The sequence below is a fragment of the Coregonus clupeaformis genome, chromosome 7, assembly GCF_020615455.1.
Source record: "Coregonus clupeaformis isolate EN_2021a chromosome 7, ASM2061545v1, whole genome shotgun sequence".
Lineage (NCBI taxonomy): Eukaryota > Metazoa > Chordata > Actinopteri > Salmoniformes > Salmonidae > Coregonus > Coregonus clupeaformis.
In genome coordinates this window covers 32,499,965-32,572,053 of record NC_059198.1, presented here as the reverse complement: position 1 = coordinate 32,572,053, position 72,089 = coordinate 32,499,965, and the positions used below count along the sequence as shown (strand labels likewise).

The 72,089-nt window shown below is 40.7% G+C and overlaps 3 protein-coding genes across 3 annotated transcripts; 2 read left to right on the top strand and 1 right to left on the bottom strand.

Annotated features, from left to right (window-relative positions):
• The first annotated feature begins 12,135 nt into the window (after positions 1-12,135).
• LOC121569761 (26S proteasome non-ATPase regulatory subunit 11-like) lies at positions 12,136-24,891 on the top strand. The gene is made up of 12 exons (XM_041880938.2): positions 12,136-12,248; positions 17,020-17,121; positions 19,297-19,493; positions 19,822-19,879; positions 20,130-20,324; positions 20,756-20,897; positions 21,100-21,223; positions 21,434-21,559; positions 22,494-22,529; positions 22,760-22,811; positions 23,344-23,486; positions 23,730-24,891. The coding sequence occupies exons 1-11, from the start codon at positions 12,158-12,160 to the stop codon at positions 23,484-23,486; spliced, it is 1,266 nt and encodes a 421-aa protein (XP_041736872.1). The 5' UTR covers positions 12,136-12,157; the 3' UTR covers positions 23,730-24,891.
• A 2,243-nt stretch (positions 24,892-27,134) lies between these two features.
• Positions 27,135-36,406, top strand: LOC121570598 (homeobox protein Dlx3b-like). Its single transcript, XM_041882065.1, has 3 exons — positions 27,135-27,746; positions 33,230-33,408; positions 35,405-36,406. The coding sequence occupies exons 1-3, from the start codon at positions 27,410-27,412 to the stop codon at positions 35,723-35,725; spliced, it is 837 nt and encodes a 278-aa protein (XP_041737999.1). The 5' UTR covers positions 27,135-27,409; the 3' UTR covers positions 35,726-36,406.
• Positions 36,407-48,204: 11,798 nt separating this feature from the next.
• Positions 48,205-58,996, bottom strand: LOC121570597 (homeobox protein Dlx4a-like). The gene is made up of 3 exons (XM_041882064.1): positions 58,388-58,996; positions 55,637-55,833; positions 48,205-48,781 (listed from the first exon to the last, which is right to left on the bottom strand). Exons 1-3 carry the CDS (start codon positions 58,722-58,724, stop codon positions 48,530-48,532), a joined length of 786 nt encoding a protein of 261 aa, XP_041737998.1. The 5' UTR covers positions 58,725-58,996; the 3' UTR covers positions 48,205-48,529.
• Positions 58,997-72,089: the final 13,093 nt, after the last annotated feature.

The following is a 72,089-nucleotide window of genomic DNA, read 5'->3' as shown; positions in this document are numbered from 1 at the left end:
TGAGGTTGTGGACAGGTGTCTTTTATACTGATAACAAGTTCAAACAGGTGCCATTAATACAGGTAACGAGTGGAGGACAGAGGAGCCTCTTAAAGAAGAAGTTACAGGTCTGTGAGAGCCAGAAATTTTGCTTGTTTGTAGGTGACCAAATACTTATTTTCCACCATAATTTGCAAATAAATTCATTAAAAATCCTACAATGTGATTTTCTGGATATTTTTTTCTCTCAATTTGTCTGTCATAGTTGACGTGTACCTATGATGAAAATTACAGTCCTCTCTCATCTTTTTAAGTGGGAGAACTTGCACAATTAGTGGCTGACTAAATACTTTTTTCCCCCACTGTATTTCTAACAATATCAGTTTTAGACATACTTGACTACTCAGACCTAATAACCGAGGATAGCTTCATATTATTTTATAAAGCATTTGACACAGTAGAGCATCAGTTCCTCTTCCACTCCCTTGAGAAATGTGGCTTTGGGGATTTTTTCTGTAAGGCTACTAAGACTCTCTATACGAATGGTAACAGCTCTATCAAACTGAAACATGGCACCTCACCTAGATTTGAGTTAAAGACAGGAATTAGGCAAGGTTGTCCTATCTCACCATATCTGTTTTTATTAATCACCCAACTTCTTAATAATTCTTTAAATAATAGTCCTGTACAAGGTATTTCCATAGCTGGTAAATAAATTATTATAAGCCAGCTGGCGGACGATACTACACTTTTTCTGAAAGACGCAAGTCATGGGGGGTACGCTAGTGGCTGGGATACAGGATGATAAGAACCCACTATAGAGGCCGTTTTATGTGTTTTATATTAGATGACGCTTGTTGTTGTTTTTTTTACTGAACATTGGCTACTTTTTTATTTTAAAAAATATATATAAAAAAATGGTGGGTGTTATAGTGAATGTGTGTAGCTCCAATGAAATGGTTGTAACCGTTTGGCTTTGTGCTTCTTCTTGGCCATCAAATATGTTGAAAATCGGCAAAGGGTAAACAAATTCACCCGAGACACGTATACATCATAAATGACCGCGTTTTCATGACTTTGATGATGCACCTTTTAGTCTCATTCTTGGCCTACAAAATAAATAAACGAAAGTGAAATTGACGTGTCACTTTCATATCATATTAAATTGCCTTCATTTAATGGTTCTGTTTGTAATAATTCAATACAATTCAATTCTGAACTATTTAACAGTTTAAAATAATTATTAACTTTTTTAATTTAATCCATTCATTATTAATTTCAATTACATTTTATTCAATCCAGTATCCACACGTACACACACGCACCCACAGAGAGGTGCCAAGCTCTCATCTCTTCTAGAGTTTTCCCATCTGATCCGTGATTTTAGCTGGCAACCATTAGTTTCCTGGCCTCTCTAACTTCTAGTACCATGGTGGATACGCCCGAATGGTTGTCGGATTTGGAGATAGAGTCAGAGGAACCCATAGAGGTCAGTAAGAAGGCGGGCAGGGGAAAAGGAAGAAAGTGGAACATATAACTATGGAATGCTGCAGAAGGAAATTGAACATGATGAGAGTGAGGATGAATTAACTGAGGTGGCAGATGCGGTGAAGACCGCCGAGTTTGAGCCTTGTCCCGATGGTGATAAAGATGATTTTGGCCCAGTGGGAGTGAGATTTTTTGGAGAGAATGGATCCTTGCCTTCTGGCTGATATGTGGTGTCAGAAGAGGGTGAAGAAGAGGTTGGGGAATGTTGGGTCAGTGAAAGTGACTCGAAGAAGAATCGTGTAGATTTTTTTGCGTTTCTGCCGTCCAGAGGGAGCATGTGCTCCGTATTACGCGACTGGGGACAAGAACTGTGACTTGCTTTCCTCTCCGGAGCAGGGCACCGTTGAAAGGAGTGATAACTGGAGTGGCGTTAAGTGTTGAAGAGGATCAACTGAAGTCTGTGACACCCGTGTTTGGTGCGATGCAGACCCAGTGGAGTGCGTGGTAAAACAGAGAAGACACTGTCTGTACTATTGAGTTTTGATGCAGAGACTTTACCAGATAAAGTCAAGTTAGGCTGTGTCAGTTATCCCGTGAGAGATTTTATCCCGAATCCATTACAGTGTTTTAGGTGTCAAGCTTATGGTCATGTGGCAGCAGTGTGTAGTAGGGAGATACCTAGATGTGAGAAGTGTGCAGGAGGACATGAGACAAAGGAATGTGTAGTATCGGTAGAAAGATGTTGTGTGTGTGAACTGTAGGGAACTCATGGTGCTGGAGATCAGAGGTGTCCGGTGAGAGAAAGGCAGGTTGAGGTTGCCAGGATCAGAGTAATGCAGAAGGTGTCATATGCTGAGGCAGTGAAGAGAGTAGTACAGGAAGATGGGTCCAGGTTGAGGGATCCTAAGAGGATCCCTGTGAGTAGACCAATAGCTGAGGCCAATAGGGAGTGATAGGAATAACATGTGCTTCAGTAAGGTTGGTTTTTTGGCATTCATGGCCATGGTTGTGAATTGTACCGCAGGAATGGAATGTAAATCACAGAGGATAGATGTTGTGGTGGCAGCTGCAGAGAAGTACATGGGTGTACGAGATTTTACTGCAGAAGAGTTGTTTTGAATGATAGTGTTGGCCTGGAGTAGGATCAGATAGGGCCAAAGTAGTGGAATAGTGGTGAGGTTTTAATGGGTGCAGGGTTAGTTGGTAGGGCAGGTTTTGTAATGAGTTCATACTACAGAATAGTAGGCTGATACACAGCCAATACAATAGGTGGCAGTATGCAACTATAAAATGTGTTTACGGACCGCCATAATACCAAAGAAGAAGAAGAAGAAGAAGAAGAAGAAGAAGTGTTAACTTTGCCATGATTAATACAATGGATACAAATAAATGTGATATTTGAGACCGCTCTCTCACCAATTGATTGTATAATGTACACACATATGATTTCAGATTGTAAGTGTGTGATATTGGCAGTGGCGAGTTGAGCATGTAAATCTTGGTAGGGCAAACTCAAACAAAATGTTTTAGATGCATGCCAGCAAAGCCACTGCACAACACAACACTAAACAATACATTAATTGCACTATAATGGTGACAAATGGTGCACACAAACTGCTAGGGCCTACATAAAGCTGTCCCAACAGTAGAGCTTTCTTTTCAGCAACATTAAGTGAATCCTTACCACTGCTACACCTGGCTATCAGCGGAGCCTTGTCTGGCAGTGAAACAGTTCATTCAGCCTCATTTACTGCCTTTAAAAAAAACATAGCTGATATGGCTGACTTGCTTAAACAAATGTGGTTTCTACTGACAATTGAGATGTACAAACTATGGCATAAGGGGACGACGAGCGGATAAGAGGCAATCAGTAATTTAGATTAAGACATCAATGAGTGAGCTAGGAACGGACGTAGTCAATATAACTATTTGTTCAGCACTTTTGAAGTGTAAAGCGACAGAATTCAGAACATGGGCCGTTCTTACAGTATTCTCCCTGTACACGAAGTCAGAACCGTAGAGATAAATAAAGAGTGCTCTTACTACACAACATACACTTAGTATTACTTTCTTAACTACAGTATACATATCTCCCTGGCATATTACATCATTTATGCAGCAGCATACAATACATTTTGGACTCACCTTGTTGTGCTCACTTGAACAGGACGGTGGCGCAGCGGTCCTTCTTGTGGGCAAATTTTGTCATCTAAGTCTGGCATTCTCTGGATTTATGGTGCTTTCAAGACAACTGGGAACTCTGAAAGAAACCAGGTTGAATCATGACATCAGTGATCTTCAGGTCGGAGCTCTAGAAAGAGGCTAGAGGTCCCGACTTGGAATTCCGAGTTGGATGACCGTTCAAAACGTATTTTCCCAGTCAGAGCTCGTTTTTTTTCCAAGTTCCCAGTTGTCTTGAACTCACTGAAGTCTGAGATTTCCCAGTTCCGAGTTTCCAGTTGTTTTGAACGCAGCAGAAGTCATGCTGGATTGACAGCATGGCAAAGGTATTCAACCTTTTCTGGCCCATGGTGTTGAATGTTTATCCTTTTAAGCTTTGGAAAAGAGACCCTTAAACCCAGACTTGGACCACACACCCACTCAACTGAATAGCAGGCTAGTGATTGCTTTGCAACGCTTGCAGTTAGCCATTATTCTTTCCAAACCACTCACTGTTGAATTTCCGATTTCCAACTTGTTGTGTAATGTTTATGTCCAATGGCCGATGAGCATCGATACATTTTATCAATAATGAATCTTCATATGACAAAGATTGAAAAGGATTTGCCAGTAGATAGTTTACGTGATTCATGATGATAACTGCTTGTCTAGCTTGCTAGCAAAGATTTTGAAAGTATGATGTTGACAATCAAAGCTACAGTAGATATAACGTGATTTGATGTCATTTTATTTGTGGCCAATGACCTTGAGCCTTCTTGGATGGACACTTCTAATGTAACTCTATGGCAGCACCCAAGGGGCTTGAATTTTCGAACTCTCCCCGTAGATTTTGCGGTGACGTAGTGTCCACATGAGTGACAGAACACTGAGCCAATCACGGCGCAACTAGAGAACATTACCAACCCCTACGCTCCGTATTTCCCGCTGGCTGCCCCACCAACACAGAAAGCACTGAACACTTGCATTTTGGAGCTGCCTTACTCAAGAAAGCAAAAAAGAGACCATGTTTGTATGCGGCTTTATTAACTCAATGTTTTTTTTTTTACATTGTTTGCAAACTGATATGTGACACGTATTAATGCCAAAATAACATGCAAAACAGGCGGGGCTCAAGCTAAACAGGTGGGGCTCACCTGCCCCACCTGCCCTGAATGACGGGTCGCCACTTGATATTGGGGTTAAGAAACATGTTTATTTAGACATTATAAAGAAAAACTTGTATAAACAATGGCACTTTGACACTGTCATGTTGTTCTGAGACTTGCTGTAGGAAAACCACAACAGTGTTCGACTTTTGGCTGTCGCAGATGCACCTCCCCCAACTTCACTCATTGTTTTTCGTCTACAGCGGTAGCCTTACACCTCAAATACACAGTAAAATACAAGTAAAAATGTAAAATGTAAACCTCCTAACCTCTCAACCGAAATTCTCATTAAAAGAAACCTCACTAAGGGTCCACTGGAAACAGCGGTGGTTCCTATCCCTTACAAGGAGATGTCCATAGCCCAGACCAATGAGAAGCTGTGTTGAGAGGTTAGGAGGTTTACATTTATATTTCATTTTTTGGGAGATAACTAGCCTCGTGAAACCCCGTCTGCTAGCCTAGGAGACTACATTAGTGGGCACTAGGCAAAGATCCTTCTCTGTCTGTGAAACATAGGCTACATACTCCAGTCCAGTAGATGGCGGCAACCGCCATTTAACTTCAAAGGAAAAGAAGAGGAAAGTTGATGGACAGACCGGAAACAAGCCGTCATTGAGAGGAGGCAAGATGGCAGCCGCGGCAGTGGCTGAGTTTCAAAGAGCACAGTCTCTTCTCAGCTCAGACCGGAATGCATCTATTGATATTTTACATTCAAGATTTTCTATGGGGTTGAGATCTGGAGACTGGCTAGGCCACTCCAGGACCTTGAAATGCTTCTTACGAAGCCACTCCTTCATTGCCCGGGCGGTGTGTTTGGGATCATTGTCATGCTGAAAGACCCAGCCACGTTTCATCTTCAATGCCCTTGCTGATGGAAGGAGGTTTTCACTCAAAATCTCACGATACATGGCCCCATTCATTCTTTCCTTTACACGGATCAGTCGCCTGGTCCCTTTGCAGAAAAACAGCCCCAAAGCATGATGTTTCCACCCCCCATGCTTCACAGTAGGTATGGTGTTCTTTGGATGCAACCCAGCATTCTTTGTCCTCCAAACACGGCAAGTTGAGTTTTTACCAAAAAGTTATATTTTGGTTTCATCTGACCATATGACATTCTCCCAATCCTCTTCCGGATCATTCAAATGCACTCTAGCAAACTTCAGACGGGCCTGGACATGTACTGGCTTAAGCAGGGGTCACGTCTGGCACTGCAGGATTTGAGTCCCTGGCGGCGTAGTGTGTTACTGATGGTAGGCTTTGTTACTTTGGTCCCAGCTCTCTGCAGGTCATTCACTAGGTCCCCCCGTGTGGTTCTGGGATTTTTGCTCACCGTTCTTGTGATCATTTTGACCCCCACGGGGTGAGATCTTGCGTGGAGCCCCAGATCGAGGGGAGATTATCAGTGGTCTTGTATGTCTTCCATTTCCTAATAATTGCTCCCACAGTTGATTTCTTCAAACCAAGCTGCTTACCTATTGCAGATTCAGTCTTCCCAGCCTGGTGCAGGTCTACAATTTTGTTTCTGGTGTCCTTTGACAGCTCTTTGGTCTTGGCCATAGTGGAGTTTGGAGTGTGACTGTTTGAGGTTGTGGACAGGTGTCTTTTATACTGATAACAAGTTCAAACAGGTGCCATTAATACAGGTAACGAGTGGAGGACAGAGGAGCCTCTTAAAGAAGAAGTTACAGGTCTGTGAGAGCCAGAAATTTTGCTTGTTTGTAGGTGACCAAATACTTATTTTCCACCATAATTTGCAAATAAATTCATTAAAAATCCTACAATGTGATTTTCTGGATATTTTTTTCTCTCAATTTGTCTGTCATAGTTGACGTGTACCTATGATGAAAATTACAGTCCTCTCTCATCTTTTTAAGTGGGAGAACTTGCACAATTAGTGGCTGACTAAATACTTTTTTCCCCCACTGTATTTCTAACAATATCAGTTTTAGACATACTTGACTACTCAGACCTAATAACCGAGGATAGCTTCATATTATTTTATAAAGCATTTGACACAGTAGAGCATCAGTTCCTCTTCCACTCCCTTGAGAAATGTGGCTTTGGGGATTTTTTTCTGTAAGGCTACTAAGACTCTCTATACGAATGGTAACAGCTCTATCAAACTGAAACATGGCACCTCACCTAGATTTGAGTTAAAGACAGGAATTAGGCAAGGTTGTCCTATCTCACCATATCTGTTTTTATTAATCACCCAACTTCTTAATAATTCTTTAAATAATAGTCCTGTACAAGGTATTTCCATAGCTGGTAAATAAATTATTATAAGCCAGCTGGCGGACGATACTACACTTTTTCTGAAAGACGCAAGTCATGGGGGTACGCTAGTGGCTGGGATACAGGATGATAAGAACCCACTATAGAGGCCGTTTTATGTGTTTTATATTAGATGACGCTTGTTGTTGTTTTTTTACTGAACATTGGCTACTTTTTTATTTTAAAAAATATATATAAAAAAATGGTGGGTGTTATAGTGAATGTGTGTAGCTCAAATGAAATGGTTGTAACCTTTTGGCTTCGTGCTTCTTCTTGGCCATCAAATATGTTGAAAATCGGCAAAGGGTAAACAAATTCACCCGGAGACACGTATACATCATAAATGACCGCGTTTTCATGACTTTGATGATGCACCTTTTAGTCTCATTCTTGGCCTACAAAATAAATAAACGGAAGTGAAATTGACGTGTCACTTTCATATCATATTAAATTGCCTTCATTTAATGGTTCTGTTTGTAATAATTCAATACAATTCAATTCTGAACTATTTAACAGTTTAAAATAATTATTAACTTTTTAATTTAATCCATTCATTATTAATTTCAATTACATTTTATTCAATCCAGTATCCACACGTACACACACGCACCCACAGAGAGGTGCCAAGCTCTCATCTCTTCTAGAGTTTTCCCATCTGATCCGTGATTTTAGCTGGCAACCATTAGTTTCCTGGCCTCTCTAACTTCTAGTACCATGGTGGATACGCCCGAATGGTTGTCGGATTTGGAGATAGAGTCAGAGGAACCCATAGAGGTCAGTAAGAAGGCGGGCAGGGGAAAAGGAAGAAAGTGGAACATATAACTATGGAATGCTGCAGAAGGAAATTGAACATGATGAGAGTGAGGATGAATTAACTGAGGTGGCAGATGCGGTGAAGACCGCCGAGTTTGAGCCTTGTCCCGATGGTGATAAAGATGATTTTGGCCCAGTGGGAGTGAGATTTTTGGAGAGAATGGATCCTTGCCTTCTGGCTGATATGTGGTGTCAGAAGAGGGTGAAGAAGAGGTTGGGGAATGTTGGGTCAGTGAAAGTGACTCGAAGAAGAATCGTGTAGATTTTTGTGCGTTTCTGCCGTCCAGAGGGAGCATGTGCTCCGTATTACGCGACTGGGGACAAGAACTGTGACTTGCTTTCCTCTCCGGAGCAGGGCACCGTTGAAAGGAGTGATAACTGGAGTGGCGTTAAGTGTTGAAGAGGATCAACTGAAGTCTGTGACACCCGTGTTTGGTGCGATGCAGACCCAGTGGAGTGCGTGGTAAAACAGAGAAGACACTGTCTGTACTATTGAGTTTTGATGCAGAGACTTTACCAGATAAAGTCAAGTTAGGCTGTGTCAGTTATCCCGTGAGAGATTTTATCCCGAATCCATTACATTGTTTTAGGTGTCAAGCTTATGGTCATGTGGCAGCAGTGTGTAGTAGGGAGATACCTAGATGTGAGAAGTGTGCAGGAGGACATGAGACAAAGGAATGTGTAGTATCGGTAGAAAGATGTTGTGTGTGTGAACTGTAGGGAACTCATGGTGCTGGAGATCAGAGGTGTCCGGTGAGAGAAAGGCAGGTTGAGGTTGCCAGGATCAGAGTAATGCAGAAGGTGTCATATGCTGAGGCAGTGAAGAGAGTAGTACAGGAAGATGGGTCCAGGTTGAGGGATCCTAAGAGGATCCCTGTGAGTAGACCAATAGCTGAGGCCAATAGGGAGTGATAGGAATAACATGTGCTTCAGTAAGGTTGGTTTTTTGGCATTCATGGCCATGGTTGTGAATTGTACCGCAGGAATGGAATGTAAATCACAGAGGATAGATGTTGTGGTGGCAGCTGCAGGAGAAGTACATGGGTGTACGAGATTTTACTGCAGAAGAGTTGTTTTGAATGATAGTGTTGGCCTGGAGTAGGATCAGATAGGGCCAAAGTAGTGGAATAGTGGTGAGGTTTTAATGGGTGCAGGGTTAGTTGGTAGGGCAGGTTTTGTAATGAGTTCATACTACAGAATAGTAGGCTGATACACAGCCAATACAATAGGTGGCAGTATGCAACTATAAAATGTGTTTACGGACCGCCATAATACCAAAGAAGAAGAAGAAGAAGAAGAAGAAGAAGAAGAAGAAGAAGAAGAAGTGTTAACTTTGCCATGATTAATACAATGGATACAAATAAATGTGATATTTGAGACCGCTCTCTCACCAATTGATTGTATAATGTACACATATATGATTTCAGATTGTAAGTGTGTGATATTGGCAGTGGCGAGTTGAGCATGTAAATCTTGGTAGGGCAAACTCAAACAAAATGTTTTAGATGCATGCCAGCAAAGCCACTGCACAACACAACACTAAACAATACATTAATTGCACTATAATGGTGACAAATGGTGCACACAAACTGCTAGGGCCTACATAAAGCTGTCCCAACAGTAGAGCTTTCTTTTCAGCAACATTAAGTGAATCCTTACCACTGCTACACCTGGCTATCAGCGGAGCCTTGTCTGGCAGTGAAACAGTTCATTCAGCCTCATTTACTGCCTTTAAAAAAACATAGCTGATATGGCTGACTTGCTTAAACAAATGTGGTTTCTACTGACAATTGAGATGTACAAACTATGGCATAAGGGGACGACGAGCGGATAAGAGGCAATCAGTAATTTAGATTAAGACATCAATGAGTGAGCTAGAACGGACGTAGTCAATATAACTATTTGTTCAGCACTTTTGAAGTGTAAAGCGACAGAATTCAGAACATGGGCCGTTCTTACAGTATTCTCCCTGTACACGAAGTCAGAACCGTAGGATAAATAAAGAGTGCTCTTACTACACAACATACACTTAGTATTACTTTCTTAACTACAGTATACATATCTCCCTGGCATATTACATCATTTATGCAGCAGCATACAATACATTTTTGGACTCACCTTGTTGTGCTCACTTGAACAGGACGGTGGCGCAGCGGTCCTTCTTGTGGGCAAATTTTGTCATCTAAGTCTGGCATTCTCTGGATTTATGGTGCTTTCAAGACAACTGGGAACTCTGAAAGAAACCAGGTTGAATCATGACATCAGTGATCTTCAGGTCGGAGCTCTAGAAAGAGGCTAGAGGTCCCGACTTGGAATTCCGAGTTGGATGACCGTTCAAAACGTATTTTCCCAGTCAGAGCTCGTTTTTTTCCAAGTTCCCAGTTGTCTTGAACTCACTGAAGTCTGAGATTTCCCAGTTCCGAGTTTCCAGTTGTTTTGAACGCGGCAGAAGTCATGCTGGATTGACAGCATGGCAAAGGTATTCAACCTTTTCTGGCCCATGGTGTTGAATGTTTATCCTTTTAAGCTTTGGAAAAGAGACCCTTAAACCCAGACTTGGACCACACACCCACTCAACTGAATAGCAGGCTAGTGATTGCTTTGCAACGCTTGCAGTTAGCCATTATTCTTTCCAAACCACTCACTGTTGAATTTCCGATTTCCAACTTGTTGTGTAATGTTTATGTCCAATGGCCGATGAGCATCGATACATTTTATCAATAATGAATCTTCATATGACAAAGATTGAAAAGGATTTGCCAGTAGATAGTTTACGTGATTCATGATGATAACTGCTTGTCTAGCTTGCTAGCAAAGATTTTGAAAGTATGATGTTGACAATCAAAGCTACAGTAGATATAACGTGATTTTATGTTATTTTATTTGTGGCCAATGACCTTGAGCCTTCTTGGATGGGCACTTCTAATGTAACTCTATGGCAGCACCCAAGGGGCTTGAATTTTCGAACTCTCCCCGTAGATTTTGCGGTGACGTAGTGTCCACATGAGTGACAGAACACTGAGCCAATCACGGCGCAACTAGAGAACATTACCAACCCCTACGCTCCGTATTTTCCGCTGGCTGCCCCACCAACACAGAAAGCACTGAACACTTGCATTTTGGAGCTGCCTTACTCAAGAAAGCAAAAAAGAGACCATGTTTGTATGCGGCTTTATTAACTCAATGTTTGTTTTTTTACATTGTTTGCAAACTGATATGTGACACGTATTAATGCCAAAATAACATGTGTAGTGTAGGTTATTCGTCGGTGTTACCGTCAATCAAGGAGTCTGCTTAGGCTGTATCGTGTTCAAAGGCCTTTATTCAAACCACGAGGTTCCAGCGTAAGTACGGACACAATGTCCGGAGAACCAGACCCAAATAAATCTTGCTGTATTCTAACTCTTCGTCGCTGCTCCCCCCTTTATATAGCCTTCCAAGAGTTGAATAGCTCCCTCTACTGTTCAATCCCCGTATCTTACCACCCACTTCCTGTCTGTCATATGTGACGTCACGCTAAAACCTTCCCTCTTGATAGCAATAATCAACCTTCCATTTCTTCCTGAAAAACCTTTAACAAAGACATAATTTTAATACACTACACATGCAAAACAGGCGGGGCTCAAGCTAAACAGGTGGGGCTCACCTGCCCCACCTGCCCTGAATGACGGGTCGCCACTTGATATTGGGGTTATGTTTATTTAGACATTATAAAGAAAAACTTGTATAAACAATGGCACGTTGACACTGTCATGTTGTTCTGAGACTTGCTGTAGGAAAACCACAACAGTGTTCGACTTTTGGCTGTCGCAGATGCACCTCCCCCAACTTCACTCATTGCTTTTCGTCTACAGCGGTAGCCTTACACCTCAAATACACAGTAAAATACAAGTACAAATGTAAAATGTAAACCTCCTAACCTCTCAACCGAAATTCTCATTAAAAGAAACCTCACTAAGGGTCCACTGGGAAACAGCGGTGGTTCCTATCCCTTACAAGGAGATGTCCATAGCCCAGACCAATGAGAAGCTGTGTTGAGAGGTTAGGAGGTTTACATTTATATTTCATTTTTGGGAGATAACTAGCCTCGTGAAACCCGTCTGCTAGCCTAGGAGACTACATTAGTGGGCACTAGGCAAAGATCCTTCTCTGTCTGTGAAACATAGGCTACATACTCCAGTCCAGTAGATGGCGGCAACCGCCATTTAACTTCAAAGGAAAATAAGAGGAAAGTTGATGGACAGACCGGAAACAAGACGTCATTGAGAGGAGGCAAGATGGCAGCCGCGGCAGTGGCTGAGTTTCAAAGAGCACAGTCTCTTCTCAGCTCAGACCGGAATGCATCTATTGATATTTTACATTCAATAGGTAAGTATATAGCTACAACAAAACTTGTAGTATCCAAGTGTCTCGGATGTGTAGATTATCGCTTAAACAGTCCCTGTCCATGTTAGAGGAGTTAGCTAGCTAACTTAGCTAGTAGCTTGCTAGGTAGCTACCGTACTCTCTAGCTCCATGACCGTACCGGGCTACCGGCCTATCCCCATTGGTCACAGTGAGTCAGCAGCAGGGAGACCGGTAGCTAGCATGCTGTGTGCAATTAGCTAGGTAACGTTAGCTAGCTACCCTTTTGCTTGCGCATTGAATTAATAGCTAACTAGACCTACTGGCTAGCTAGCTAAATGGTAGAAGATTCCGACACAGACAGAAGTGATTCCAACCTTATACCCATCGACGCAACATCGCGGGACTTCCGGGAACGCTTGCGAAGCAGACTCGAAAGACCAGACTGTGATTTGGGGTATGAGAATAGGGACGCCTGTTACACAGACCATGTTGACTAGTGGTCAACAACCCTTTCTGAGTCAAGATCACTTTCTGAGTCAAAATTCAAGCCGAGATCTACCGCTCAGATTTTTTTTTGCATGATAAAAAAACAACGTAAGCCTATGCAAAATTATATTTAAAAAAATCGAGGTAGGCTATATGATCATACTGGTTATAGATTAATACTATTAATATGCCATTTAGCAGACGCTTTTATCCAAAGCGACTTACAGTCATACGTGCATACATTTTTGTGTATGGGTGGTCCCGGGGATCGAACCCACTACCTTGGCGTTACAAGCGCCGTGCTCTACCAGCTGAGCTACAGAGGACCAGTTGTATTACTCGTGAAGCACAGCTGAGTGAGCATACATTTAAATAATTACCTTTTATTTTTATTTTACTGGGCTGATGGTGCCTGTTTCTGATGGTCAGTCTCAGCGGAGTGAGAGAGCAACAGACTGAGGGTCCGCCTCAACATCCTTCTGCTCTCCACTGACACTGACCAAAAAGGGTCACTGTCTTCCTGCTGATGGCTAAACTCAAGTTGCACAGCACAAATTAATGTTGTTACTCCTATGACCAGAGAAAGTGAAATATTCCACGATATTAAAAAATACTTAAGCCGCTAATAATAACAATACACTTTCGATACACTTTCCTACTCATTTATTTCAGCTGCAGTGCTGGTTGTAGCGCGGATGGAGGTAGGGAGAATGCACATTTTATGGCTTATAAAAGTGTTGAATAGAAAGTGTTGACAGTGCTGAGTAGACTTAAACATGAACTCACTCATAAAAACAGTAGCTCTTTGCTGTATTCGATGACAGTCTCTAGTCATGGTTTTAAAAGTATTGAAATCTCACAGTATCAACTTTGTTGTAGCTTTCTTTTACGCCTGCTACGTAATCTGAGCTATACGATTGGCCAGTGGTAGGCTTATAGGGCACTTGATTTTCTCCCCCCGGCCCGCCAGGAAGGCAGAGTTTGTACCTTCACACTAGAGAAGGACTGATATACAGATTTTTGAGGGCTAAGGAGGCCGATATTCAATATCATCACATTGAAAAATGTGGATAACATTTCCCAGAGACAGCCATGTACAGTGCATTCAGAAAGTATTCAAACCCCTTCCCCTTTTCCACATTTTGTTATGTTACAGCCTTATTCTAAAATGGATTAAATTAATTTACACACAATAAATTAAATGAATTTACACACAATACCCCATAATTACAAAGCGAAACAGGTTTTTAGAAATGTTTGCAAATTTATTTACCCCAAAAAACGGATACCTTATTTACATAAGTATTCAGACCCTTTGCTATGAGACTCGAAATTGAGCTCAAGTGCATCCTGTTTCCATTGATCATCCTTGAGATGTTTCTACAACTTGGAGTCCACCTGTGGTAAATTCAATTGATTTGACATGATTTGGAAAGGGGCATACCTGTCTATATAAGGTCCCACAGTTGACAGTGCATGTTAGAGCAAAAACCAAGCCATGAGGTCGAAGGAATTGTCTGTAGGGCTCCGAGACAGGATTGTGTCGAGGCACAGATCTGGGGAAGGGTACCAAAACATTTCGGCAGCATTGAACGTCCCCAAGAACACAGTGGACTCCATCATTCTTAAATGGAAGAAGTTTGGAACCACCAAGACTCTTCCTAGAGCTGGCCGCCTGGCCAAACTGAGTAATCGTGGGGAGAAGGGCCTTGGTCAGGGAGGTGACCAAGAACCCGATGGTCACTCTGACAGAGTTCCTATGTGGAGATGGGAGAACCTTCCAGAAGGACAACCATCTCTGCAGCACTCCACCAATCCGGCATTTATGGTAGTGGCCAGACGGAAGCCACTCCTCAGTAAAAGGCACATGACAGCCCACTTGGAGTTTGCCAAAAGGCACCTAAAGGACTCTCAGACCATCAGAAACAAGATTGGTCTGAGGAAACCAATATTGAACTCTTTGACCTGAATGCCAAGCGTTACGTCTGGAGGAAACCTGGATCCATCCCTACGGTGAAGCATGGTGGTGGCAGCATCATGATGTGGGGATGTTTTTCAGCGGCAAGGACTGGGAGACTAGTCAGGATCGAGGGAAAGATGAACGGAGCAAAGTACAGAGATCCTTGATGAAAATCTGCTCCAGCGCGCTCAGGACCTCAGACTGGGACGAAGGTTCACCTTCCAACAGGACAATTACCCTAAGCACACAGCCAAGACAACGCAGGAGTGGCTTCGGGACAAGTCTCTGAATGTCCTTGAGTGGCCCAGCCAGAGCCCGAATTTGAACCCGATCAAACATCTCTGGAGAGACCTGAAAATAGCTGTGCAGCGACGCTCCCTATCCAACCTGACAGAGCTTGAGAGGATCTGCAGAGAAGAATGGGAGAAACTCCCTAAATACAGGTGTGCCAAGCTTGTAGTGTCATACCCAAGATGACTTGAGGCTGTAATAGCTGCCAAAGGTGCTTCAACAAAGTACTGAGTAAAGGGTCTGAATACTTATGTAAATGTGATATCCGTTGTTTTTTGTGCAAACATTTCTAAAAATCTGTTTTTGCTATGTCATTATGGGGTATGGGGGGGGGGACAATTTAATTAATTTTAGAATAAGGCTGTAACGTAACAAAATGTGGAAAAAGTCAAGGGGTCGCCAACCTGTCTTTTAGTTATCAAAATTCTCAACTTAATTATACGCACCAGCGGAGATCATCGGCCATATCCCCGGTGAGTGTGCATATTCACTCTCTTTATCATTGGGTCAGTGCCACTTTTGTTTGTTTTTGGGCAGTAATTTCCTCCTGCAGGTTAGATGGACGTCATATTGCTAATATTTCCAGTCAAAAAGTGTATTAGAATAGCGTGAAATGTGTTTTTCCTGTGTAAAGATAAGAGAATAAATGTAAGTTCTGATATATCCTATAGTCTAGGCCTACTCTAAGCCACTACACGCTGAATTGAACAGTATGTTCCATAATGCAATTAGCGGGAAAATACCATTGTGAGCGGTTTCATATGACCGAGATGAAGATATCCGTTAGAAATGTAGAAAGAGGGTAGATCTAAATAGGCCTATGCAACAACTAGCATTGGTGGCGAATATGACTAGGGGTGTGCCTTTGGCTACTGGACAATGAAAGAAAGTTGATTTAAAAACCAATAGAACATAAGAGAAAAGGGCTACTGGTTTCAATGGCATATGGAAGTCTTTATAAAATTATTGCCTGCACATTTGGTTGGATTTTGGCTGGGCTAATTTGAAGCAAGTTAAGACAGCCATGTAGGCTGCTTTCAAAATGCATACTGCTTCCAGCGCATTGCAAAGTGGTGTGTGACGCACTGAAGCCTGCCTAGTTGCCTATGCACTTGAATGGTGAATGTGAAGCGTACTTCAATTGCCAGTTGAGAGAAAAAAAATTGCTGTTTTTAATCGTGGCCATTTTTTAAACGCAAATTGCCTTTAGAATTGTTGCAAAATAATTAGGCTTATTAAAGCTGTTTGAGCTGTATCAGCAGCTCTCGTGCTACATCGACTGGTATTTCAATTAAAGAATAGGCTAAAATGCATTATTTTGTGGCTACTGCTAGCTAGCACAAGGACAGAAAAGGCAGTTTACTTAAAACTAGCAGTCGTTCAATCTTCTCGTGTAGCAGGTGGGATAATGGAACAATTCAGAGTACAATGCCATTTATATCCCTTGATTGAGGTACATTTTCTGAGCCATATCTCGCGCTGGCTCAGCTGTGTATTAATCTAAGAAGGCATTTCCAACCTTCTACTGTAGCAGAACGTATAAGATTGGAATCATCTAGTTAGCTAAATTAATTTTCTTCTGTTTTTAGTTTTTTTTATTTACAAATCTAGCTAAATGTTAGCAAATGTGATAGCTATCTGACAAATGCCCTTTTCTAACGTTAAATAGCTAATAGCTAGCTAAAGGTAGTAATTTCAGTAATGTTAGCTAACTAGCTACACATTTTTGTTTGTAAATGGAGCCAGCTAAATTAGATTTATTGACAGCAGAAGCTCAACAGCAAGTGGCTCAGCCTTTGTTACTTTGACAGCTAGCGAACTAGGTCCAGTGTTGGACCCGGGGATGATTTCCCCCAGCTAGCCATCAACTGAAAGCAGTGACTTATAATTGAGCATCCCCACTTTGATTTAACAACAAAACTGATTATGGCAGTAATAATAATTGTATCATTTGTTCTCACATATAGCCTAGATGTTGCCATCTATTAATCTAGGTCTACGTGTTAAAGGTTGTGCTGTCAATGTCAACAAGTATTCTTCCATTGTTTGTTCCAGTAAAGCGGGACATCCAGGAGAGCGATGAGGAGGCAGTGCGTGTCAAAGAGCAGAGCATCCTGGAGCTGGGGGGTCTGCTGGCTAAGACGGGCCAGGCTGCAGGTAATAATAATAATAATAATATGCCATTTAGCAGACGCTTTTATCCAAAGCGACTTAGTCATGCGTGCATACATTTTTTTTGTGTATGGGTGGTCCCGGGGATCGAACCCACTACCTTGGCGTTACAAGCGCCGTGCTCTACCAGCTGAGCTACAGAGGACCGTAACATATCCTCCCTCCCTCACCCCCTCTGATTTCAGCTGGACAAGTGCAGACTCAGAGTAGACACATCACCTCTACTAGAGAATGATGCTGACTAAGCTTGTCACAATACCAACATTTAGCAAACGATACAATACCAGGCCAAGTATCACGATACCGAGTAGTATCACGATACCATGGTGCAAGACTATCTGTGGCCTAGTATCCTGTTCGCCCCGTCCCCCAGACGCTTGTTTACGTTTTTGAAACGTTCTCCAAAAACATGTCCCTGAAATTCACACTTCTACTCAATACAAAACATTGAATTTAACTTCACACTGTTCAGTGTATAATATAATACTGCATAGAATGGCTGATTTGCTAATATTTGCATAGGCCTACCTGTGATTTGGCTGGAGGAATTGGAGGAAGGACTATACTATCAGTGGAGGCTGCAGAAGGGAGGATGGCTCAGAATAATGGCTGGAACGGCGCAAATGGAATGGCGTCAAACACATAGAAACCATGTGTTTGATACCATTCCGCTCCAGCCATTTTCACGAGCCCGTCCTCCCCAATTAAGGTGCCACCAACCTCCTGGGATATACATGCATAATGATCTGCTTGTCATTTTGTCAGTAAGGGGAAAACACTGCATGAAACCTTCTTTACTCTTCAGTTAACAGACATACACAATCCCTCCCTTCCTCACACACTCTGTCTCCCTCACTCTCAAACACACACACACCACTCTCTCTCTCTCCCACAAACACACATACAGACACTACTCCCAACTTTTAAAACGTTAGGCACCAAACAGAATTTAAGGAGCACCAAAAATAAATAGATTTTTGATATAGTTTAGGCTTACATTAGTGTCCTACCGTTTTTGAAGCAAATCTCATGAGTAGCAGACCCTTTTCCTTCCTGTGCCAATCCAATTTGCCTAAACCTACTGTCAAGTTACCAGGTTGTTAGCTATCTGGGTAACATGACTGAACAACGTTCCGCGACATGGTTTGTGAAATGATATATATAATCTGTGTGAATCCTGTTAGAAAGAAAAAAAAGGCATCTCCGGTAATATGGGTCATATTGTTTAGGCTAGAGACTAGCCGTTTTCTTTGCTGTAACGCTGCAACCATGCCTGTCGTGAAGCGACGCTCCTTTTCCCCTCTCTGACACTGAGGCTGTATGACTGTGAACTTGCAAAGTCTACTCAGACTGGTCTGTCCTCATGGTTATAACAGGCGATGAGGTGGTACAATATATCGACATTGCGCGCTGCTCCAAATCTAACAACTGAAGACTCGTCTGGGTCTGCATCTCCGCTCGATAAATTATATCAAAAAAATAAAAAATGTTGGCGGTATAGACACGCGTGAAAAGCGGACGGAGAGAAGCAGGTGAGTGAGGACTGGTAGGGTCTAGGCGATGCTGCTGGCTGATTACATCTGCCACACGTGATATGCGCATGAAAGTGAAGTGGATATTATTGGACCTGCACATACAAGAGACTAGTGGCTGTTGCTTAAATTCAACTGAATTTATAAACAAAGCTGACTTTATAAACATTTTATAACAAGCATCAGCAGGTTCTTTAGATCAGTAGGGCTGAAAAAGTCAGTAGTATCATATGAAACGGTACTACGGTATTCTAAAATGTTGGTATCATAAGTATCATGACGTTTTGGTACCGTGATATTACTGTGGTACTGGTATACATTGCAACACTAATACTGACTGTCGTGATCTTCAGTATGGCTAGGAAACAAAACACGAAGCAGACTAAATTGCTGACAAATGCTGTGGCAATTAACTTGTTCTATAATGTTGCTGAGAGTGACGGTGACAAGTGTCTCCTTGACTCTGCGCAAGTTTGAGATTGATTACATTGCATGTGGACTGCCCAGAATTACTGATCTACAAATCACCTTGCATCCCAAATACCTAGTCATTGTGATCAACATTAGTGTTCCTGCTCCTCACCTTGCTTAAACTGATCCCCTCCAAAATGCTGTCTGTGTCCCTCAGAGCTGGGTGGTCTCCTGAAGTATGTGCGACCGTTCCTGAATTCCATCAGCAAGGCCAAGGCGGCGCGGCTGGTGCGCTCGCTGCTGGACCTGTTTCTGGACATGGAGGCAGCTACAGGCCAGGAGGTGGAGCTGTGTCTGGAGTGCATAGAGTGGGCCAAGGCTGAGAAGAGGACATTCCTCAGACAGGCCCTGGAGGTGAGGAGTGGGAGAGGGGACCCCACTGGAAGAGAGCTGAGCAGGAAGGGTTTGGTTCGCCTCACTAAATGGTTTACAGTGGATGGAGATTAAGCCCGTCTTAGGGTTCTTTAGTCTATTTCGCTGTATGTAGCGCTGCTGCTCTTGCTGCAATGGCCATTGGTGGAACTTGATGACACATTTCAATTCAGTCAATTCAGGAATTGAATTGAAATTCCAATTGGACAATTTGATTTTAAAAAATCTTAAAATGGACCTCTGGTGATGATGATTATGGTAAGGATGATTCCACAAGCGTGGTATCCTTGACTTTGTCTTCTCTCTCCAGGCTCGTCTCATCTCTCTGTATTTTGAGACAAAGCGGTATCAGGAGGCACTTCATCTAGGTGAGTTGTTTTCCTTGTTTGTACTTAAACTGGAAATATTGATCACAACAAAAAGAGCTGAATATGATTACAGTTGGTATTCCTAATAAGTGCACATCAGATACTGTGTACATGTTAACGTTTTATACACTTCAGTTGACCAGTCCCAATTAAAGTACTTTAAAAAATCTGCCAACTCTGGCTTGGTGTGCTCATTCATGTCTCTCCCTCTCTCTCCACCCCTCCCTCCTTCCATTCCTCTGTCCATCAGGCACCCAGCTGCTCCAGGAGCTGAAGAAGATGGATGACAAGGCCCTGCTGGTGGAGGTGCAGCTGCTGGAGAGCAAGACGTATCATGGCCTCAGCAACCTGCCCAAGGCCCGCGCCGCCCTCACCTCTGCACGCACCACCGCCAACGGCATCTACTGCCCGCCCAAGCTACAGGCCGCCCTGGACATGCAGTCAGGTCCGCTACCCTCCATCCTCCTCCCATACAACACCCACCACTAGTTCACTATTATGTCCACTGTGTAGGAGTGGCCTCTGCAATTTTAAGTGATTCAGTGATTTTTGAACATTTTCTGTTTCATTTTAAAGTGGTAGGGCATCAGCCAGCTCTTCCACATCGACCAAGCATAAAGGCCTGGATCCTAACTCTACATAGTTGTAGGTTGGCCTTTTCTGGTCGCACAGAGGTGGCCATGCAGTGTTGTTGAGATATTAAGTCCAGTTGTACCTCTGATTTCCTTGTTTACCTCATTGCACTCACCTGGTGCCCTGGGTCTAAATCAGTCCCTGATTAAAGAGCAAGAATGACAATCAGCATTGCAATAGGACCCGAGTTCCAGATTTGAGTATCCCTGGTTGATAGCCTCCTCACCCCTCCACCCCCTACAGGGATCATCCACGCGGCAGAGAAGGACTGGAAGACGGCCTACTCTTACTTCTACGAGGCCTTCGAAGGCTACGACTCCATCGACCACCCCAGAGCGATCACCGCTCTCAAATACATGCTGCTCTGCAAAATCATGCTCAACCTGTAAGCAGCTGAACGCTTAACTCTATATGTTGTGTGTTATGATGACCGATGTGTAATCACTATACTATACTTACGCAATATATAACTTTGGAATTTGAGTAAATATGATGCACAACAATTAGCTATGAAGTTAGTTATGTGTAGATAAGAGCTTTAGAGGAAGGTTTATGTCTTGGATGAGTAGCCTGTTGTCTTGTTGTAGTCCTGAGGAGGTCCAGGGTCTTGTCAGTGGGAAGCTAGCCCTGCGGCACGCCGGGAGACAGACAGACTCTCTGAAATGCGTGGCACAAGCCAGCAAGAACCGGTCGCTGGACGATTTTGAAAAAGTAAGAGCATGTTGAGTGAACTGAATAGCACTGAATAACATTGATGCACAGATGCATTTTTTCATTTGCCGTTTTTATTTCTTGTAGGTTCCTTAACACCTGTTTTACTCTTCCTCTCTCTTTCTATCCCCCTCTTTTGCTAAATTTGTACTTTCTCCCCTCCTGTCTATATCCTTTCTCATTTCTCACCTCTATCCCCCCCCTCTCCAGGCCCTGACAGAGTACAGAGGTGAGTTGAGAGACGACCCCATCATAAGCACACACTTGACCACGCTCTATGACAACCTGCTTGAACAAAACCTCATCCGTGTCATCGAGCCTTTCTCCAGGGTCCAGGTGAGCTTACAGCTGAGCATGTTGTGGAGGTGGGGGCATGCTTTTCAGTCCAGGCCCAGGCTTTTGTTCTTGTAAAATTCTTTAAGAATTAGTTAAGTCTGTAAAATCCGAATTTCTGTGTTTTTAAAAGTAGTAGGCTTGAAAGAGAGTGACTCTCCTTTTGGGCTGATCTGTGACCCGCTAGCACCTCCCCCGGTAAGAGGGGAATGAGGCAACCTCAGAGTTACACACAAGGGAACTTTATTGCTATACACACTCACAGCAGACAGGGAATAGATGTGGGAAGGATGTGGTTCTGTAATACATGAGATGAACAGTAATGAATAGGCTGTACACTATTAGCATAGCATGAGCATAATTCCAATACAGTAGCACAGCAAGAGCACTGGTAAGGACTGTATAAATATAAAAGACTGTATAGATCAAGGCTATATAAGCAAACAATTATCATGAAACACTACCAACAGTAAATACTAAAAACACAGACACACGTTACAACAATAACAACTCAGTTCTGCACGCAATCCATCCCACGAGTCCACTCAGAGAAGTGAACAGACACTGGCCTGCACAGTCAGAAGAGCTGTCAGGTGTCCTGCCCCTTAACAATGTGCCCCTTAGCAACCAATCAGGGCCCAGGTCACACGTTTGAGAGGCCAGTTTATTGTGCCCCTAGGGTTGTGGGGGATGGGGAGTGGAGTGAGCAGCTTGAAAGGGTTGTGAGATGCTGATAAGTCACTGGCAGAGAATTCGTAACAAGGCTATTTGTAAAAGGCTAGTATTTGTTTAGCTTTGTTCAGCTTGGATTTTACGTCTTGTAAAATTCTTTAAGGATTTGTAAAGTCTAAAGTTCAAATTGGTGTGTTTATAAAAGCAATATTTGTAGAATTTTGTGTTCCAGACCACTGACAAGTGTTGTTCTGTCGCCCCACAGATAGAACACATTTCCACCCTCATAAAACTCTCTAAGGTAAGTCATAGCTTATTCCACTAATAGGACATTCACTGGTGTCAGCACATCTTTTACTTATTTTTGTTATTTTGCCTTGCCCGTTTCCCTCCTTAAGAATTTGCTCTAATATTGACTGAAGCAGTAATGTTTAAAAAGTACAAATCAATCATTGGTGTTCTTTTTACTCCATTCATGGTGAGCGTGTGTGGTTAGCTGTGTGTTGATTTGGTTTCTTCACTTCTACACAGGGAGATGTCGAGAGGAAGTTGTCACAGATGATTCTGGACACAAAATTTCACGGTAGGTGTCTATGATAATGAAAAATGTGAACACGTACACTTCTCTATGTATTTATTTGGACAATGAAGCTAAAACCTGCTGACCAATCTAAAATGCTGGAGAATAGAGCCAAATTGGGGCGGCAGGTAGCTTAGTGGTTAAGAGCGTTGTGCCAGTAACCGAAAGGTCGCTGGTTCTAATCCCCGAGCCGACTAGGTGAAAAATCTTTTGATGTGCCCTTGAGCAAGGCACTTAACCCTAATTGCTCCTGTAAGTCGCTCTGGATAAGAGCGTCTGCTAAATGACTAAAACAAACAAAACAAACAAAACAAATTAAAAGTTTTAGCTTTACTTTCCAAATAAATACATAGGGGAGTTTAAATCCTGATTTCCTTCTCCCGTCATATTAGTCCCATAGTTGTTGGTTAAATGTAATAATTAACTTCAAGTTAAAGGGAGACAATCACATTTTTTAGGTCTTGAGTTTTTTTTGCCTTTACTATGTACCTACGTGACACCCTCCCTCCACCTCTCTCGCTCTCTCTGTCTATAGGTATTTTGGACCAAGGTGAGGGTGTGCTGATCATCTTTGATGAGCCTGCAGTAGACACTACGTACGAGGCGGCCCTGGAGACCATTCAGAACATGAGCAAAGTGGTGGACTCACTCTACAACAAAGCCAAGAAGCTCACATAGGTCAGTCAGTCCCCTGAGCCTGCTAGCAGAATTGGAGTGATATAGAATACATTTATGTTGAATATGTGTCATTGTTATGTACGACAGCCCTGCTTTGGACATTATGGGACAGTTTCCCGAACACAGATTAAGCGCTTTCAATTGAGTATGCTATTTAGTCCATGACTAGGCTTGATCTGCGTCCCTAAATCTGCCTCCCCAGCCTGCCAGTTTATCCATTTTCCCTTTTGTCTCTTTCCACAGAGGAGACCACCTGTACCCCAGCACAGAGCGTGTCTGGCCAGTTTGTGAAGCACTCCGGGGAGAGGAGAGAGCGTGGGGTGTTCGGACTCAAAACAACCCAGCAAGCAAATAAACCAACCGACCAACCCACAAACTGATAGGGCTAGGCTGTCGTCCATTTTTGAAATTTCCCCCCACCCAACGGACATTATAACTACTGGTATCTCCATCACAGGTTTCTATGTTCCTCTGCGTCCCCCTCCTTGCCAACCATCAGGGAATCTTGTAAAAAATGAACAATAAAGAAACCGAAACATATACATAACATGTATGATACATATAGGTCTCTGAAAGAGTGTAATTGGTGGGCCCCCACTGCCTAAAGGTTCAGTTCTGTTGCCAAACAACCCCTGGCCATATCCCCCCTCGCCCCAACACACACACGGCAATCTGGGTCTGCTGGCTTTGGGCCAGAGTGGACAGAGAAAACGGACCCCTGTCCCTGGGAACACGCCACAGGAAAAGGACACAGTCATCGCCACACTGTTTTATAGTTCCTAGACCTGGGATAATATATTGTTTGAAAATCGTCCAAGTACTGAGCGTTTGTTTTATTCTGCCTGGGGTGCCAGGATGGTGTGGCTTTCCTTTTTGGGACTTTTCTATTGGTTCCATTTCAACAGGCGAGCTCAATCGAGAACAGATAAAGTACCTGATATGATCTCTAATAGTATTTCAATCCAGGTCTAATTGTTTCCCTCCCTGCCTCCAATTCCAGTTTGTACATAATGTTGCCAGGCATCTCTCTCTGTCCATGTCAGGCCTGTCATGCTAACCCCCCCCCCCCTCACCACCCATCCCCTTTTTATTATAACGCTAAACGAGAATAAAAGAAGCCCCCAGTGTGCTTTTGTGAGTGGTGATGATGATTGACCTGGTTGTATGGATTGTGACTGGCTGACTGACAGGGAGAGTGAGTTGGTTGTTTATTCCTCATGTATTCAAACGACCAGGGCTCGTTTGCTGAAAAATATAAAAGCTGTATGGTTTGTGGACTACTTTTTGCAAGGACTACTAGTCGACCATTTCCCATATGACATAGATAAAAGACAAGTGCTAATAAATATGTTGAATGTCACGGCTTAATTTTCTGTTTGAAGGAACTAAACTAGATGGACTGTTATTATCTTGCCTTTTTGTTTTTGGCCACTGTCTATTATTAGCCCTTGATTTTTCTTCAAATGTATTTTTATCTTGCGTACACCTCGACACAATCCTGCCTCAGAGCTCTACGGACAATTCCTTCGACCTCATGGCTTGGTTTTTGCTCTGACATGCACTGTCAAGTGTGGGATCTTATATAGACAGGTGCGTACCTTTCCAAATCATGTCCAATCAATTGAATTTACCACAGGTGGACTCCAATCAAGATGTAGAAACATCTCAAGGATGATCAACAGGATGCACCTGAGCTCAATTTCGAGTCTCATTGCAATGGGTCTGAATACTTATGTAAATAAGGTATTTCTGTTTTTGTTTTTTAATACATTAGAAAACATTTCTAAAAACCTGTTTTTGCTTATGGGGTAATGTGTGTAGATTGAGGGGGGAAAATAATTGAATCCATTTTAGAATAAGGCTGTAACATAACAAAATGTGGAAAAAGGGAAGGGGTCTGAATACTTTCTGAATGAGCTGTCTATTTATATTTAGAGATCCAACCTGGTCTCAGAGCATTTTGTATTATTCTGTATGCGTATCTGAGATTTAGTATATGTTTCGTATGGTATGTATTAATTTGTGGATGTCCATCACCTATTTCGTAGGATATGTTCCGAATTACAATTCATATTATAAGTTACGAATTTGCAAAAAGTACAATATGTTACGAATTTGCTAAACATACTATTTGTTACAAATTTGCAAACGTATGATAGTTATGAATTCTAGCTAGGTGCCTAGGTGGCTAACGTTAGCTAGCTGGCTAGCATTAGTTAGGGTTAAGGTTAGGGTTAAGTTTAGGTGTTAAGTTAAAGGGTTAAGGTTAGAGTTAGTGAAAGTGTTAGGAACATGCTAAGTAGTTGCAAAGTAGCTAAAAAGTAGTAAGTAGTTGAAAAGCTGCTCATTAGCTAAACTGCTAAAGTTGTCTGTAATGAGATTCGAACTCCATACCAAACATAATATATCATACAAATTTGAGTGTTCCAGATGTACATTTACTATGTTACCTCTAGTCTGAGACCAGGCTGAGAGAGATAGGCTACATAAATCCACAAGGAGTTCAGGAGTAATTAAAAAAAATAAAAAAACTAAGGGTAGGAATAGATTTATTTTTTAAAGAGTTAATGAATAAAAATAAAAACAGAGGGAACTGATTAGCCTGGCTGTTTTAACCCCCCACCATGATCCCTAAGGGGCTCTGTAGAACCTAGTCCACTGCTAATAGACAAAGATGAAAAACCATCAACCATGGAAGTTAAAAGTGAACGTTGATCAATCTTTTTTGACACCCCTCCATGAGAGTTTCACTTGCCATTATCTATAGGCTATATGAGTTAATTACGTTTTGTTAGGCTGGTAGGCCATCATTTGCTGCATATCTGATAATCAACGACAAGTCGAATTACACACAATTTACCTAGACTTCTCCAAACCATGGTGTCATTGACACACTTTTTGGGTTGTTTTGGAGAATGGAAATGGAATGGCCACGTATAGGGGTTTCCACTAGTTACCACATCCACAAAGTCAAAATTGGCTATAGGCTATCGTAAAAATTCATAAAAACAAAAAGGGTTAGGCATAAGGTTAGCAGCATGGTTAAGGTTAGGGTTGAGGTTACGGTTAGGTTAAAAATCTGATTTTAAGAAGAGAAATGGTAGAAATGGGCGGGGTTTATGACTTTGTAATTGTGGAAACTAGTGAAGTTTTATTTTGTTTGTCATTTAGCAGACGCTCTTATCCATAGCAACTTACAGTTAATGAGTGCATACATTTTTCATACGTTTGCAATTCTAGGGCTGCCACTCCTAGGGCCAACCTAAAGATTAATTAGCCTATCAAATTAATCTTAAAGCCCATTAATAAATAGCCTAGGCCCAAACCTATGCATATAGGCGACGTTTTTTTTTTGTTATGCACAACTCCAGTGAAGAATGGTGCAAATCATTGTTGCAGACAGTTAAATGTTGACTAAATATGTCTTAATTAGGCCTAATAAACACAACAAACAGAAAATGTCTCTACTGTGGTTCGGTCCGGGGGAGGTTCTGGAGGTTTTGTTGTGGAGAGGAGTGTAGCCTGGCTGGCGACACAGTTTAGCCCTCCGGGTAAACGAAGCAGAGACTGTTTAGAACCAATGGGAATTAAGCATCCACTCCACTCGCTCTGTAATTTTGAGTTCAGTTGGGTTGGGTGCCGCCACAGTGCAGTGCAGTCTCGCCGAGGGACTTTGGATAGACTCAGAGGAGTTCAACGCTTCACAATAGGCCTGTTGTTTTGGTTTTATTTTGGGGAGTTTATGTTTTATTTTCAAACTTGTATTTCAACTTACATTTACACTTTAGTCATTTAGCAGACGCTCTTATCCAGAGCGACTCATAGTTAGTGAGGGCATACATTTTTCAACTTACTAGGCCTTTCTTACAAGTCTCCACTTTTTCTGGAGGTTTTTATTAGGGGGTGAAGGAGGGCCGTGCAGGATGAATGGAACAACTTCTGAGAAGGCAGCATCGAGCCTGTCGTCTGATCTCCACGCCACACTGAGCTGTCACCCGGGCGCCAAGGATTTGCCGACGCTGCCAAAATCCTCTGCCATGGGGTTCTACAGCGGCCAGACGACGCACAGCCACCACGACAACTACCCCAGCCACGGCCAGTCCTACTCGCAACCAATGAAGCCATACTCGTATCATCACCACTACAATATCCATGGGATGGCGCTCTCGGGGGCCTACATTGCCAACTCGGAATACCCTTATCCCCACACGCAATACGCTCATTATACCCGGGACATACAGTCACATCTCCAAGATATCGGTAAGATTTACGCATGAGACGCGAGGCCATTTTTGGTGAATAAAGGGTTGTCTAGAAGTTATGTTTATTAATATTTTGTTTCGACGTGTCAATGTTGCCCAAGTTAAATTAACCATCCAAAACGCGTATGCTATCGCTTATCGACAACGAGGACCAAACTTTATGCCACATAATTTAGATTGGGATATTTAAAATTCTATAAATAGAATTCACATTTGGTCAGCCTAATTGGTCTTAGGCATTACTTTGGGGGTTGGGGGTCTTGGGAGTTCAACGGTTTTGAAAATAGTGTAAATTATCGTACTTCTGATTTGGAATAATTTATCAACTAAATTAGGCCTACCTTTACCTTTATACATGTGAAACCATGTGGTTTTGGAACACTTTACATGTGATGATATTTCACATTAAGTTTCACATGGATAAAAAAAAATCACAAAATGCCCTGCGAACAAAACGTAATTATGATGTCCACGGAAAGTCACGAAATAGCCACAGTTTTTTCCACTTAGCTACATACAGTATTTTACGTACATTATTACATTGTGTATGTTTATTTCTACAGTAATTATTATTCAACATGTCCTCATGTGGGATATGAACTCACAACCTCTTGGTTCACTGCATTCAGAACTTCCTGCTATGCCACCATGTCTGTGTCAAGGGTTGATTTCACCTATATTCCTACATTGGACTTAAAAGTAAATCTCAGCTTTGTATAATACACTCAAGAAAAACTTATGTTTATCATAGTGATTCAGGAGTAACATTAAAACAGAATAATATGCCCCACCAACATTAGACAACTATACAGAAAACCCTCAAAATGCTGCGATAAGTAAACAAAATCAGTGATGAGAGAATAGTCAGATTAATTCCTAGCAGATGTCAGTCTTTTGCTAAGTGCAGAGATGTATTATGGTAATTACTCTGTAGGGGACTTTGTGGCGCAGCAGAAAGAGCAGCAAATCCAGAGGTTGTGAGTTCAAATCCAATCTGGGGTCATATTGAAAGTCAGTACTAAGTAATCATGTCAAATGTAATCATATTGATTAAAGATTTATACACTTTTTTTATTACACATTTTAGCTTAACAATGTACTATTTACATTAAAGTTAGAACCCTTAATTGAAACTGTAACAAAGCTGCTATCCTGCCTGTGTTTTGGTAAAAAGCTGAGAGATGGGCCTGGATAAATGTAACCACTCTCAAATTCATAGACAGAGCTATTGATCCATGATATCACAATTATAGTTTTAACCATGTTTTGAGGCTTTACTTTGGTTACAAACTATGGCGTAAAACAAACTTGTATTTTGGGTTCTGATGGGGTACAACAGTTGATCTAAGCTCGTGAGGCATTTATAAGGTCTATTATTCAAGAATCAATGGGTATATATCATTAATTGATCATTAATTGATCATTAAAGTCCCAAAATGTATGTAGCAACTATGGATTCCAGATTTAATATCCCCATACCATTTATTTACTTCCCTTACAAAAAAACATGTGACATTTGCAGTTTCACATGTGAAAAAACTGTTTTCACATGTTGATCTGAAATGTTCACATGTGAAAACAAGAGACAAGTGTGGTCAGATGTTCAAATGTGAAATATGTTCACAAGTATTCAATATAGAGTTCACATGTTAACACCACCTTTTCACATGTGAGGAGAATAATGTTTTCACTTCACATGTGAATTGCAGATTCACATGTGACATTTGCAGTTTCACATGTGAAAAACGTTCACATGTGGTCACGTGTAGTTTCATGTGTTGAAATTTTGCATCCCCATGTTGTCACATTTATTTCACGAGATGATGATTTCATATGTGCTGAAAAACTTTCATATGTTGTCCCGTGTAGTTTCATCTTATCACGTGTTGCTTTTACATGTTTCACATGTTATCACATTAACTTCACATTAGATCACATGTGATCACATTTTTTTCTGTAAGGATAGGCTATGCTAATTGAGTAGGCCTAGGCCTATAGACAATATGTCAAGAATTCAGAAGATATTTTTTGCTATTCTGCATTCTAGGCTGCAAAGCTAACAATGTGATATTTGTCAACATTTACATTAAAATAAAAACAGATATAGCCTACCCCATTTGTATTTTTGTCAAAAATGAATAAAGGTACCAAACAGTAATTCTGATTCCCAGGTAAAATACCCTTTTGAGTGACTAAAATATCACTCATATTATTCGTTTGAGAATAGTAATTTTTTCTCTCATGGCTAACCACAAGGAAGTTTGAAAAGACAAGCTGAGTGGGCGGGGAGCTTATATTCATGAGCTCGCCTTGACTGACTGCTCTTTGAAACGCCTGTGTCAAGCAACATGGTTGCAGTGAGCAGTGTTGCAGTAAAATCATCTCAAGCAAATTTGGTGAAACACAAAGCAACTCAAACAACATTGAAATTGCATCAATGATGTCAAAAATGTTTCATACATCTCCCGTTTGGCATCAGTGTTTTGAACAACCCTTCCCCCACTTTTGTTCCATGCTGGCTGAAGACCTAGCTAACCAGTAACTAGCTAACACTAGACACAGATGAAAGTGGAAACATAAAAGTATCTTTGCCATAGATGAATATGGTAAACTTTTAATTATATTTGCTGATACCCTACCGTCCAATTTTGGCACAGTAGAGTAGCTACAGTTGAAGTCGGAAGTTTACATACACTTAGGTTGGAGTCATTAAAACTCGTGTTTCAACCTCTCCACACATTTCTTGTTAACAAACTATCATTTTTGCAAGTCGGTTAGGACATCTACTTTGTGCATGACACAAGTAATTTTTCCAACAATTGTTTACAGACAGATTATTTCACTTATAATTCATTGTATCACAATTCCAGTGGGTCAGAAGTTTACATACACTAAGCTGACTGTGCCTTTAAACAACTTGGAAAATTCCAGAAAATGATGTCATGGCTTTAGAAGCTTCTGATAGGCTAATTGACATCATTTGAGTCAATTGGAGGTGTACCTGTGGATGTATTTCAAGGCCTACCTTCAAACTCAGTGCCTCTTTCCTTGACATCATGGGAAAATCAAAAGAAATCAGCCAAGACCTCAGAAAGAAAATTGAAGACCTCCACAAGTCTGGTTCATCCTTGGGAGCAAATTTCCAAGTGCCTGAAGGTACCACGTTCATCTGTACAAACAATAGTATGCAAGTATAAACACCTTGGGACCATGCAGCCGTCATACCGCTCAGGAAGGAGACGCGTTCTGTCTCCTAGAGATGAACATACTTTGGTATGAAAAGTGCAAATCAATCCCAGAACAACAGCAAAGGACCTTGTGAAGATGCTGGAGGAAACGGGTACAAAAGTATCTATATCCACAGTAAAACAAGTCCTATATCGACATAACCTGAAAGGCCGCTCAGCAAGGAAGAAGCCACTGCTCCAAAACCGCTATAAAAAGACAGACTACGGTTTGCAACTGCACATGGGGACAAAGATCGTACTTTTTTGGAGAAATGTCCTCTGGTCTGATGAAACAAAAATAGAACTGTTTGGCCATAATGACCATCGTTATGTTTGGAGGAAAAAGGGGGTTGTTTGCAAGCCGAAGAACACCATCCCAACCGTGAAGCACAGGGGTGGCAGCATCATGCTGTGGGGGTGCTTTGCTTCAGGAGGGACTGGTGCACTTCACAAAATAGATGGCATCATGAGGAAGGAAAATTATGTGGATATATTGAAGCAACATCTAAAGACATCAGTCAGGAAGTTAAAGCTTGATCGCAAATGGGTCTTTCAAATGGACAATGACCCCAAGCATACTTCCAAAGTTGTGGTAAAATGGCTTAAGGACAACAAAGTCAATGTATTTGGAGTGGCCATCACAAAGCCCTGACCTCAATCCTATAGAACATTTGTGGGCAGAACTGAAAAAGCGTGTGCGAGCAAGGAGGCCTACAAACCTGACTCAATTACACCAGCTCTGTCAGGAGGAATGGGCCAAAATTCACCCAACTTATTGTGGGAAGCTTGTGGAAGGCTACCCGAAACGTTTGACCCAAGTTAAACAATTTAAAGGCAATGCTACCAAATACCAATTGAGTGTATGTAAACTTCTGACCCACTGGGAATGTGATGAAAGAAATAAAAGCTGAAATAAATAATTCTCTCTACTATTATTCTGACATTTCACACTCTTAAAATAAAGTGGTGATCCAAACTGACCTAAGACAGGGAATTTTTACTAGGATTAAATGTCAGGAATTGTGAAAAACTGAGTTTAAATGTATTTGGCTAAGGTGTATGTAAACTTCCGACTTCAACTGTATCTATCTATATAAACCATGCCCCTTTGCAAACACGCCTTCTCTGATGTTGGTTACAAGGCGGTACTTATTTAAATTAGGTAAGAGAAAATTAAGGTGATGATACCCTATCAACTTAATAATCCCGCCTCCTGAATCCAAGTGGTTGACACGGGGGAGGGGACCAGTACCTTTATGATCAAACTTTATCAATGTAGAAGCAACATTCATGCATTTCATACATTTGTCATCAAACTTTGATCTGGTTTCATCCAAATATCATGACATTTCATGAAAAGCATGATTTTGACTGTTCATGACGTTTAAGATGAGCTCCCAGGGAATAGTGTATTATATAAGTTTTAGCCTACAATTCAAATGCCCCATTAGGCCTAGTCTACTTCGATCGTTTTGCAATAACACACTATGCTATGAAGCTCTTCAATAATATAAATTGTTCATATGGCCTAGAATGCAAATTAAAATGTAGCCTATTCTATAAACGCAAAAGGTTTCTTTATTTTTTCCAAAATTGGTTTTTGCAAAGCAGCTGAAACCTTCACATTTGAGAGAGAACTGCTATTGTGTTTGTGTTGTCATTGGTAATTTTTGTGTTGTTAACAATGTTTAGGTATCTAGGCCCTATAACATACCATTTGGCTGCTGGCATTGGCATTCCAGGAAGAATCTTTCTCTTTGAATTGGCCCGGGGACACACATCAGGTGTCACGACATGTCATTCTGGCACGCATTGCTTTTTGGCTCAATAGCCTGTCTTAGAGTTTTGACTTGATCACTGCATGTGAAAACACCCCAAACAATACATGAAGGCTATATAGCCTATATACTCAATGCACCAATCATTCTCTCTCATTAGTGGCATATCCCATAATAATGTGAGGGGCATTGGAATCTCTTGGACAGAGACATTTTGTGCACCAAACCCTGCTTAGGCTATTGAGTAAAGCATATTTCAGAACTGGTAAATTATATTTTTTAAATTGATGTTGACTAATTAAATATATATAATCAATTAATTCATCTGTTATCATAATACTTTTAATTAATCTGTTATCATAATACTTTTTTTTCTGTAGGCATAGGCCTACTGTTTAAGCCCTCTGTAGGCCTACTGTAAATGTATGAGCCCCTCAAGTCCTTTAGCCAACTAATGCTCTGTTGTTATTTTTCAGAGGAACCAGAGCCTGAGGTGAGAATGGTCAATGGAAAGCCTAGAAAAATCAGAAAACCTCGCACTATATATTCTAGTTACCAGCTCGCTGCGTTGCAACATCGCTTCCAGGGAGCTCAGTATTTGTCTCTTCCTGAGAGAGCCGAACTAGCGGCTCAACTTGGCGTGACACAAACACAGGTGAGGAAGCCAATAGGCCACACATACCACTGTTATGACACGCTGTTGAGAGGTTTATACCTCTATGATCTATGTTCATTTATCTAATAAAACCATGAACTATACTGGCATCTATTTTGCATACTTTAGGTCTACACCTAGTGAATCATCTAAGATGTTACAGGTTTTGTTATCGCTTTCTATTTTCACAAGTATGTGGTACATTTTCACAACTCTTAGTACAAAACTCAAAACAGATCATCAAAAAGGCAGTTGTTTTAAAATTCTAAGCACATGTTCAATTGACTTAGTACAAAACACAAAATGATACAGTCACTTTTTCACCAAATGTAATCAGTGTTTCATCTAGAAATACAGTGCCTTGCAAAAGTATTCATCCCCCTTGGCGTTTTTCCTATTTTGTTGCATTACATCTTGTAATTTAAATTGATGTTTATTTGGATTTTATGTAATGGACATACACGAAATAGTCCAAATTGATGAAGTGAAATGAAAAAAATAACTTGTTTCAAAAAATTCGAAAAAATAAATAACGGAAAAGTGGTGCATGATAGTTATGCATGCTCAGGTTTTCTGTTTTTTTGTCTTATTTCTTGTTTGTTTCACAATAAAAAATATTTTGCATCTTCAAAGTGGTAGGCATGTTGTGTAAATCAAATGATACAAACCCCCCAAAAATCCATTTTAATTCCAGGTTGTAAGGCAACAAAATAGGAAAAATGCCAAGGGGGGGTGAATACTTTCGCAAACTACTGTACATGTTTCACATTGCAATACATGTTCATATAAAGTAATTGCCTTTTAACAATGCAATGCTCACATTACTTTTGACATGATTATCTTTTCTTTTGTTAAAAGACATGTTACTATTACTTAATCCGACTGTTCTTAATTGATGATCACTTAAACATTTGGTAAACCTATAGATTGTACACATAAACTAGTTTGTCTGCTACAGATTTTGAGAATTACATAATGAAAAAGTATGTCTGTAAAGTAGAAACATAAAATAATATGATATATACTCGAATGTACTACTATGATGATGACTATTATGATTTTACTTCACAGTAAGTTTAAAAAAAATCTGATAGACAAGATCAGAGATGTACTGTATGTAACAAATCAACGTTTATTGGTCACGTACACAGATTAGCAAATGTTACAGCAGGTGCAGTGAAATGCTTGTGTTTCTAGCTCATACAGTGCAGTAATACAATATCAATACAATACCAATACATACATAATCCAGAAAGTCCAAAACAAGGAAGAAATGCATCCCCTATACAATAAACATGTATCCAAAATGAAGTGTGCCATGACAAAAGGTTTTTCCCCAGGTACATGAACAATGAGGATATTTACTGCGAATTGGATGAGAACCTATAGCCAAATGCTCAAGACAGGCTTAATGCAAACTAGTGCCTGCTAAAACTTATGTTTCTTTCTTTCTTTCATTTATTTTATTTTATTATATTGTGAAAGATGTCTTCAATGATCACACCTTTGATAGAAATTATGGACATTTGATGTTCAGTCAATTATAATGAGTAGTGCAAGTGTATAGCCTAATGTGAAAACAGTGTAAGGTACTGTAATTTACAGTACTGTAGCATACTACATTCAAAGGACAATTTTAAAACATGTATCTTACAATTCACCACATAATATAGTACCAAAATAGTACCAAAGCGATTAAAAAAAACGGTATTGTTTATATTATATTTCAAACCGCTGGTGTTATTAACCTCTTCCCAGTTTTTTTTTTTAATATCTGAGAATTGATAGCTTCATTAATGGATCTAAGTTTGCATCTGGATTCCAAATTTCAATGCAACATAATGCGGTATATTCTATTCTAATAAGGCCTAGGGTGTCAATATGAGATTACAACACTTTGCTAGATAATACATTTTTAACCCATGCATTCGCATGTTCTGGTACAAACATCCCGACCTTCTATTTAAACCTGTAGCTCAAATGTTTTTTCTTCCAGGTCAAGATCTGGTTCCAGAATCGGCGTTCCAAATTCAAGAAGTTGTACACGAACGGGGAAGTTCCACTGGACCACAGCCCTGGAGCCAGTGACTCTATGTCCTGCAATTCACCCCCATCCCCTGATATTTGGGACAGTAGTGTACCCACAGACCCAGCCACTAGAGAGCAGGCTCTCCAGCCCTCCCTCAGCTCCTCTCTATGTTATGTGGAGGACTACACTCAACACTGGTATCAACAGACCTCACAGACACGCTCACAGCACTCAGGACTGGTTCTTCAGCACACAACACCACCAAAGAATATGGGGGCGGTGTACTAACACAAAATGTATCGGTACAAACTGTGGTCCAGCAACATGGCCGCTCATTGGAAAAAAAGCCTAGAGGGCTATGTTGGGATTTGTGTGCCAATACAGAGGGCTGAAGTTCACGGACAAGTTGGGAAACATGCACAAGGACTTGTTGTCTCAGTTGTTCCTTTTGGATTCAAAACAGAGGAACTGTATACAAAAAGAATGGACAAATCCAAATCCATGTTCTGTTTAGATAGAGTGATGAGTTGCTAATGTTATCAGTGGCTCATTTCACTCTGTTGGAGAGATTTGATATGAGAATGGATGGAATAGCAACCTATTTGGTGGCACTTTCCTTTACAGTGGTCCACTGTGGGACCTTTAACTGAACAATGAAAAAGGTCCTTTCAGATTCTTTGATCCATAGCTATAAATATATACTGTCAGTGCATTCAACACCCTTTGTTTCTTCACAATATGAAACACACACAGATACATGGAAGTACTGTGTACCATTTTCATACATTTATATACATTATACTTGCCATATGTTGCATTTATATAGATGTAATTAAGGCTCAATTCACATATTGAGCCATACACATTTTTATTTCACAATGCATCAAAACAAAACATCTCTTGGAAGTTGTAGAGAACTACAGTGGCTTGCGAAAGTATTCATAGCAAAGGGCAAATAGCAAATACATATGCACGCACCACTTTTCTTTTTTCATTTCACTTCACCAATTTGAACTATTTTGTGTATGTCCATTACATGAAATCCAAATAAAAATCAATTTAAATTACAGGTTGTAATGCAACAGAATAGGAAAAATGCCAAGGGGGATGAATACTTTTGCAAGGCACTGTATTGGAAATAAATATCTGTATTTGGTACTTTGCGTTTGCAATAGATTTTTGGTAAAAGCCATAAACTCAGGTTGTTATTTATAATGTAGCCTATTTTATACTCTATTGATCTGTTAGTAGAAATTAAATGTGAGAACTTAAAACATCTGATTGTGGCACTTTGGTGCTTGAGAAACACATTTTATAGGTAGTCTTTTGAGTGAATAATAAAGTTTTTGTTTTTATTAATTATATTTGCACCAATTGAAATGATGTAATATTTACACCACACACACACACACAGACACACACACACACACACACACACAGATGTAAATGACCCCTTGAGATAACGTTCAAATCTTGTTTTCACCCCCCTTGGCATTTTTCCTATTTTGTTGCCTTACAACCTTGAATTAAAATTGATTTTTTGGGGTTTGTATCATTTGATTTACACAACATGCCTACCACTTTGAAGATGCAAAATATTTTTTCTTGTGAAACAAACAAGAAATAAGACAAAAAAACAGAACTTGAGCGTGCATAACTATTCACCCCCCAAAGTCAATACTTTGTAGAGCCACCTTTTGCAGCAATTACAGCTGCAAGTCTCTTTGGGTTTGTCTCTATAAACTTGGCACATCTAGCCACTGGGATTCTTGCCCATTCTTCAAGGCAAAACTGCTCCAGCTCCTTCAAGTTGGATGGGTTCCACTGGTGTACAGCAATCTTTAAGTCATACCACAGATTCTCAATTGGATTGAGGTCTGGGCTTTGACTAGGCCATTCCAAGACATTTAAATGTTTCCCCTTAAACCACTCAAGTGTTGCTTTAGCAGTATGCTTAGGGTCATTGTCCTGCTGGAAGGTGAACCTCCGTCCCAGTCTCAAATATCTGGAAGACTGAAACAGGTTTCCCTCAAGAATTTCCCTGTATTTAGCGCCATCCATCATTCCTTCAATTATGACCAGTTTCCCAGTCCCTGCCGATGCTGCCACCACAATGCTTCACTGTGGTGATGGTGTTCTCGGGGTGATGAGAGGTGTTGGGTTTGCGCCAGACATTTTCCTTGATGGCCAAAAAGCTCAATTTTAGTCTAATCTGACCAGAGTACCTTCTTCCATATGTTTGGGGAGTCTCCCACATGTTTGCTTATTTCTTTCTTTAAGCAATGGCTTTTTTTCTGGCTACTCTTCCGTAAAGCCCAGCTCTGTGGAGTGTACGGCTTAAAGTGGTCCTATGGACAGATACTCCAATCTCCGCTGTGGAGCTTTGCAGCTCCTTCAGGGTTATCTTTGGTCTCTTTGTTGCCTCTCTGATTAATGCCCCCTTGCCTGGTCCGTGAGTTTTGGTGGGCGGCCCTCTCTTGGCAGGTTTGTTGTGGTTCCATATTCTTTCAATTTTTTTATAATCGATTTAATGGTGCTCCGTGGGATGTTCAAAGTTTCTGATATTTTTTATTACCCAACCCTGATCTGTACTTCTCCACAACTTTGTCCCTGACCTGTTTGGAGAGCTCCTTGGTCTTCATGGTGCCGCTTGCTTGGTGGTGCTCTTGCTTAGTGGTGTTGCAGACTCTGGGGCCTTTCAGAACAGGTGTATATATACTGAGATCATGTGACAGATTATGTGACACTTAGATTGCACACAGGTGGACTTTATTTAACTAATTATGTGACTTTTGAAGGTAATTGGTTGCACGATATCTTATTTAGGGGCTTCATAGCAAAGGGCGTGAATACATACAGTTGAAGTCGGAAGTTTACATACACTTAGGTTGGAGTCATTAAAACTAGTTTTTCAACCACTCCAGACATTTCTTGTTAACAAACTACTGTTTTGACAAGTCGGTTAGGACATCTACTTTGTGCATGACACAAGTAATTTTTCCAACAATTGTTTACAGACAGATTATTTCACTTATAATTCACTGTATCACAATTCCAGTGGGTCAGAAGGTGATGTCATGGCTTTGAAGCTGCTGATAGGCTAATTGACATCATTTGAGTCAATTGGAGGTGTACCTGTGGATGTATTTCAAGGCCTACCTTGAAACTCAGTGCCTCTTTACTTGACATCATGGGAAAATCAAAAGAAATCAGCCAAGACCTCAGAAAAAAATGGTAGACCTCCACAAGTCTGGTTCATCCTTGGGAGCAAATTCCAAACGCCTGAAGGTACCATGTTCATATGTACAAACAATAGTACGCAAGTATAAACACCATGGGACCACGCAGCCGTCATACCGTTCAGGAAGGAGACGCGTTCTGTCTCCTAGAGATGAACGTACTTTGGTGCGAAAAGTGCAAATCAATCCCAGAACAACAGCAAAGGACCTTGTGAAGATGCTGGAGGAAACGGGTACAAAAGTATCTATATCCACAGTAAAACAAGTCCTATATCAACATAACCTGAAAGGCCGCTCAGCAAGGAAGAAGGCACTACTCCAAAACTGCCATAAAAAAGCCAGACTACGGTTTGCAACTGCACATGGGGACAAAGATCGTACTTTTTGGAGAAATGTCCTCTGGTCTAATTAAACAAAAATAGAACTGTTTGGCCATAATGACCATCGTTATGTTTGGAGGAAAAAGGGGGGACTTGCAAGCCGAAGAACACCATCCCAACCGTGAAGCACAGGGGTGGCAGCATCATGCTGTGGGGGTGCTTTGCTGCAGGAAGGACTGGTGCACTTCACAAAATAGATGGCATCATAAGGAAGGAAAATTATGTGGATATATTGAAGCAACATCTCAAGACATCAGTTTGGTCACAAATGGGTCTTCCAAATGGACAATGACCCCAAGCATACTTCCAAAGTTGTGGCAAAATGGCTTAAGGACAACAAAGTCAATGTATTGGAGTGGCCATCTCAAAGCCCTGACCTCAATCCTATAGAAAATGTGTGGGCAGAACTGAAAAAGCGTGTGCGAGCAAGGAGGCCTACAAACCTGACTCAGTTACACCAGCTATGTCAGGAGGAATGGGCCAAAATTCACCCAATTTATGGTGGGAAGCTTGTGGAAGGCTACCCAAAATGTTTGACCCAAGTTAAACAATTTAAAGGCAATGCTACCAAATACTAATTGAGTGTATGTAAACTTCTGACCCCCTGGGAATGTGATGAAATAAATAAATGCTGAAATAAATCCTTCTCTCTACTATTATTCTGACATTTTACATTCTTAAATTTAAAGTGGTGATCCTAACTGACCTAAAACAGGGAATTTTTACTAGGATTAAATGTCAGGAATTGTGAAAAACTGAGTTTAAATGTATTTGGCTAAGGTGTATGTAAACCTCCGACATCAACTGTATGCACGCACCACTTTTCCGTTATTTATTTATTTATTCAAAAAAAAATTAACAAGTCATTTTTTTTATTTCACTTCACCAATTTGGACTATTTGGTGTATGTCCATTACATGCAATCCAAATAAAAATCAATTTAAATTACAGGTTGTAATGTAACAAATAGGAAAAACGCCAAGGGGGTTGAATAATCTTGCAAGGCACTGTAGCTGTTTTCACATTGAGCTGAAATGTTCAAGTGAAAACAAAAAGAGACGTGAGGTCAGTTCTTCACACGTGAAACCATATGTTCACATGTATTATATTTAGACTGCACATGTTAACGCCACCTTTTCACATGTGAGGAGAATAACAGTTGAGAAAATGTACCACATATTGTGAATATTGCACCAAAGCGATAAAATAAAAGCTGTAGTTAAACATGTTAGATGTATCATGCTATTTTTCATACAAAGGATCCATTTGAAAAGTTCTTAAGGAAAGACCAACTGTATTTGGCGTCTCATGGGTTAAGTGTGTGAAGCAGACAGTTTTTCTGTCTGGCTGAGTCAGTGAGGAGGACATGCCCTGGTTTGGGGAAGAGCTGCCTGCCTGCGTGTGAAGGGGCTGTGGGAGGTGACAGGCGAGCAGACACACTGGAGTCTCTGGATTTTAATAGCACACTGCTGAGAGAGAGAGATAAATCCCATTGAATTGAATTGAATAGAGAGAGAGAGAGAGAGAGAGAGAGAGAGAGAGAGAGGAGAGAGAGAGAGAGAGAGAGAGAGAGAGAGAGAGCTAGCTAGCGGGAATGCATGGATCCAGTCTTCAAAGTCAACTAAAATTGATAGGGATTACTTTTCATTTAAGTGACTTACGACAGGCAGATATATGATTTTCTGCCATCTTCCTCTGATCCAAGCCAACTGAATTTCTTTGATTTTGAAAGCCAGTCATTGGGCTAAGAGTCATTGAAGGATGGATCGTGACAATCACTCATGCTTTCATTTTCCTTTTATTATTCTAGAGCTGGAATGACATTTCAGTTTGAAGTGTATAAAATTAGCTATAGTCGTTACTTTACCTTTATGCTGGAAATCTGTGCCGATCTAGTCCTACTTGGACTGGATTGGTTTTCACTTGAATGGCACAAGACGGTGCCACAACTTTGATGAATGTTAATACCTTTTAGGTCATTCAATTCAAGGTAATGTTTTACATGATGTCACTGTGTTCTTTGACAAACATCAACAACAACCAAACTAAATAAAATAGTTACTGTCCTTACAATGTTCATTCATGCTTTTTCTTCTGTTATGAATGATTTACACATTTATAAAATGGCATGAAATGAGGAAGTAGGCCTATGTCTTTTTGGACTGTGTGGATTTTTTGGTTTCTGTTTATAGACGCCTTCGCGCTTATTTTCCTGTTGAAGACCTTTCAAGTGACAGAGAAAAATGCCTCTCGGCAGCCGCCGGAGACTCTGAAGAGGCAGAGAGATAAGGTGATGACATCACCTGTCGCAAACACAATGGGAAAACTCAAAAGCAGAAGGAAAGTGTGTAGCTGTGTCGTGAAAGATTGGGCTGCTGTTTCCTTCCCCACCGGTCATAGTCCCCCACCTCCTCCATCTCCCAGCTCACTCACCTAAACCAGTCGACCAACAAGACCAATGTGATGTGCTTTACCTCCATTCATCTGTGTGAGGAAATGCTTATTTTCATCTCACAGTACATAAACAATATACCATTTGTTGGAAATTCTAATAGGCCTAAGCATATCAAGAGCATATCCCCACTAATGAATGGAAGCCCCCCATGTAAACTATAGCTTAGTTTTTGGCTGGTCTGTTTGCAGAGCTATAGAGAGTGACAGAATGTGTCGTCAGGGATGGGGAGATGGATGGATAGAGGACAACAGGACATCATGGGAGTGTACAGATGTAGGATCTTAAATTGAGCCAGTTTGCTACAGCAGGAAAATAATCCTGCAGCAACAGGAACTGTGAATTATTATGTGGATTATAATTAATGGACATTTTTTCATAAGGGAAAATCAAGTCTTGACATTTCAAAGTGAAAATTACAAACTTCAGAATCCTTTTTAAACCTCAAATACACTACAAGTTTTACATTTCCTGCATTGCAGGAAAGTTATCCTGCAGCAGTGGGATCAAATGAAGATCCTACATCTGTAGGTAGAGGCTGCAGTACTGGCCCGGAGGACTGAGCACAGAGCATGGAAACCACTTCATACCCCATCTTTAACGGGTTTGTTAATAACAGCCCCTGCTGGTCTGATTTGAAACGTATTCATTTTTTTTCCTATCTTCTCCTCCTCCTCCTCCTCCTCCAGTCCAAAAATATGGAGTGAGGAGGTGTCGTCCTCTGGGCAGCACGTTTAGATATCTGGGATATTGGATTTTATGGCTTTCCATCTCTTCTCTAAAATAGTAGCTAAAAATAACTTTGTTAGAATTCAAAACACAATGACAGGGACACAAAGACACCTTTACTCTCACTAACAAGTGGCATCGTTCTAAAGTATTAAACATGAAATCACAATCATGTCTTCTTTGAGTTGATGGGGTGCTATGGAAGTTTATCTCTACCGATGACTCTAGGGGACGAACAATATAAATGTTGCAGTTGGCAGGAGGAGTGCTCCCTGGCTCTGTGTGTGGGCCTCTGGTCTCTCATACCTCACTCAGCAGGCTGACTGGACGCCTTAAGCCTTGGAACATATGAGTTGATTACATGTCTGGTGTGTGGGCCAAGGGGGTAGCATTGGGGTTTTAGCCCACCAAGCAACTTAGCACATTCAATATTGTCATGGTAACTGACTCGTAAGCGAAGTCAGACATGATCGATCAGAATCCACCACATTTGAAAAACAAACAAACAAAATAGGTACACTGAGTTTACCAAACATTAGGAACACCTTCCTAATACTGAGTTGCACCCCATTTTGCCCTCAGAGCAGCCTAAATTCGTCGGGGCATGGACTCGACAAGGTGTCGAAAGCGTTCCACAGGGATGCTGACCCATGTTTACTCCAATGCTTCCCACAGTTGTGTCAAGTTGGCTGGGTGTCCTTTGGGTGGTGGACCATTCTTGATACACCTGGGAAACTGTTGAGCGTGAAAAACCCAGCAGCGTTGCAGTTCTTGACACAAACTGGTACGCCTGGCACCTACTACCATACCCCGTTCAAATACACAATCCATGTCTCAATTGTCTCAAGGCTTAAAAATCCTTCTTTAACCTGTCTCCTCCCCTTCATCTATACTGATTTGAAGTGGATTTAACAAGTGACATCAATAAGGGATCATAGCTATCACCTGGATTCACTTGGTCAGTCTATGTCATGAAAAGAGCATGTGTCCTTAATGTTTTGTAGTATGTGCAGCCACGGCCCACGTCTACGGTATTATTGGGAACCAGCGTGGGCAAAGCTAATTGTCACTCACACGAGATAGATTCTAGACCAATTGAAGTCAAACAAGAATCCATATTCCCACTCTTATTCTCACAAGCAAACCTATGGAGGGGGGAGGTTATCTGGAGGTGGATTGGGTGGTTGGGTGAGAACTGAGAAGCACAGCTGAGGAGGACAACATCCCAGCTTGCAGATGTCATACTACCTCTCAAGGCAGGGAAGGGATATGGTTTCACTCCTACCACAAACTTCACTCACCACTGTCATTTTCATATGGGGGAAAAAACACACAAACAAAGATGGGATGGAAGAGGCATGAGAGACAGCTGTGGACTTTTCACTGGCCCACTGGCCCCTGGAATATTTCTTCTCAGTGTGGATGTTTGCAGCAGGGACACTTTTTTGCCACTTGCTTGGGGTGTTACTAATCATAGACGGGGATGTATTGCACGTAAGGTTGGGTTGGTTCCATGTCATTTGCATATGTATTCTGCCTTGCTCTGACCCCTACCTCTACTTCCTAAACATAGACCTCTTATTCATTATTTAATTATAGATGTGGTCGAGATAAGTCATGCTAGTGATGAATCTTTAGGACATTTTAGGACATTTTTCCCAGGTCGGAAGGTATAGGTCCATAATCGTAGACATTTCGAAATAATTAAGACAACATTTTGTCACCTGTCTGTGGTTCACACACCTGTATCTCTAGCGGTTAAGAGCATTGGGCCAGTAACTGAAAGGTCGCTGGTTCGAATCCCCAAGCCGGCAAGTTGGAAAAGTCTGCTGTTCTGCCATTGAGCAAAGCAGTTAACCCCCAACAACAACTACTCCCGGGCACTGATAACGTGGATGTCGATTAAGGCAGCCCCTGCGCCTCTCTGATTCAGAGGGGTTGGGTTAAATGCGTTAGACACATTTTGGATGAATGCATTCAGTTGTGCAACTGACTAGGTATCCCCCCATTATCTAATGAGCCCTGCAAAACTGTCGCGTCATGCTACCACCATTGACTGGCTGCAACAGACAGGAAGTAGTGGAAGCATGTGCATGCAAAATGAGGACACAACATTAGCACCGATGTTTGATTTGGGAAGGGGGGGTACATTCTTTAAAAGTTTGTTGAAATGGTGCTGGAATAGTGGAGGCAGTTCTTTTTTTTTGTCAATTGCTGTAACTCTCCGTGGTTCTATACTGAACAAAAATATAAACGCAACATGTAAAGTGTTGGTCCCATGTTTCATGAGCTGAAATAAAAGATCCCAGAAATGTTCCATACGCACAAAAAGCTGCTTTCTCTAAAATGTTTTGCACACATTTGTTTACATCCCTGTCAGGGAGTATTTCTCCTTTGCCAAGATAATTCATCCACCTGACATGTGTGGCATATCAAGAAGCTGATTAAACAACATGTTTATTACACAGGTGTACCTTGTGCTGGGGACAATAAAAGGTAACTCTAAAATGTGCAGTTTTGTCACACAACACAATGCCACAGATGTCTAAAGTTTTGAGGGAGCGTGCAATTGTCATGCTGACTGCAGGAATGTCCACCAGAGCTGTTGCCAGATAATTTAATTTTCATTTCTCTATCATAAGCCGCCTCCAATGTTGTTTTAGAGAATTTTGCAGTATGTGTGTGGTGTCATGTGGGCGAGCATTTTGCTGATGTCAACGTTGTGAACAGAGTGCCCCATGGTGGCGGTGGGGTTATGGTATGGGCAGGTATAAGTTACAGACAACAAACACAATTGCATTTTATCGATGGCAATTTGAATGCTCTTGCCATTCATCCACCGCCATCACCTCATGTTTCAGCATGATAATGCACGGCCCCATGTCGCAAGGATCTGTACACAATTCCTGGAAGCTGAAAATGTCCCAGTTCTTCCATGGCCTTCATACTCACCAGACATGTCACCCATTGAGCATGTTTGGGATGCTCTGGATCGATGTGTACAACAGTTTGTTTCAGTTCCCGTCAATATCCAGCAACTTTGTACAACCATTGAAGAGGAGTGGGACAACATTCCACAGGCCACCATCAACAGCCTGATCAACTCTATGCTACAGCCCTCCTGTAGCTCAGTTGGTAGAGCATGGCGCTTGCAACGCCAGGGTTGTGGGTTCATTTCCCATGGGGGGCCAGTATGAAAAATGTATGCACTCACTAACTGTAAGTCGCTCTGGATAAGAGCGTCTGCTAAATGACTAAAATGTAAATGTAAATGAGATGTGTCACACTGCACACCAGATACTGACTGGTTTTCTGATTCATGCCCCTACCTTTTTTTAAAGGTATCTGTGAACAACAGATAATCTGTATTCCCAGTCATGTGAAATCCATAGATTAGGGCCTAATGAATTTATTTAAATTGACTGATTTCCTTATTTGAACTGTAACTCAGTAAAATCTTAGAAATTGTTGCATGTTGTGTTTATATTATATGTAAATCAATAGTTGTTTAGTGGTCCGAAAATGTTGGAAACATTAATTTGCTTTACCATGCTGTAGGTCATGTAACTGTTTGTTACATGCAATATGCTTTGTGGACTTCACCAGACAGAGGTTGCTCTCCGGTTTTGTGATGAAACAAACGTGTAGTTGAATTTATTCTGCCACTGTGTCTTCTTATTTTCTTGGCCTTTAGGCCTATATATCACGGTCGTAATGCATATGAATTAACTATTAGGTTATAGAGAAAACAACGCAATTATCACAACACATAGGTTCTAATATGGCTTTTTTTCCTGGCTTCCCCAGTGATTTTACCCACGCACCGCTACTGCGTTCAAGTGAAATTTCCCACTGGGAACTAGGAGCTTCCGATACTTTTGCACGTGCAAAAGCCTAGCCTACCTTCAGACCAAGGTAGGTCGTAGTGGTAATATTGTGGTCAACACAATATTACTTTGTTAGCATATTTAGCCCTGAGTAGCCACTTGTGGAAAATAATCCAACTGCACATTGACAATGGCCGGGCTATAGGAAAAAAGTTCCACAGCACTTTTGATTTTGTTTAATAAAATATATCGACGCAAAGCTTTAAAAAGAGGGGCAAAGTGCTGTTATTTAGACCGATTTGCCTAATTTGTCAACTCACGCACAATTTATGTCCTTTGCTTGTCTTGACCAGTCAGACTCACGGAAATCGCAGGTCGCGTGGGCTGGACAAGCTCAAGGCTCGCTCTTCACTTTCCTCTGATATTTATTTAGCAAGCATGATAACACAACACTCCCGACAGACACAAGCAAAGACTATTACATAAATGTAGCTGCCTATAAACCTAAACATGAGCGATCTTACATGCTGTATTACGTGGAAACTAGACTATTTTTCAGTCTGATCAACTGTAGGCTACTAACAACAGCAGCTGCATAGTCTAGCCTACTATGTGCCCTGTCCCTCTGGCCAGAGTAAACTAAGCGTTGTGTGTGCCTATTTATAGCCCATTTGTTTGTGAGAAAATGTGAATGGATCAAATTTGGTTTATATTCAAACTTGGGCTGACTAGGCAATTTAGGCTTTTTCAGTCCAAAATTATTAACTGGAATTAATTAATAAACACAAGAGCTGACAGACTGAGTAAATGTTTTATTTGGCCTACAGTTGCATAGGGCAGGACTACGCGATGCAAATATGCATGCATAAAGCAAGCTCAGCCCTGTGTATTTTATTGTCTAATCATGTTGCTTTCTCCGTATACGTGTATAGGAAACCCCCCTAGTCCTTTTAAATATAATTAAGATATGAACAAGTACAAGGTTGCTGCAGTTTGACGGGGTTTTCATCCTCCTCAAAGCCGGGAGTTTTTCCAGGAGTTTTTTAAACCCATGTGACCTGATTTGAAAAACTCTGGTCCCAACACAGCCCATATTAAACCTTTTTACAAGAGATGAATCATGTCATACCGTATTAGGCATTGAGTTTTACGTGGTTAGGTTACCAGATCAAGATAAAACTACGGGCCCCAGAATTGTTTTTTCGCCATACCACTCTGGGACCTGTGGTGCCACCTCTGTGCTCAATAGTTAGTCCTATACTGAAAAAAATATTTTGCCTCTCGTTTTTCAGCTATTCGTGTCGGACTGCTGATAGGCTACAATTAGCTTACACCTGCAAGTAATTTGGGTTAATGACGATTCCGTTGGCTTCTAGACCCGCAACAGCCGATGGATGCTCCTTGTCCTTTTCCTATTAGTTCCTATGGACTTTCAGTTTTGGAGAGGGATATTTTGTTGCCTGCAAATTGCTGGTAATTATACTGTTGGAATGTCCCAAATTACCTTTAATTGACATGCCCGTTTTATAAAATCATTGTCAATGTTAAAATAGTACCCTCTATTGCTTGTCCAGATGTTTTAGGGTAAAAGACATTACCCTTTCTTATGTGAGATGTTAGTTTTATTGCGCCATAGAAGTCCGTTTTTTTGTTGCGCTTTTGGCATATTTTGATATGTACTTTAATAATAATGATAATAATAATAGGTTACTACCACTACTACTACTACTACTACTACTACTACTACTACTACTACTACTAATAATAATAATAATAATAATAATAATAATAATAATAATAATAGTAATAATAGTAATAATTAGAAACTCATGCCTAACCAAATTAATGTATTTGCATCAAATATTTAAATGATTATATATATATATATATATATATATATATATATATATATATATATATATATATAAGGACCTCTAGATTGCGGAAAAACTTCCTCCACATAAATAAGTTCCATGCATTTTCCCTTCCTCTGTTACTGTCAAACTGCATTTTAAAAAATCTGGTGAAATGTAAACCTTTGAATTGAACTTAGATTGCTTTGTAACTCATGGGGACGGGGTTAGGCATTTTCATGCTCAAACTTGTGAGATCTTCGGATGACTGATTTCGTAAAAAGAGATATTATTGAGAATTTATTTTAAACTGAACTGCATACAAAATCCAGATCCACATAGGCCTCCAAGCAAAATCCGTGCAGTCATTTCTTAATGTCCAAGAAATTGTAAGGCAAAACTTCGGATGAAATTCAAACAAATACCTTTAAACGGCCGTTTAAAAAATGAAAAGTCTCTAATGTGATAGTTGGAGCTTGGAGCTATATTTAAAAGTGGATAGGCTACGCGGTTCATGTACAAGAGGAGGAGAAACACGAATTTAAATGTTGAAATTGAGTAAAGTCAGTTGAGGAGAGCGGATAGAATTCCATCCCATTGTCCCACATCCCGTCACATCATTTGAGTTCTCGGCATAGATTCCTGGTGGTGGCTTGGGTACCAGTGTCCGAAATTGTTCATGTATCCACCAGAGTGCGCAGGCGTCCCCTTATTTGCCATGGAAACGTCCCAAAGTGGAGGCATCCCCGGGGAACACGGAGACCCGGATGACCCAGGGTGCAGGTGCTCTCCCTCCGGTCCGCCCGGGCCATGCTTCATGATCTTCTTGTACTTGGAGCGTTTGTTCTGGAACCATATCTTAACCTGCAACAAGAAATACAATTTAGTATATTAAGCCTGCAATTAGGCTATTATTATAATAGTTATCATCATTAATAAGCTATTATCATTATTATTATTAGTCTATTCAGTACTTACTATAATATTAATAATATTGAATTATAATATCCATGGCCTCATTGTTGTTGTTAATATAATTATTATTGGATAATATTGTTATATACCTTTGCATGTTGCCAGCATGCTGGCAAATTGAGCGTTAAATTATTCAAATTATAACTGTAGGCTATATGACTGCATTGTTAGCGCCAAGGAATAATAAACATATTTTCCATATGAGACAATACGTTGGACTAAAAACAGAACATTCACAAGAAAGACAAAATAAAGCTGGTGGGTGGGTTCAGGTTGCCAGGAGAATTAACTGTAAACCCCACTACAGACCACTCAAGCAATACGTTTGGCATTCCTTTACGGTTGTTTTCCCCATTATACGAACAGTGTAGGGAATTTAAAGAGATATTTTGATACGGAGAGAGCCTGGTGAGACGTTTATGTAACCGCAACACCCACAGCGTGGTAAAAGCAGCTCTAGTAAAATCTAATTATGAATTGCAATTGATTGTGGAGATGAGTGGAAAACATGGCTCAGATAGCCCACATTTCGCAAGGGCTCGTAAATTGACCAAAATGAGAGATCTGCCCAAGAGTGTCACCCTAAACACGCTGATGACAGGATTACTGTTGTTGTGATGTCTTGAATTAATTACATTTTTCCCTTTTCCACATTTTGTTACCTTACAGACTTATTCTAAAATTGATTAAATTGTTTTTTCCCTCATCAATCTACACACAACACCCCATAATGACAAAGCAAAAACAGGTTTTTAGAAATTTTGCAAATGTATAAAAAAATAAAAAATGACATTTATATTAGTATTCAGACCCTTTGCTATGAGACTCGAAATTGAGCTCAGGTGCATCCTGTTTCCATTAATCATCCTTATATTTTTATTAGTCTATGTAATTGTAAAATATGGACCTTGTAGCTGTGGTAAGGGCATGAAATCAGCTGATGGCAAGGCAGGTTGACGTGCTCTGAGTGTAGATTTATTAGGTCTTGGTGATCCAATGGTGAAAGCGCCATATCATATACACGGGCAATAGCCCAAAAGAAATAGCCTCTGTATCAGGCTTAACCTGTCCTATCTGCATGGACACCAGTAGAGTGCAAGACTGTACACCCTCCCCTTGAGAAATCAAATCAAATATGTCTAACAGGAGCTCAAACAGGTAGGCCTACATAATATAAGCACTTAGCCCCATGGACCATACAATTAGCCTACCCAATTGGCAAGAGGCTGAATGTATCTCACAGGAGAAAGCAAAACAGCGGCCCTTTGTCTCTCTACGTGTAGGCCATCTATCTGATGCTGTCTGGTCCAAACGAGTTTGACATTGTTGCCGCCCATAGCATTGAAGGCAAGTGAAGCCAGCGAGCATCTGGCCTCCCTTGACAAAGAAAGTATAAAAAATTAGCCAATCAGCGGTGAGCTAAACTGAGCGATCTCAACTGTGAATGGTCCTGGCGCACCAAAAAAAAAAGTGTCAAGGGAAGCCAGCTTGGATTTGGCGTCACTACTGTCAAATCCCATTGAGAGCATATGTCACTGACAGAAAAACTTGAATTGTTGCATCTTGTTGTGTTGTTGTCCTCCGGTGGCTAGCTAGCCAGCTAGCTAAAATTGGCCCTTTCCTAAATTAGCCATGGATGGAGATAGGGATTTGGACTTGTGGTTTTACTTAATTCTCCGTACTGGCCAATGATTATAACAGCAATTCTGATCCAACCATTCATTCATACATTGTTGTGCCCCTAGCCTGAGAGGATTGAAGTTCAATGTGTAGCTAAATGTAGAAGGCTAATGTTAACTAGCTAATGTTGCCCATGAATGGACGTTAGGCTAGCGAGCAAGCATTTTAGCCAGGTAGCCTAGGACAACAAAAAATAAAAGTGTGTACTGTATAACAGAGTTATAGACCGTTTCCTCAACATGAAAGAGAAGAGGATGGCATTGGCGTTTCTCTACAAGTAGGGTGAGTCAACAAGTTTTTCTACTTGCACGAACGCGAACACACAGAAATCAGAACCATGGATGGGGGGGGGACTTAGCTTCCCCAGTGATTTTACCAACGCACCGCTATTGCCTGATTTCAATCCTCTCTTCCTACAATTTGACGTTTGCGCTGCACCCAATCCTATAGCTGTACAGCAAATCATCAATCTGTCCGCTAGCGCACCCTGCCTGTGTTGATTGACAGTTTTCTGGTCCAATCAGAGTGCTGAATGTGCGTTTCACAAGCCAATCTGTTGCAGTTTTTTGTTTGCAAGGGCGATGCTGCGGCTACTGTCTCTGGCTGCGTGTAGCGTAATCCACATAGACTCTGTGCCACAAAATGAGTGACAAAACATAACAAAACCTGGCCAGATAATTTCAAGTCATCAGTTTCAAGTCAATGTCGAGTTCCGAGTCTTGAAGCTCCAAGTCCAAGTCCAGTCTCAAGTTTTTTTAAATTTTCTGTCGAGTCTCAAGCCATCAAATTTGTGACTCAAGTCAGACTTGAGTCCAAGTCATGTGACTCGAATAGTCCAAGTCATGTGACTCGAATAGTCCAAGTCATGTGACTGGAGTCCACAACTCTGCTAAATTTTACGTTGTTTTCTCTGCCTTTGACCTACACATGGTCAGTTCTGATCAACATGAAAACAAAAAGAGTAGGGCCATGGTGAATAACCAACATATTTCACTCCCATAAACACATTAGGACACTCCCATACGCCTAAACGTAATAATGTGGGAACCCCTATAAGTGTTAAAATGTATTTTAACACTGACTAAATGGGTATATTAATAAAAATGGTTTATCACATTCCATGCCCGCAACGGAATGAACAGTTCTTGCAGATGTAACAAAAACAAAGTCTCACATAAATAATTTTCTGTGACAGAATGATAATATTGTCTTTCAAGTTTTAATGTCACATGCACAAGTACAGTGAAATGCCTTTCTTGCAAACTCAAAACCCAACAATGCGATAATCAATAATAATGTAATACTAGAAAAAAACACACGAGAAATAAGAATAAATATAAACTTTGCAGGTTGGGGATCTACAACTAAATCTAAGAACTCCAAAAACACTGATTTTCAAAAGGGGGACATCCTTAAATCAGCTGTTGAAACTATACATATTAATATCTGTTACAGTACATTTTACATTTTAGTCATTTAGCAGACGCTCTTATCCAGAGCGACTTACAGTTAGTGAGTGCATACATTATTTTTTATTTATTTTATTTTTTCATACTGGCCCCCCGTGGGAATCGAACCCACAACCCTGGCGTTGCAAACGCCATGCTCTACCAACTGAGCTACATCCCTGCTGGCCGTTCCCTCCCCTGAAATGTTTGGTAATTAGGTAGTTCAAGAAATCACGCTAGAAAATCCTGTCCCACATATCCAACTAAACCTCAATGTGTGTACCGTACAATTTGGGGAAACCACTCTCCTTAATTAAATGTGTGGTGACTGGCGAGTGGTGGTGAGTGTTTCTGGTGCAAAAAGGTCTACGTATAATCTGCCAGGTGGATGCTGCTCATAGAAGGCCGGAGGACACAAGTGATTCCAACAGAGCAATGTTAGATCCCCATTATCTATATCTAGCTCCTTTATCAAGATGACCCTTATCAATATGACCTTATCAATATGACCATATCAATAGCTCCCTTATCAATAATTCCTGCCTCCTCCCAGGTAACATAATATAAGAGATGTTCCGAGAAGTGCTTCTTCATATTTAGCATATACATACACTGAGTATACCAAACATTAGGAACACCTTCCTAATATTGAGTTGCCCTTCCTTTAGCCCTCAGAACAGCCTAAATTCGTCAGGGCATGGAGTCAACATGGGCCAGCATCCACAGGGCATCCACAGGGATGCTGGCCCATGTTGACTCCAGTGCTTTCCACAGTTGTGTCAACTTGGCTTTATGTCCTTTGGGTGGTGGACCATTCTTGATACACAGAGCAGGTGTTCTTAATGTTTTGTGTACTCAGTGCATATCGGATAATTTTGCAAGGGTGCCAGATTTTTTTATAGGAGAGAGAAAGAGGGTGTTGAATAGATATGAAGAAGTAATGAAAGAGAGCATGTTTGGCTAAAGTTCTCTTAGAAAAAAAGGAGAAAGGTGGTAAGTGCAGTTTTAAAGATGAGCATAGGGAGGGGTAGTGGGGGTAGAGGGGTACAATTTTGTGAGAGAAAAGGAGGCCATTGATTGGTGGCCTGTCGCCATGACCGCATGTGTGTGTCCTTTATATACTAGACATATCATGTCTCTAAAGTCCCAATTAATGCAACTTTCAGATGCATGTATACATGAAAATCTCTCCAACTAGATTTAAAAAAAGTAATGTTTTCAAGAAAGAAAGTCCTGGCTTGATGTAATGTATATGTCTTTGAAACAGTGAAGTCAAGTGTCTGTGAATGGGAGGGTCACAATACTGTAGTTCTATACGTCAGTAAGCGCTATAGTCTAGGGTGGTTTAATCCATTTAAGGATTGCACATTAAACCGATTAATGTACTACCACATCTGGCATAACCCTGCAGAAATGTGTTTCACAAAAACAGAAAGCCACAGTGTAATGCCATCCACTTGAAAAGGCTTTGGAGGACATTAGTTATCTGACACCCCCAGTTACAAAGCTATAGGCTACTGATGTCATATCCACACAACAAGTATGTAAAAAGTGCTAATCATGCAAAAAGTCACCTCTTGACGCTTTCTCAGATATCTGTTGTGTAGCACTTATATGGGATTACTAAGGCCTCCTCTCTTAGCAGCACACCCCAGCCTCTACAGGCTCAGAATGGTCTCTTACCACAGAGGATCAATGAATGCATTTCATATCCGTCGATATGCCAAAAACGATCTTTACTCCAATTGATGTAAAGCAGCATTGAGAGCCCATATTCCCTTTGGATTAACCATGAAGTATTTTTTAAGTCCCTAGGCAAACGTAGTGACGGAGATATCTAGATTTCAAGAAGTATAGAATGATTAGCTGTCTGAAAGCAGTAAGCTCTCCCAAAGTTAGAAATTTAAAATAATGTAGTCCTACCAAAGTCTGTTCTTTCTCTGCAGTTATTTTTCTCTCATTTTGGGAACCCCAAAACTTCCTGGGCCTCACAATATTTATACAAAACGTGACGCGATAACTTCCTAAGCTCTCTTCCTCTATTCCTACTGACAGACAAAATGGCCGCGGTTGTTACCCCCCCTCTCCCTTCATCTTCCCTTGGCAGACAGACAGCGCTTGGTGAGAAGTGAGGAGTTAGTTTCAAAAGGAACCCCTTGGCTGAGAGAGTGAGGGTTTAAAACTGAAGCGCTGTATAGGCTAAAGGAGATGACTGAGACTGGGGTGTTACCTCTAAAATCCTCAAGCTCAGGGCCCGTATTCATAAAGCGTCAGAGTATAGGAGTGCTGATCTAGAATCAGGTTCCCCCTGTCCATAATCTTATTTATTATGATCTAAAAGGCTACATTTATCCTAGATCATCACGCCTACTCTGAGACTCGGGCCAGTTTCCCAGACACAGATTAAGCCTAGATCTGGACTAAAAAGCATGTTTAATGGAGAATCAAAATTTAAACTGTTTTTTAGTCCAGGACTAGGTTTAATATGTGTCCAGGAAACCGGGCCACAGTGAATGCAGGCCCAGATGAGTAAGTAAGTAATAGTAGGAGACAGAAACACAGTAGTGATACAAGTAGCAGTAATACAGGACGGTGATACACCATGCTCTTCTGCTGCCTCGCCTCGCTGCCAACAGGGAACTGCCATGCCAGCTGAAGCCAAGGGCATTCATGTTGCATTCAAATATTCATGAAAGTGTGTGTGCCACACACTCATGATAGGAAACAATATCCGTTACAGGCTGAGAGAGTAGGCTAACACCTCCATGAACATGGCAGGACATCAAACTAATGGAGGTTGTTACCTAGGAACATAATGTTCCAGTGTCTTCTCCTATATGCTAAATAATACAACATCGGAAGAGTCAACACTTTAACTACTTTTAGTGGAAATTCTCAAAGCCTTAAATTACATACCTCCATAACATTAGGCTCCATTCTCAATTTTGATGAGACATTTGGCGTTTTATGGGTTGGATTTAATCAAACTTGCACTTCTGTCCCGCACTCCAGGTAAATCACATGCACTGCCAAAATGCACCTTTCTCCATTTTTTTTTTCTTTAAATGCATTCCCTAAAATATTTATATATACTATAAGAACTGTTACATTTTTCTTGAGTTTGGGTTTTATTTCTCTAAATAAACTGGAGCAAACCTACCTCAGGCAGATGACATGCAGGAAGTTGAGTTACAATATGCACCTAATTATGATGCCCAATCAAATGTCAACCCTGCTCATATTGGAGTAATGCCATTGAAATGCTATATAGTTTAACACCATGAGTTGATGTAATGCATTTTGACTAATTGCATTTTGACTAAACTTCTCACCACCTTGTGAGATGAGATGCTTACAAAGGAGGAACATTTTGTCTGACTCGAGTAAAAAATAGGCTATAGGAATTATTCACTTGCTGCCACCTTTGCGTAATGCTTGCACATTCATTCCATTCGAACTATTGAGACCTATACAGACCACGTTTAAAAAGAGACTGACACAAAAATGGTTGTGCGTTGAAGAGCCTCTTGTAATAAACACCTTATTGAACAGTTAAATCAGTAAAAAATAACTGAAATAGACTACTAAAATTGGCCCAAAATACCGAAATATGTACCTGCGTTTGAGTTAGTCCCAATTTTGCTGCCAAATCGGCCCGCTCAGGTAGCGCGAGGTATTGGGTTTGCTGGAATCTCTGGTTGAGCGCCTGCAGTTGTAAGCTTGAGTAGATTGTCCGAGGTTTTCGGATCTTCTTCCCTTTTCCGTTCAGTCGAATTTCTCCATTCTCGATCACCGTGGTTGGCTTCTCAAGCTCTTCAAAAGGATGAAGACATTTTTATTTGTATTTTATTTCACCTTTATTTGTCCAGGAAGTCCCATTGAGGTCAGAACTTTTGGAATAATAATAACAATATTAACAACAACAACAACAACAATAATCATAATCATAATCATAATAATCATACATTTAATAAATAACACATGTTTAATTTATGCCATTTAATTTGCCCTCAATGGGCAAGAGCTCAACTTTCTTTTCTACCTCATGTTGCAAAAGAGGTCATTGAGCATGAGGAATATAATGACTGCATATTGCTCCCAATGATTCCCATTGTTATGAAGTTTGCGCATACCAACTAGTGCTTAGGGAAACAGCTGCGTTAGGCCCCACAAGGCGTTCATAGTAACATGACACTGTATGAATCCATCCTTATAATACAACCAGGGAAATAGCATTAGGAGATTTAACTTTAATCCTCACTTTTTGTTTTACAGGGGCGTAAGATTTAGATTTGATTTGCTAAGTTGAACAATAATTGCAGAGAATTTAGGTAGGAGGTAGGTAGCCCAACGGCTAAGGGAGTTGGACCTGTGGCCGAAAGGTGGCCGGTTTGAATCCCGGGCCGGGCACTGGAAAAACTAGTGGAATTGATCTGGCAACTGGAGGGTTGCTGGGTTCACATCCTTAAGACATTCCCCTACTATTGGGTGGCTTGGGCCCTTAACCCAACAACATGCTCTCCATCCAGAGGTGCTGAACTGCATGCAGCTTGACCCTGTGCTCGTCTCAACTGTATGTGTGCTGTTTGGGGCAGATGAGAATGAGCAGTAGACACATTTATGTTGTTTGCTGTAACTAATGGACAATAAAGTTGTATTGTATTGTATTTTTGAGTGGAATAAGTTGCATTGGAACTGTTGAATCTTGATTGTCCCTTTTCAATTCTAAGCCTGCCATTCAAATAGCAAATAAACATAAACTCATAGGCCTTACATGACATGCTACTGCACAGCCAATTCTCCAGTGTTAAATCAACAGGGGATAGACAACATTTTGAATTTCTATTCACCCGCAACCTGCATTCAGAATGATGACTCCTGGGTCAGGTAGATGAAGATATGAGACTACCTAAACCATATAAACTGGAACTACCATTTCAGTAACGGGTACAATAAGTCCAAGTAACAAATTTGATTAATTTAGAAAAATGTATGTTATTTATATTTGAGTAGCATATGATTAATTCAACAATCAATCTACATGCAAAAACATAGATATTGAAACAAACAATTCTAAAAATCTACCTGCAATACAGCATGCTGGGAAATATGATACTGATGGGTGAGGTGTTGGTTTAACACTGGTTATTAACTGAATCAACACTAGAAATGTTACACTGAAAAATCAACACTGGCCAATTTGCTGTATGACTAAGCAGAAACTGTTCTTTTGTTTTGGTCCACTAGCTTAAAACAGCGAGAAAAAACTGCATTTGTTGTTATTGAAAATATATTTCACACACTATTCAGTGAAATTGAGGGAACAGTGTAGAATTTTAGCAACCAGTAAATGACTGAGAGATTTCCACTAGATAACACAGTTTATATTATCTGGGGCCTTAAATACTTATTGACTTTCCAACATGGCCAACACACGAAATGCCTGTAAGATAGCCACACAAACCTTTTCCTAATACGAGGGTAAAACATTGTCATTTTCAGTGTCTGGAGAGAGTTGATAAACATGGCAATTCCCAAACGTGCAGTGGAGACATCACAGTCAGTCAACGAAAGATGGATGACATTCCCTGCCGATTACAGCAAACGTTTTTGATGTTGTGTAAATATAAATACGCTGCTAAACCCCTAAGCGAGCTACCCTCATCATAATTGAATTTTTTGGGCCTATTGGTTGATATTCCTATCTGAATGTCCTCGAGCTTTTAGTCACAAACAGCTTCACACTCCAAATAGGACTAGTGACTCTTTCAGTAGTCCTATGCGGGTATTTGTCTCTTAACATATCAATTAAGTAATGTAGGATCACAGAAGCAATAACATCATCAAAGACAAATGGCTTTCAGATTACATGTTTTGTCTGGGCCCTGTGCTTTGTGGGAGACCACATGACAAAATGTTTAGTGGCTCGGTTTTTTCCTCTCATTTGAGAGGAGAACAGTCCCTTGCTTTGTCCATGCATGTATCTCGAGGTTCAGTAGCCTGTAAACTATTGACCCTAAAAAATAAAAATATTTTCAGAAGTGCTCAGGTGTTTTAGACTACATATGTGACATGGGAACAATGGCGTTTTGTATTGCAAATGACTATCCTATTAATTGATAACACCTTTAGGTCCGAGCACTGTTTGCGTAATGCTGCTTGTTATATGTTATGAATTCCCTATATTTCTTTAGTGGTTTATTTGTAGGCTTCTGATATGGTTTAGGTAGGCTATATAAGTGCCCAATTCTAGAAGTTTAGAAGTCAATCGCGTTCGTATATCATTCGCCACTGTAACCAATCTTGAAAATGGCAACAAACATTGAACAAACTCCAAAATGTCAACACCGATGTTTTTAAAACGTACCTGTTTCCTCTATTCTCGTGTGTCCCAGACCGTTGTTGTGGCTACTGTGCTGGTATGGCAGGTAGGCACTTGGGTGCTGTGCGCTTACCGTGCTGTGGTAAGGGTAGGCTAGCGGGCGGCCATAGGATGACGCGCTGGAAGAAAAGGGGCTATCGTGCTGCGAGGGTCCGACGGGATGCAAGCCGTGCACTGGATAGTGGTTGTGGGACAAGCTGGGGGAGTGCTGCTGGTGGCCGGGATAGCCGTGTCCGAACTCCAGAAATGCCGATTTGGAGGGATCAGAAGCAACCAGACTTTCCGACAATGAACTCATAGTCATCATTGAGCGGGGGTCCATAAACTCGAGGCGCAGTTAAGGGCACCATAGAGTGCTACAGATGGGAACGATGCATATCCACTGAGTAGGCAAGTTAGACTACCTAAAAAACAACAACACCAAGAGCACGAAGCGAAAGTGACGAGGGTATTTCCTAAATCCTTCCGTTGTCTCTAAATTCTAAATTACGCAGTCCCTTTATTTTATCGTCTCTATATTTTATCGTCTCTAAAAAAGAGAAGAGGAAAACCAGCACTGTTTCTCCGAACACTTTGTGCATATGGTTTAGACTTGTTGCTACCTCGCTTGGCATACACGAGCGCGCCTGCTCATTGGTTGCGGTGGCTAATCATGTCATACTGCCTCGAAGCCCAAACCATATTTAACTTGATTAACACAAGCTACATGAAGTCAGTCTTCAAGTTTGGGCAGCAAAGACATTTCAATGTAGCAGAATTTTGAGAAAATTTTACTAAATGAGAAGATAGGCCTACTGAAAATGTATGCACTCACTAACTGTAAGTCGCTCTGGATAAGAGCGTCTGCTAAATGACTAAAATGTAAAATGTACTGTAACAGATATTAACTAGGCAAATCTAATGCCAAGCATGTTTAGATTTAGTTATGTAGCCTTTTAGCGTTTGCAAAAATGGTCAACAAATTGACAACTTTGCCAGCGATGTTTTTACGTAAGGACAAACCTTTTGCGCACAAGTTAGGCCATAGGATAATCAATTATTATATATGTATACAGACCTAATTAATACGCAATACGCAATACACATAGCTACATGATAAACCTATGCATTTCATTTACATCTGGCGCCAAATGCGTGATTTAGCCTACGCATGACTAAACTCCAGGGAGGGCACAGAAGCCCAACACAGTGGTTGTAAATTTGACTTGATCAAAACGCTCAGATGCATCAAGAGAAAACATAAAACACTCACACACACGCACGCACGCACACACACACACACACACACACATACACACATACACATACTTTCCCAGCACCTGTATAACACACAACATACACAACACACACAACACACACTAATCATGTTTTTCTTTAAACAAAAATGCAACTCTTCTTTAGTGAGAGGACGAGTTGTAATTAATGATAGTTTCTGAAGAAGGATGGGAGGCTGCCCCTAGCCATCAATCTAGTCCGTGATGAAAGAAGACGTTCACATTCAACTGGAAGCCATTACATAGTCGGTCAAGTGTTATCTATGTCTGTAAATTGCAGACAGATGGATGACGATAGATATCAACTTGGACGGCCCCGGGCCCAGCGCATGACGGATGTAGCGCCGAAGACGCTCTAGGCCTAAATAGCACATTTAGAGTCGTCACTTTATGTAATTCAGTCACAAGTCTAAATGCCACAGGTTGCTGTCAACCTGTAGTCATATAGCCTATGCCAGAGCTCTAGCCTATGCTGCTTTTGGTAACAATTGAGCAACGTGCAGAAGCTAACGGTTCAGGACTGAGACTCCCTTAATAATTATGATAGCCTAAGTATTAGGTCTGCACACTAGCCTACACAGTAATACGAAAATAAAAATAATACTGAAGTCGTTATGGTACACCATTCATCCTCATATTGTAGGCTATGTAATCATATTCCAACGTCTGCTATTCGGTGGAATTAAATAGGCCTAACCATTTACATTTTAGTCATTTAGCAGACGCTCTTATCCAGAGCGATTTACAGGAACAATTACGGTTAAGTGCCTTGCTCAAGGGCACATCGACATATATTTTCACCTAGACGCTCTTGACCACTAAGCTACCTGCCGCCCATAATAATGGCTTATATTTCTTTTAAATAATATTGAAAACCTTTAGGCTATAACGAATGTAGGCATATCAATTGGTTCACCATATTAATCTGTGTGTAACATAATCATTTTCGCTATTTGTTTATTACAGGAAAACGGAAGTTTTTTTCAATACATGAAAATGCAAAAAAGCAACAACAATATTGTATGATAACACATCAGGTGCCTACCTGTTTTAAGAGGATACAAATGCAGTCGGCTTAAAGTGCGTGATAGGAAAATAATTACAGAGGTTAGGTTAAGTCACACAATAGAAAAAAAGCAACGAACTAAAGCACTTTGAAGTGAAAACAAATCACAATATTCACTTGGCTGGCAAGGGGCCAACAATGCAACCATGTTACCATGCAATGAGCCAACACGTTTGCACATTTAGTTTCACCAAATGTCCATTTGTATGGAACCCAAGGTAAAGCCTAACTCGATAGGTTACATACAGTTTTAAAATCCCCAAACGTGTCAATTTAGTGCAAATAAAGAAACAATATGAACAACAACGGTATTTGATTATTTGCCGGTGGCAGTTCGCCCTACCTTTTTGTTAATCTTGTATTGACTTATTGATTTGACAGCTCTTTGAACGCCTGTCGCTATCTTTTGAAGGGAGCCGCAGCGCCAACTCGATCTTGGAAAATTCAGCAAGAATTGTAGAAGTTAAACCTGTAGATTGCATGTCTTGTTGCAACGTTAAACCGATAAAATCCCTGCCATTATCAGTATAATAATTTTAAAATTGTAATGAACATTTAGACCTATAAAGTAATGTCATTTAGTGTTTACTTGGATTGCTGCACAAATCAAGAATATGTTTGGTATATAGACATTATGTCCTGTTGTTGTAAATTGCATAGGCCAAATGTAGGCTAATTGATCTTATCCGGAAATGACTCTTTCAGTTGGTATGGAGTCTTCGTATAGGCTATTGCAAAAAAAGCTAGGTCTATATAGCCTACTGAAAATGGTTACGGTCTGAACGAGAAAATATGTATCTCCTGAAGATAAGTCGTTACAGGTTCCATTGAGAAATTCACACTGTACTTTTATCGCTGTGCTGAGTGCAAGAAATAGCACAGTTTTGGCACTCTCGACTTTAGAAGTGCAGTATGAAAAATGTATGCACTCACTAACTGTAAGTCGCTCTGGATAAGAGCGTCTGCTAAATGACTAAAATGTAAATGTTAAAATGATGTTTGTTGTCTTCTGCCGAAGGACCCGTGTTATTACGCCAAAATAATGACGTGTCGAGAATGATAGATTCCTGCTCTTTCATCTCGCGCCAACATTCTTCGGCGCTCTGATTTCACCTCTGTATCGGTCGGACACGCCCCCCCCTCGCATGAACCATGTCATTTTAGCTCGATGTTGCCAGTTCGTGAATTTTTATCCAAGACAAGCCGGAGGGTTAATTGAACTACACTGAGTCCATGCTCACTGTGCCAATAGCGTTGAGAAAATAAGCAACAATTAATATCACATTTATAATACAATGTTTGGCTGTAAAATTTCATTTTAGGGGGTTCAATGTGTTGATGTATGTCACCCCTAAACCTTGAACCCCCCTTAATAACATTTCCATCACCACATCATGCTAATCTTGAAGTCTAGCATGGATAGATGCACAATGTAAAATAGAAATGTCATGAGTCATGATATATTAGTCTCCTATGAGTTTGAGTTCAAATCATGGGTTCACACAATGTGACACATCTTGTGTCTCAGTCTGTTCATCAGCCTCCACAGATTCTGTAAGGCCATGCTTCTGAATTAGTATACCACCCCACTCATCTCAGTGTGGCACAGTATACATAAACCACAAGTCATCAATCACCATGCACAAACACAATAATTTAACATAATATGCTATTCACTGGCATTGTACATTTTAGAATGTAATTACACCAACAAACAAAAGGTATTAAAGGTGATTTGTCTTGTACTTCCTAAGAGCATGGAATAGACACCACCCTTTGGTTGACAGGCTGACCACGGGCTTGTAAGTTCAGTGTGTAGATCCAAGACAGTGGTTGTAGATTCAAGACTGTGGTGTCCCACAGGGTTCAGTTCTAGGCCTATTTCCTGTTCAGCTGTTCCCCCAAGGTCATGTCATTAGCTGGTATATAATCTCTCAATTGTCATGGTGCTGATGATGCACAAATCTCCTTGACTCTGGGATGAAAGCTACTAACAACTTTCCTCAACTCAACAGTATGAAAACGATATTCCTTTCTTACATTTACATTTGAGTCATTTAGCAGACACTCTTATCCAGAGCGACTTACAGTTATTGCAAGAACCTAACAGAGGTAATGATGAGGATTGGAGGGATTGGTGAGAATGAAATTAAATTGAGAGGTATGTCCGATGAAAGGATACAGATTGAGGTATGAAAGGGCAAAAACGTTCTAATGATGGAGGGATGGGCGTTGCTGGGAAGCCAGTGACAGCAGGGTTACCAAACTGGTGACCTGGCACCAAGCAATTGTTTTGGGGCATGTGTAGGTAGCTGGGAGGAATCGTGGACGCTTGTCATAGCTGTGCGAGATGAGGGACAGATGAGAGAGAGAGAGAGAGAGAGAGAGAGAGCAAGGGAGACTCAGCCTCTCTTTAAGACTGTAATTATGTGTGCATTATGGAGGAGAACAAAGCCAGGCCCTGGAGCAATGGAGCAGGGATATGCCCTTACTGTGGCTTTTATTCACACTGTGGGGAAAAAAGTTAATAACAATACTTCTCAACTCAGCCCAGACTGCTTGGCGTCTCCCCTCCCACGTGTGTGTGTGCCGAGCACATATGATACAAAGAAAGCGCTACACTTTACAGTATATCAAATCTGTCTTCATACACAATTGGAGTCAGTCTGAGAGAAAGAGGTTGGAATACATTGCATTGTAAATTTAGACCTGGATATAATTTCCGTTCGGTTTAAGGTTTGGACCCAATCTCAGGTCTATTCTGGGATGGAATTAATCTCTGTTTTAAAATGTGTGATCTCCAACATGGTTTAGCCACTAGTGGCCAATTATAAGCTTTGTTTGATGCAATTGATAATGAAGTTGAATAAAATAGATGAAACATTGGAGCTCTTCAGGGCTCCTCTCTACCAAGGCAAATGTAACATGAGACTAATACTTGTGCCATATAGAGTAATCAGCCACAGCCTGGCCATAACCACAAGGGTGTTACAGAATGAGGCCCCCTGGGACAGATTATGTCTTATTATGGATACACCTGTAGGGACCACAACTGTCTATTTTTCTGAGGTGCATGCGTCACACCACAGGCAATCAGAGTCAACAACAATTAGTCTTCAATAATCAATGGATTTGCCTGTTTAAGACATGCTTTTGGTGTGCTGTCTGTCCATCTCATTTATTGTTGACTTTATTAATCGGGATTCAGCACCCATACCTTTTGAGGAATAATCTGAGAGTGAGCACATTAGCCTACCCACTGGGCACAATTAAATGATGTTGAACCAACGTGGAATAGACGTTTATTTGACGTCTGTGGACAGTGGGTAGGCTACCTTTTAGTATTTGCGCAGATCAGATTCTGATCAAATGAAATTATCGCAGGTCGCTGTAAAGTAGTCTATAGGTCGCCCACATTTGAAGTACGCCTACATAGGAAAATCAAAACGTAGCCCACGTGTTCTGTAAATTAAGATGGTTTTATTTAGTTTAGGCATTATATTGTATAGGCCTACGCAAATTACACATTTTGCACATATCAATCAACATTTCATATCTGTCCAGTTAAATTTGTTGTAAAATGGTGGACAAGAAATTAGTCGTTGCTCATTCGGATTATTAATAACAGACACATTCACGATTTCGCTTAGCTATAAACTTGTCCTAACCATGTTCTTAAAACTACCAATTTGCCTCAACAAAATAGAAACGTTCTGACACGAATATCAAATTAAATTGTAGGTCCATGTTCAGAACTTGCGGATATTATAAAAACAAAATCGTTGTTTTAAATACAAATTACATTTTTAGTCGTTTCATAAATGAAGTGCATGCAATTGAATCGAAAGATAAGCTAAATGGGTTTATATGGCCTATAGAAATAGCGCCATTTCATCAAACTTGGCAGTGCCGACCATATCATTTCGAAGTGGTCAATAGAATAATTTATTAATTCAGCATTATGCAATTTTTGCAAGATTATTGATTTGATTCTTTTTAAGATGTAGGCAATTCGCACGAATTGTCATGTGTAGCCTATTGTATTATGCCATATTTGATCTTATTCTAGGTTGATGGATTGCAGATGCCATTCGTTGTTATGCTACTGAATACATATTAGAAAAGCTTTTAACGAAATAAAGGATGTCATTGGTTGGGTCAGGGTCACTGTTATGTCTACACAACAAGATATTTCAAGAACAATGTTTTTTGTTACGAGAAAATATTATCCGATGTAGCCTAGGCTGATCAGTTTTCTCGATATTGTTCATTTTATTAGCCAAAAGACAAGGCTTTTGCTTTCGGAATAGAATATATTGAAAGGACCATGAAATTCACTCTTGTTAATTTATGTTTATCTCTGCTCTCCTCCACATAACCTTGACCGCTGTCTGAACTAAAACCTAAAGCTTCACAGAAGAGATATAGTGTTAACAGCTGTCATAATAGAGGACCCATGCACTGCCTCCCGACCCAATAGTTTTTATCCGTTAACTGCATAGGACATGTATTTATTTATTTAACCTTTATTTATAATTGTGAGAAATTCAAAATGGTTGAATAATGTCTGTTTGTCTGTCTGAGTTATAAAAGGACCAGATGCATCACTTCAGCAACAGTTATATGTTAGGCTATTCAGGATAGCTCCATTAGGAAGTTACACAAGTGGGGAGACATTGTTTTCACCAAAACAGCAGCAGCCTGGATGAAGGCATCAGCAGCATGGAATTTCCCACAGCAGAAACCAGCTGCTTATAAGACTTCAGAGTTCCAGAAAGAGAGAATCCTTCATTAGGCCAGTGGCCAATCCTCAAAAAGAGAGAGATACTAGCGGAGGGATAACAAAGCAAAACCACGTTATCCATATCGCTATGGTCTCCCATATGAAATGGATGGTTGTGTAAAAATATATTATTGCAAAAGTGGTTAAATGTATAGATATTGTAACACACCCCCTAAACTCAAAAAGTGCAGAATAATGCCTGGCGGGAGCCTAAACACGTCATACATCCTTTACATGTCATCATATCTAAACAGCAATACCAACAGGCTTTTTATTATACTATCAAAAAAAGCTACAAAAGTGCAGAATAATTCCTGGCTGGAGGGGGGTGGGCCACATAAGCTCATGTAACCCAAAATTCAAGCTCTGATATTGCTAAAATGTGGAATACGAGTAGTCAGTTGTCTGCCCTACATACACAAACAAACAGCATTTGGATATCTTAATGCATCTTGGAAATATAGACCTGTAAACATACAGATACAATACGCGAAAAATATTATCAATGAAAAATTCACTTTTTGGTAGCTGTTCAATAGACAACTTTCCAAGTCAAATTTGCTCTCATTCAGTGCTGTATGGTCCTGCCTGACAAAAATGCATACAGTTAGGCCTGTGCATGTTTTTTGATGTTGTGGCTATTGTAATTGGCTCTAAGGCAAGGGGGCTGAGACTGAAAACAGTCATTTTTTCCTGTCAAAGGTTCCTCTGTGGATTTTATATGTTCAGCCCCTACTCTTGCAATTACATTAGGGGGCCCCCCTAGATTTGACTCCAAATCCAAAATAGCATCCAAAATCCAATATGGTTGCCACAATACCATTTAATAACCTGTTTATGAGCATCTTTTAATGAGAGACATATTTCAGATTTATGTACCTATACTGTATGACCTGTACTCAATACTATTTTTGTTAACTTCAACTATGTTAGGAATCCAATACGCCCAGCATATACACTCAAAGACCTTTGTCTGGATTAGGAAAGGAAGTAGGCTGCTTGGCATGGCAACACCAAGTATTCCAAGTCACAACCCTCTTTGAGGATGAATTAGGCAACTGGGAGGCTCCAACGAAAGGAAAGTGAATCCAACCCTGGACTATCAAACCCTCTCCATATCTCTACAACTTTTCCCCACTGTGGTATCACTTTGCCTACAAGATTGGACTCTTATGTCACCTCCTTATCATTTAGAAGTGAGTTTTGATTCATTGCTAGTCCAATACGGCTGCCTGAATCCAACACGACCTTTCGCTGGCTCACTGCATTTGTGATGCACATTGGGATGTTCCGGTGCCCTCTTTTCCTGTTTGGGTTGAGCTGGCACATTGCTTCTTACAGACAATCATGTCCACCGTCCTAGCTGTCTGCACTGGAGTTGCCTTATATGTTGACATGGTGACATTATGGTGTATGGGAAGGATGCAACCATACATGACAAGCGCATAAGACTGCTATAACCAACACAACCTGTCGCTCATTGACAAGAAATGCCATCAACTTAGTGGGCCTTCTTCACATGTCATAGGAATTGCACCTCTTCAATGTCAATGCAATCCTAAATCTCCCAGAACTGTCCTCGAGAGGCCCACTCCACCATCAGTCCTCCCCTCGGGCAGTTACTAGAGACAGAGAGACCATGGAACGGGACTGTCGCATGTCAGGAGGCCATTAAACAGCCAAAATGCCATACCCAGAGTCGATATTAACATAATAATAAGGAACTCCCCCCGACCACGCTCACAAATTGTGTAAAACAAATATTATTTCCTATTGACCCCATCTTAAAAGTCCAGGTGAGTCCGATGAAGCGCTAGTGTGCGTAACGATGGTGACAGGTGTGCGTAATGATGAGCAGCCTGGTGCCCTCGAGCGCCAGGGCGGGGGAGCGGGAGCAGACGTGACACATGGTGGGTACAGGGACAATTTGAGTATCATGTAGTAGCCTAAACCTATCAATGTTACATTGAGCTGGGTGAATGGAATATGAATGACAGTCATCCACTGTACAAAAACACTTATGTGATCTTGTTATTCAATTCGTTTCTCATCGAAAGATTGGAACCAGACAACCAACTATTCTAGTTAGTCAATGGGTCTCTTTGGCATGAAAACTACAACCACCACTGGCTACTTTGTCTCCTTACCCTGTTAGGTCACACTCATGTCCTGGTCACCTCAAAGACTTTGAATCAACCTTGCAAACGTAGTTTTAGTGTGGAAAAGAGGGCTGTACACATACTGTACACTACTAGAATAGCTGTCTGTTGTATTACGGTTGCTTTACTGTTACTTGGTTACACTACTGTGTGCTTGTGTTGTGAAAAGGTTTGTTATTATATTTTGTGGAATTGTGCATTGTTGATATGCTGCAATATGTGAATGAGATCAAAACATGAACACACATTAAACAACTAGTTGGCTTTGGCTATTCAAGCACAACAGATGCATGGCAGTGCCACTCATACTCCTACATATCAAGAGCCTTATGAAACCCTTTTAAAGACAGAATAACACAATACAAAATGAACAAGGGCTACTTATAGTATATGCAGGCAAAGGTGTTTGAGTGTAATCATGTTGGCCATATTGGATTCAGATTTTATTTATTTACAGTAACAGTCTTTATATGCATGAGTGGTGTACACAATTCTGAAAGAAATGCCTCTCATTTACACAATTCACATTTACAGGTGATTTAAACCTTCATCAAATGTTATTATGGCAGCCATATAGGATTTTTCTATGCCATTTTGGATTTGAGACAATATATAAAGATACTCTGTGATGGCCCCCCTGATTTAATTGCAAGACTAGGGGCTAAGGATACAAAATCCTTTAAGGAACCTTGGACCCCAAAAAATTAATTTAGATGTCTGAGCCCACATTTTTTCCTTAGAGCCGATTACAATAGCGACAACATAAAAAAAACGTGTAACTGTATGCATTTTTATCAAGAAAGTTGAAAAGTGAAGTTTACAATCGTTATAAATATTCAGTGTTGATATTTGTGCCTATTGTATCTTTGTTTACAGGTCTATATTTCCAAGATAAATGTCAATATCCCCCCCCAGGCAGTTATTATTCTGCATTTTTTGAGTTTAGGGGGTGTTTTCCTTAGAGAATATTACAATAGCCACAACATTAAAAAAACGTGTTATTGTATGTGTTTTTGTCAGGCAGGACCATACATCACTGAATGAGAGCAAATTTGACTTGGAACGCTGTCCATTGGACAGCTACCAAAAAGTGAAGTTTACATTAATCACAAATACTCATAATTGATATTTCCACCTATTGTATCTGTGTGTTTACAGGTCTGTATTTCCAAAATGCTTTAAGACATCCCAATAAACACTGAACAAAATTATAAATGCAACATTTCACTGAGTTACTGTTCATACACCCTTGCTATCTACAGTGCCTTCAGAAAGTATTCAGACCCCTTGACTTTTTCCACATTTTGTTACGTTACAGCCTTATTCTAAAATTGATTAAATAAAACATTTTCCTCAGCAATTTACACACAATACCCCATAATGACAAAGCGAAAACAGGTTTTTAGAAATTGTATCAAATGTATTAAACATAAAACAAAACATAAGTATTCAGACCCTTTGCTATGAGACTCGAAATTGAGATCAGGTGCATACTGTTTCCATTGATCATCATTGAGATGTTTCTACAACTTGATTGGAGTCCACCTGTGGTAAATTCAATTGATTGGATTTGGAAAGGCAAACACACCTGTCTATATAAGGTCCCACAGTTGACAGTGCATGTCAGAGAAAAAACCAAGCCATGAGGTCGAAGGAATTGTCCGTAGATCTCCAAAACAGGATTGTGTGGAGGCACAGATATGGGGAAGGGTAGCAAAACATTTCTGCAGCATTTAAGGTCCCCAAGAACACAGTGGCCTCCATCATTTTGGAACCACCAAGACTCTTCCCAGAGCTGGCCGCCCGGCCAAACTGAGCAATCGGGGGAGAAGGGCCTTGGTCAGGGAAGTGACCAAGAACCCAATGGTCACTCTGACAGAGCTCTAGAGTTCCTCTGTGGAGATGGGAGAACCTTCCAGAAGGACAACCATCTCTGCAGCACTCCACCAATCAGGTCTTTATGGTAGAATGGCCAGACGGAAGCCACTCCTCAGTAAAAGGCACATGACAGCCCGTTTGGAGTTTGCCAAAAGGCACCTAAAGACTCTCAGACCATGAGAAACAAGATTCTCTGGTCTGATGAAACCAAGATTGAACTCTTTGGCCTAAATGCCAAGCGTCACGTCTGGTGGAAACCTGGCACCATCCCTACGGTGAAGCATGGTGGTGGCAGCATCACGCTGTGGGGATGTTTTTCAGCCGCAGGGACTGGGAGACTAGTCAGGATCGAGGCAAAGATGAACGGCGCAAAGTACAGAGAGATCCTTGATGAAAACCTGCTCCAGAGCGCTCAGGACCTCAGACTGGGGCAACGGTTTACCTTCCAACAGGACAGCAACCCTAAGCAAGACAACGCAGGAGTTGCTTCGGGAAGGGTCTCTGAATGTCCTTGTCTCCAAGTCTCTGAGTGGCCCAGCCAGAGCCCGGACTTAGACCCGATCCAACATCTCTGGAGAGACCTGAAAATACCCGTGCAGCGACGCTCCCCATCCAACCTGACAGAGCTTGAGAGGATCTGCAGAGAAGAATGGGAGGAACACCCCAAATACAGGTGTGCCAAGCTTGTAGCATCACACCCAAGAAGACTCAAGGCTGTAATCGCTGCCAAAGGTGATTCAACAAAGTACTGAGTAAAGTTTCTGAATACTTATGTAAATGTCATATTTCCATTTTTATAAACCTGTTTTTGCTTTGTCATTATGGGGTATTGTGTGTAGATTGATGAGAATTATATACATATTTTAAATCAATTTTAGAATAAGGCTGTAACCTAACAAAATGTGGAAAAAGTCAAGGGGTCTGAAAACTTTCCGAATGCACTTTATATATTTTATATAGTCATTATTGCTCATCTTTGTCACGGGTGTCAATCATTTCAGAGCCCACTGTATATCCCATGACTTTTGGTGGAAATATAGTGTTTCGGTGTCTTTCTAAAATGAAGGTGGAACAAAATTGAATGGGGGATGTTTTGGGTGAATTTGCCAACATTCGTTGATTTAAGGTCAGTTTAGACTTGCTTTGGGCTGAAGTAAACTGACCCCATATCTGTGGTCCGGGGCAAGAAGAGCTTCTTACACTGGCCCTCAAGGCTGGGTCACATAGGGTGAATAACATTACACAGCTTTGATCTCTTCACCCTCTCTCTTTGATGTTATGTCACCTTCACATGAGCACAGTTTCTGTTTTGACACTTGGCCCTAATTGTAATCAAAAGGGTATGAAAGTATTTATACCCCTTCATACCCCTTGACTTATTACACATTTTGTTATGTTACAGCCTGAATTCAAAATGGATTCAATCGATTTTTCTCTCACTCATCTACATATAATACCTCATAATAACAGTAAAAATATGTTTTTAGAGATATTAGCACATTTATTAAAAATGAAATACAGAAATATCTAATTTACACACGTTTTCACACCCATGAGTCAATACATGTTTGCATCACCTTTGGCAGCGATTGCAGCTGTGTGTCTTTCTGGGTAAGTCTCTAAGAGCTTTGCACACCTGGATTGTACAATATTTGCACATGATTCTTCAAGCTCTGTCAAGTTGGTTGTTGATCATTGCTATACAGCCCTTTTCAAGTCTTGCCATAGATTTTCAAGCCAATTTAAGTCAAAACTGTAACTAGGCCACTCAGGAACATTCAATGTCATCTTGGTAAGCAACTCCAGTGTATATTTTTCCTTGTGATTTAGGTTATTGTCCTGCTGAAAGGTGTATCTTTCTCCCAGTGTCTGTTGGAAAGCAGACTGAACCAGGTTTTCCTCTAGAATTTTTCCTAGAGGAAAACTCCATAGTCCTTGCCGATGATAAAGGTCCTTGCAGTCAAAACATAAAGAATGGTACTCAGTAATGTGCTGTTTTGGATTTGCCCCAATAATAACGCTTTGCATTCAGGAGATAAAGTTCATTTCTTTGTCAAAATTTGTGCAGTTTTATTTTAGTGCCTTATTGCAAACAGGATGCATGTTTTGGAATATTTGTATTCTGTACAGGCTTCCTTCTTTTCACTCTGTCATTGAGGTTAGTATTGTGGTGTAACTACAATGTTGTTGATTAAACCCTCAGTTTTCTCCTATCACAGCCATTAAACTCTGTAACTGTTTTAAAGTCAACATTGGCCTCATGGTGAAATCCCTGAGGAGTTTCCTTCCTCTCCGGCAACTGAGTAAGGAAGAACGCTTTTACCTTTGTAGTGACTGGATGTATTGATACACCATCCAAAATGTAATTAATAATTTCACCATGCTCAAAAGGATATTCAATGTCTGCTTTTTTCTTACCCAACTACCAATAGATGTCCTTCTTTTCGAGGCATTGGAAAACCTCCCTGGTCTTTGTGGTTGAATCTGTGTTTGAAATTCACTGCTCAACTGAGGGTCCTTACAGATA

Bases quoted from the DNA above. Each gene is read 5' to 3' on its own strand.
- LOC121569761 (XM_041880938.2), top strand. From the start codon at position 12,158: ATGGCAGCCGCGGCAGTGGCTGAGTTTCAAAGAGCACAGTCTCTTCTC. The intron at 20,325-20,755 runs GTCCGCTACCCT...CACCCCCTACAG, and splicing joins CGCCCTGGACATGCAGTCAG to GGATCATCCACGCGGCAGAG. The intron at 22,530-22,759 runs GTAAGTCATAGC...ACTTCTACACAG, and splicing joins CCCTCATAAAACTCTCTAAG to GGAGATGTCGAGAGGAAGTT.
- LOC121570598 (XM_041882065.1), top strand. From the start codon at position 27,410: ATGAATGGAACAACTTCTGAGAAGGCAGCATCGAGCCTGTCGTCTGAT. The intron at 27,747-33,229 runs GTAAGATTTACG...GTTATTTTTCAG, and splicing joins GTCACATCTCCAAGATATCG to AGGAACCAGAGCCTGAGGTG. The intron at 33,409-35,404 runs GTGAGGAAGCCA...TTTTTCTTCCAG, and splicing joins TTGGCGTGACACAAACACAG to GTCAAGATCTGGTTCCAGAA.
- LOC121570597 (XM_041882064.1), bottom strand. From the start codon at position 58,724: ATGGACCCCCGCTCAATGATGACTATGAGTTCATTGTCGGAAAGTCTG. The intron at 55,834-58,387 runs GTACGTTTTAAA...ATCCTTTTGAAG, and splicing joins CACGAGAATAGAGGAAACAG to AGCTTGAGAAGCCAACCACG. The intron at 48,782-55,636 runs GTACATATTTCG...TTCTTGTTGCAG, and splicing joins TGGGACTAACTCAAACGCAG to GTTAAGATATGGTTCCAGAA.